The sequence below is a fragment of the Anastrepha ludens genome, chromosome X (genome assembly GCF_028408465.1).
Source record: "Anastrepha ludens isolate Willacy chromosome X, idAnaLude1.1, whole genome shotgun sequence".
Lineage (NCBI taxonomy): Eukaryota > Metazoa > Arthropoda > Insecta > Diptera > Tephritidae > Anastrepha > Anastrepha ludens.
In genome coordinates this window covers 71,833,345-71,905,433 of record NC_071503.1, presented here as the reverse complement: position 1 = coordinate 71,905,433, position 72,089 = coordinate 71,833,345, and the positions used below count along the sequence as shown (strand labels likewise).

Sequence of the window (72,089 nt, the reverse complement as noted above, 5' to 3'; positions counted from 1 at the left end):
GAAGAGGAGTTATCTGTATGCCGCGATGTCTGAATTTGGTATCCCCACAAAACTAATACGGCTTTGCAAAATGACGTTGCTCAACACCAGCAGCGCCGTCAGAATTGGGAAGGACCTCTCCAAGCCGTTTGATACCAAACGAGGTTTCAGACAGGGTAACCCGCTGTTGTGTGACTTCTTTAACCTAATATTGGAGAGCATCGTACGAGCCGCAGAACTTACCCGCTCAGGCACAATATTTTATAAGAGCGTACAATTGCTGACGTATGCCGATGATATCGACATCATCGGCCTTAACAACCGCGCTACTAGTTCTGGCTCCTCCAAAATGGATAAGGAGGCAAAGCGAATGGGTCTGGTGGTGAACGAGGACAAAACGAAGTACCTCCTGTCTTTAAACAAACAGGCGGTGCACTCGCGTATCGGCACCCACGTCACTGTTCACAGTTATAATTTCGAGGTTGTAAAAAACTTCGTTTATTCAGGAACCAGCATTAACACCGATAACAATGTCAGCCTTGAAATCCAACGTAGAATCTCTATCGCCAACAAGTGCTACTTTGGACGAAGTAGGCGACTGAGCAGTAAAGTCTTCTCTCGACGAACGAAACTAACACTCTACAAGACTCTCATCATACCCGTCCTAACGTATGGCGCAAAAGCTTGGACGTTGACAACATCCGATAAAGCGACGCACAGTGGTGCAAAACTGGAATTTACTATTCAAAACAGTCTACAGCACACATTTCTTGACCGATTTGTAATTTATTTTTTTTGAATTGCTCAGGATAAAATTGCTAACAACTCTGTCGTTGCGGATTTTTAAAATATTTTGCTAATATTGAAATATTTAAACAAATATATTTAAAAAACAAAACTTACAAACTTACAAAACTTACAAAATCTTTTAAAAATTAATTATTTTTATGAAACTTGGTATCCGGGGGTTTTCTGGGTCGTTGATTACGAATATAATGTCAGATTTTTAAAATTCAAAATGGCGGATCCAATATGGCGGTCGAAATTTGTAAAACTTAATTATTTTTTATGAAACTTGTCATCCGGGGGTTTTCAGGGTAGCTGATTACGAATCTGATATCATATTTGCAAAATTCAAAATGGCGGATCCAATATGGCGGAGAAATTTTTTAAAATTTATTCGAATTTACTTAAAACTTGTAACTCGGGGGTTTTTGGGATCGTTGATTACAAATCCGATGTTAATATTCCTAAACTTGAAATGGTAGATCTGATACGGTGAAAAGTTGCAAAACAGGGTAAAGGCGAGAAGAAAAGATCTCGAGTCAGTAAAGGTGAGAGGAAAAGTTCTCCAGCCAGTAAAGGCAAGAGGAAAAAATCTCCAGCCAGTAAAGGCAAGGGGAAAAGATCTCCAGCCAGCAGAGGCAAGAGGAAAAAATCTCCAGCCAGTAAAGGCGAGAGGAAAAGATCTCCAGCCAGTAAAGGCGAGAGGAAAAGATCTCCAGCTAGTAAAGACAAGAGGAAGAGATCTCCAGCCAGTAAAGGCAAGAGGGAGAGATCTCCAGCCAATAAAGGCAAGGAGAAAAGATCTCCAGCCAGTAAAGGCAAGGGGAAAAGATCTCCAGCCAGTAAAGGCGAGAGACAAAGATCTCCAGCCAGTAAAGGCAAGAGGAAGAGATCTCCAGCCAATAAAGGCAAGAGGAAGAAATCTCCAGCCAGTAAAGGCAAGGGGAGAAGATCTCCAGCCAGTAAAGGCAAGAGGTCTAGTAATAGTCTAATAGTCTAGTAGATTTTAAAGACAAAGTTTTACAGTGGTGCAAAACTGGAATTTACTATTCAAAACAGTCTACAGCACACATTTCTTGACCGATTTGCAATTTATTTTTTTTGAATTGCTCAGGATAAAATTGCTAACAACTCTGTCGTTGCGGATTTTTAAAATATTTTGCTAATATTGAAATATTTAAACAAATATATTTAAAAAACAAAACTTACAAACTTACAAAACTTACAAAATCTTTTAAAAATTAATTATTTTTATGAAACTTGGTATCCGGGGGTTTTCTGGGTCGTTGATTACGAATATAATGTCAGATTTTTAAAATTCAAAATGGCGGATCCAATATGGCGGTCGAAATTTCTAAAACTTAATTATTTTTTATGAAAGTTGTCATACGGGGATTTTCAGGGTAGCTGATTACGAATCTGATATCATATTTGCAAAATTCAAAATGGCGGATCCAATATGGCGGAGAAATTTTTAAAATTTATTCGAATTTACTTAAAACTTGTAACTCGGGGGTTTTTGGGATCGTTGATTACAAATCCGATGTTAATATTCCTAAACTTGAAATGGTAGATCTGATACGGTGAAAAGTTGCAAAACAGGGTAAAGGCGAGAAGAAAAGATCTCGAGTCAGTAAAGGTGAGAGGAAAAGTTCTCCAGCCAGTAAAGGCAAGAGGAAAAGATCTCCAGCCAGTAAAGGCAAGGGGAAAAGATCTCCAGCCAGCAGAGGCAAGAGGAAAAAATCTCCAGCCAGTAAAGGCGAGAGGAAAAGATCTCCAGCCAGTAAAGGCGAGAGGAAAAGATCTCCAGCTAGTAAAGACAAGAGGAAGAGATCTCCAGCCAGTAAAGGCAAGAGGAAGAGATCTCCAGCCAATAAAGGCAAGGGGAAAAGATCTCCAGCCAGTAAAGGCGAGAGACAAAGATCTCCAGCCAGTAAAGGCAAGAGGAAGAGATCTCCAGCCAATAAAGGCAAGAGGAAGAAATCTCCAGCCAGTAAAGGCAAGGGGAGAAGATCACCAGCCAGTAAAGGCAAGAGGTCTAGTAATAGTCTAATAGTCTAGTAGATTTTAAAGACAAAGTTTTACATTCTCTTTGATTCAAATTGCTGTATAAGTTCTTCTATTTCGGGATCATTTGCTGCAGAATTGCTTCTCCATTCTTTTCTTAATGAGGCTATGTAAAGGTCTGAAGAAACTAAAAGTTTATGTACTAAATCTTCATTTGTTATGGTTCGTGACATTTTAGGAGTATTGAACTCCCTGAAACATTTGAAATCCTTATTTCTGGCTTCAGCAGCCTCTTCTGAATATTTCCCTATAGGCAGTAAAAATTTCTCTATTACTTTACCACCATGTATCAACACTTTATGAATAGAAGATGGCATATAGTACCAGGGATAGAGCTTTATGAACAACTCAGCTGTTTTGTAAGTATAGTCGTTAAAAAAGTCTGTTGGTACTTTTCTACTTCCACTTAACATTTTTAAAATTATACTGAATCTATATATTAACTCTTTATCTACTTTTGTTATTTCTGATGTTAACTCAATATCCTGAATCAAAGAGAATGTAAAACTTTGTCTTTAAAATCTACTAGACTATTAGACTATTACTAGACCTCTTGCCTTTACTGGCTGGAGATCTTCTCCCCTTGCCTTTACTGGCTGGAGATTTCTTCCTCTTGCCTTTATTGGCTGGAGATCTTTGTCTCTCGCCTTTACTGGCTGGAGATCTTTTCCCCTTGCCTTTATTGGCTGGAGATCTCTTCCTCTTGCCTTTACTGGCTGGAGATCTTTGTCTCTCGCCTTTACTGGCTGGAGATCTCTTCCTCTTGTCTTTACTAGCTGGAGATCTTTTCCTCACGCCTTTACTGGCTGGAGATCTTTTCCTCTCGCCTCTACTGGCTGGAGATTTGTTCCCCTTGCCTTTGCTGGCTGGAGATCTTTTCCCCTTGCCTTTACTGGCTGGAGATCTTTTCCTCTTGCCTTTACTGGCTGGAGAACTTTTCCTCTCACCTTTACTGACTCGAGATCTTTTCTTCTCGCCTTTACCCTGTTTTGCAACTTTTCACCGTATCAGATCTACCATTTCAAGTTTAGGAATATTAACATCGGATTTGTAATCAACGATCCCAAAAACCCCCGAGTTACAAGTTTTAAGTAAATTCGAATAAATTTTAAAAAATTTCTCCGCCATATTGGATCCGCCATTTTGAATTTTGCAAATATGATATCAGATTCGTAATCAGCTACCATGAAAACCCCCGTATGTCAAGTTTCATAAAAAATAATTAAGTTTTACAAATTTCGACCGCCATATTGGATCCGCCATTTTGAATTTTAAAAATCTGACATTATATTCGTAATCAACGACCCAGAAAACCCCCGGATACTAAGTTTCATAAAAATAATTAATTTTTAAAAGATTTTGTAAGTTTTGTAAGTTTGTAAGTTTTGTTTTTTAAATATATTTGTTTAAATATTTCAATATTAGCAAAATATTTTAAAAATCCGCAACGACAGAGTTGTTAGCAATTTTATCCTGAGCAATTCAAAAAAAATAAATTGCAAATTGGTCAAGAAATGTGTGCTGTAGACTGTTTTGAATAGTAATTTCCAGTTTTGCACCACTGTGCGACGCTTGGAGTATTCGAGAGAAAGATTCTGCGTAAGATTTTTGGACCTTTGCACGTTGGGAGCGACGATGCAACGATGAGCTGTATGAGCTTTACGACGACATAGACATAGCGCCGCGAATAAAGATCCAGCGGCTTCGTTGGCTGGGTCATGTCGTTCGAATGGATACAAGCGCTCCGGCTTTGAAAGTATTCGATGCGGTACCAGCTGGTGGTAGCAGAGGAAGAGGAGGTCCTCCTCTGCGTTGGAAAGATCAGGTGGAGAAGGACTTGGCTTCACTTGGTGTGTCCGATTGGGGCCGGTTAGCACGAGAAAGAAACGATTGGCGCGCTTTGTTAAACTCAGCCAAAACCGTGTAAGCGGTTATCGCGCCAATTAAGAAGAAGAAGAAGAAGTGTGGATCGAACTTAGGATTCAAATCGAAGAGGATCCAACTACGATCTGAAAAGACAATTATCTACCTTTACTGAGCTGTTTTCAGACAATAGAGTAACATTAATCAATTCCTCCCAGCCTCTGAAGTACTCCGCACCAAGAAAGGTGAAAGTGGGAGTGTTACCTCTGTTAATGAATTCATAAAAAGGCTCAGCTCAGTCGTTTGTTTCAGAGCTTCCCATAAAGTATGCCTCGCGTTGGCGTCGAATCCGAGTAAAAATAATTTGTTTTGATTTCACAAGCCTAAGAGACTCCTCGCTGGCCGATCATGTGCCATATACAATAGATAGAAGCAAGTTTGATGCTAACACCGTCAGCGGGTTCCACCTCACTAAATTGCTTGATAGGTTCGGAGAAAACCGCACCTGATCGCAGATCTAGTGCTTCTTTTGCCCCAGGGCTTTAGTGGATGTTGTCGGTTCGTTTATGGTTGTTGGCGTGCTGTGACCGGCAGCTTTACCCTCAACTGTTTCCCCGCTAGAGGCCAGGGGCTCATCCTCCGAGGAAGAATCGATCCCCACTTTGTCATATACGACCGACTGTTTGTCCTTTCGCTTAGTATGTATGCCCATTTTTCTGTCCTGTGCTGTAGGTGCGTTCATCTGTCTTCCCGTCACTTTTCCCGTCTGTTTTCCGCCGCTATCCGAGTTTTCTATTCTATTACGTGTTTGGCCTGTATGGTTCGCGCAATACATGCCTTATATCCATTTCTCTTGATGGACCTTCGCGCTGTATCCGATAAAACAATGGTGTTTAGAGATGTTTACAAACCAGTAGCTTTATTCGGAGCACTTTTAAAAGGATTTTTTTTCTATTGTTCTCTTGGTAAGGTCTTCATCTCTCTCAGTTAACTTCCTAGGACGATCTGCTCTCTGCTTATTTTCGATCCTTTTCTCCTTTTTCAATCTTTGTATTACGTTTTGCGCTTTTGCTTTACTCCTGTTGATAGTTTTCCCGATTTCTGGGTATGATTTTCCATCTATGTGCATTCGCACAACAATATTTCTCTCCTCTAATGTCAATTGGATACGTAAAAAAGTAAGCACAGATGCAAAAAATGAATTTTATCAGTTATACTGAAAATAGTCTGCGAAGAAATATTATTTCGAAGCATCGCAAATCAAAAATACCGTTATTTCGCGCATTGGCTGCTTCAAAGTGCAACCATATCAACACTTTTGCTGTTGTTGATGCAGATGACAAAATTGATTCTTTCTTTTTTTTTTTGATTACAGATGAATACAATATATTAATAAAATCTTTCACAATTTATAATAATGTGTGAAATTTCTTAAAATTATACTTAGAAATGGTAGGGTATCAAGATTTATGCTGTGCGCTGTATATGTACGTACATATGCATAGTAATAAACTAGCAAACCCGGCGAACTCCGTTTCGCCATCAGATGGCTTCGTTTTTTGTAACATTTCGTTTGGAGATTAAAAGATGAAGAAAAATTATTTTTTTTGTTTTATATTTGAAAAGGAAAAATTTTATTTCATTTCACAACAGTAATGAATTCATTTCGATTACAAAAATGAAATGTAATTTAGTTGAACTTCTCTAAGTAAAAAATGCAAGTGAATCCAAAGTAAATACTTAATCGAAGCGTTATACGTGTCCGCAAATTATCCGTTTCACAAACAAAGCCATTGGCCTTGTGACTTGTTAATTGTCACTGCGAACGTAAGGCGAACCGGAAATTGCAATCGTTTTAAGTCAAACGTAAAATCAGTCACAATCATTGGTATTTGAGGAATACATACATACATTTTCACCTGCGTACTCTCCGTTAATAATGGTTGCCTCAATCAAATTCGCCATAAGTCTTTTCACCGCAAGTCAAGTACCGTTGCAAAGTCGCAGTGGATTCAAATTACGCAATATCATAATAACTGAACCAACTTTGAGTTGCAAGTTATGTGATGGAAATCCTGGTAACTCCAGAGAGTTCAAAAACTCAGTTTTATTACATCATCGGAATTTGTTATGGAATGCCACCAAATCGCCATCGATTTTTGATTGAATGGTGAAATTCATTATTCTTTGCGGCGAGAATTGCTCGTTGACTTAACCAAGTATAATTCTGATAATTCTCACTAATGTTTGGGAAAACATTTTCAATAAGAGCTAATTGAGAGTCTACAAATCGGCAAAAGTCGTTGGTAAGAGTAATTAATCCAGCTGTCGAATCAACTGGGACTTTTACATTTCTAACAGCTAACAATTGTTTGGAAAAGTGTGCAGCACTTTGACCATTTTGAAGTTGAACTCTCATATTAGTGGTTAGCGATAATGTTTTTACGTTATTCTACAAAGGTGATGCCTTCAGGCAAGCATTCAATTCATCTGCAGGCGTTCCACGGGGAGTTACTGGCAACGTCTGCCTGAAATCGCCTGCCAACAATATCATCAAGCCGCCAAAGATGTTGTTATTTCGCTGAAGATCCTTCAGTGTGAAGTTAAGTGCTTTAAGTGATTTCATATGTGCCATTGTGTACTCATCTCACATCAACAATTTTCCCATTGAACTGGATCGGGAAATATAGCATCACGCAAGTGTATAAATCCTCAGATCGTAGCTTTGTCTGATTGAATCGAATGAAAGCTAAACGTTCGGTCTCGACTTTGACATACGACACTTCAGAATGACATTCTCCTCATGTGTACGAATCATCATACGATACGCATAGTAATTTATTGCGCTTAGATTTTTGTTCGTTGATAAGCCTGAAAATGCAAAATTAAACGGATTGTTAAAGGAAACGAATAATAGCAATAATTAAAGTGTGAATATTGTACCTGTAACTGGATCGACCATATTCAATGTGATGTCGTATACGTCTTGCCCTTGTTAATAAATGATGGGATATTTTAACGCATCGTGCAAACGAAGTGTCTCGTTTACACGATGCATGATATTGCTTCTTCGCTGAACGACAATGTCTCGTGATGTAGTTGGATCGTTAACAATAATTGCAACAACATCGTCAGCATTGAATCTTCGCACTTGTTCACCTGTTGGGGTACGATACGCTCTTTTGAAAAATTTGTGCGTATCCGATGGCATTCGTTCCAATGCTGTTTTGAACATATAATATTAACCACAGCGTTATTAGCATGAAAAAATGCTTGCAGCTGTTCAATAATTCGAATCTTTAACTGTTGTGTTCCCTGTGTATTGCACCACACGTTCAGCTGATCCACCATTGACGAAATGAAATATATTTGCAGAGAGTGATGCGGTTCATCTGGTGTTGGCACCATTGAACCATGCAAATGATATATTTATCCTTGGATCTGTGATGGCGGTGTGACTTCTGATCGTGTGATGGTGTAGTGTGTGGCGTATGTGTAGTTGTTATGGGTTGCAATTGATTGTGTTGGTGTGATTGATTGGTGTGAGTGATTGGTTGTGTGTGTTGTATATTTTACCTTGCAAGCCGGCATTAAGCCGCCTTCTCGAATGATATTAGCTCCAAAGGAAGTCATACGAAAGCAGTTATTGTATTCAAGGATGCGTTGAAGAAAATGGTTGGAATCGGGATCAGTTCCATCGAACAATGGTTTCAGTGGCTTTGGTGGTGTAAGTAATGGATCCAGTTTGACTTTCCACTTGTGCAGCACAATCCATCCGTTTCTCTCTTGAACTTAAACTCATTGCAATATTGGCATACAGTCGTCATTGGTCCAATATCTAAATTGTCACCATCACTGTAGTTTGCAGTGAGATCATATTGGAATGCCAAGCGATTGTATGATGCCAATGATCTTCGTGTGCTCACGCGTTGTCTCAATCGGGCATTTTTTTTATTATATTTTGTCTTTCTTCGCTTAAGTTCTGGGAATACACTTGTTGCTTGCATGTCGTCCTCTCGGCATTTTGGACTATGGACCGGCTGGTAATTTAGACAGTTCAACTTACCACCTTAAGGACAAATGCCTGCTTTTGAAGTTGAATAAAAATTTGCACAATACGCGTGATTGATTTGATGGTTTCCAATGGAACTGTTAGGAAACGAATAACTTTAACCTGAATTTCACAGTGAACACAATACCGGTTTTAAGTTAGCGTTTGAAAGAACGTTCGCATAATAAATGTCACATGAAATTAACTGAGCAGAGTACATGCTATAAACCTCACGGAGCCCGTGGAAATCGGTTCGTGCGTTCTGGAGTTATAGAGTCAGGAAGGAAAACCCGACTTGTTTTTAATATTATAGATAATTTAATAACATAATTGAAAGCAACGTTTATATTTTTCATGAAAATGTTTGAAAAAGTTATTATCAAACAAATAAAATTTAAATAAAATATTAAAAGGGAAAGTACGGAGGTGACGGTTCCAGAATTTGAATCTGGTGCCAAGCATCTGCGGATCTTGTTGCAAAAGCAATTATTGAGTAATTCAATGAAACAATAAATCATTATAGCTACCAGCGCGGTACAAGTATCAGAACGAGCTCACATATCGATGTACATACATGAACTGACCTCTGAAATATATGCTGAAAGCATACCACAGCATGCCATATTTTTCAATTTCTTGCTCATCCCACTTGATGCCGAATTATTGTCAAACTTCGTTAAAAATGAGTCACGCAACAAGTTCGAGTGGAAAATAATACAAAATAATTTTTGCTCGGTATTGTGACTCTATGTTATTACTTACTCAATGGTTCAAATAAGCGTTCCGAGTAAGCGTACGGTAAACGTACATATATATGTGAATATATTTATATAGGCGTGTGTGTATATATTGTACAATACATACATGTACAATGTAACACATGAGCACAAATTTTATTATTTAGAATCTTTGATGTTTTGGGAATATATATTTCGAAATTAATGAATAAATTACTTATTTATGCAGGTATCTTTATTTATTTTATTTTTAGTCTTATTTCTTATGAAGTATTTTATTGTACTTTCTTTTATTCTGCTTTTTTATTTTTTATCTAAATATTTATATGTCACAAAAAGTAGATAATTAAATGCGTGTATGTAGGCATGTACGTACTTACTTATCTACAAAAGATACTTTTACTGAGCTACATATGTACATATGTACATACAGTTTGTCAAGAATATCTTTGCATAGTGAAGAAAAATATAAAATTTTAGCTTTGATCGAAAATTCCAACAACAAATTATAAAGCAAACAAAAAGTTTATACACACATTCCATTACTGTACTTGTCTACGACTATTAGGCGCAAACAGTTAATAGTAAATAAGCACACATATTACAAAAACAACAACAACAAAAAGGTGTTCACTTTATTTAAAAAGTTTCAAAAAATCTTTGCATAACTGATGAAAACAACAAAAAATGCAGTTATTTTCCGCGAATTTCATTCATTTGGGCTGTTTTGCAAATGGTATGGAATGTGAAAGGGGTAAGTAATTATTTAGTTATAAGTTTCGTTGTCTTCAGTGCTACAAGTGATCTCAGATTTGAATAAAAAAGTGCCAGAAAAACGAGTTTCAAAAAATATTATTCAGTTAGTGTATTTCAATCACTACAAAAGCAAATCAGCCAGAGAAATCGCCGATATGTTCTCCCTCAAAATTAGAACTGTATATAATATAATAAACCGTGCTGAAAATTGAGAAAGACTCGAGTTGAAAGGATCTACAGGCAGACCAAAAAAAGTGACGCAGCGAATTGAACGTAAAATTATTAAAACTATTTATAATAGCCGTAGCAAAGCAGTACAAGAGGATTAGCTCTTCAAGTGGAAAAAGACCGAGCACATATCACTTTCCACAGAGTACTGTGATGACGTTATTTTCGCAGATGAAACGAAAATTATGCTCTACTAATAATATACTAATAACTGTTGATGCCTAGTAGTTGTAGACAAGCACAGTAATGGAATGTGTGTATACATTTTTTGTTTGCTTTTTGTTTTGTGGTTGGAATTCTCGATCAAAGCTAAAATTTTAAATTTTTCTTCACTATGCAAAGATATTCTTGACAAACTGTATGTATATATTATTTTATATATTAATACATTTGAAAAAGCGTACCATATGTGCATCTAGTATGTATGTATATGAACACATGTGAATACAAACCTATATTTATGCTGAGCAGTTTTATGAGCAGTCTGTACGAGAGCACAAAATATAAAGGGTGGTTAAATTTCAAGGGCCGATGTTGAATGTGAATCACACCTAAACGTCAAGTTTTTTTCGGCACTTCATTTAACATTTTTCAATTTCAGACTAGATCAATTTGAACCATGGAAAAATATACAATCGAGCAACACGTTAAAGTTATTCAGGTGTATTATGAAAACGCGAGTTGAAATCAAAATGCATATCGCGCACTTCGTGAAGAAAATCATCTTCAGTGATGAGGCACATTTTCACCTCAGAGGATTCGTCAATAAGCAAAATTACTGCATTTGGGAGAATGATAATCCAAAAGTGATTGCCGAAAAACCAATGCACCCACAAAGAGTGGCTGTTTGGTGCGGTTCATGGGCCGGTGGAATCATTGCACCGTATTTTTTCCAAAATGAGGCCGGTCAGGCAGCTACTGTGATATATATGATAACGAACTATTTATGGCCCGAATTGGAAGATATAGATGTAGACGATATGTGGTCTCAACAGGACGGTGCCACTTGTCACACAGCTAACGAAACAATAGCTCTTTTGCGCGAAAAATTTGATGGCCGAATAATCCCACGTCGCGGCGATGACAATTGGCCGACAAATTCATGTGATTTGACACCGTTCGACTTTTTTCTTTGGGGTTATTTGAGAGAAAAGGTGTACGTCGATAAGCCAGGAACAATTTAAGAGCTAAAGGATGAGATAATTTGGCACATTAACGGCATAGAACCTCAATTATGCCTCAGCGTCATCGAAAATTTGGACCATCGGATGGAGATGTGCCGCCGAGGCCGATATTTTGTTCCATACGTAATTGAGCCATACTAATATTATCATAATAAAGAGAAATGACAATACTTTCTTAAAAAAATTGTATTTTTTTTAAATCAACACCGGCCCTTGAAACTTAACTACCCTTTACATTGCAATACTCAGCGAATTCTATACATGTCATGTCGGTCTCCTTGCCGCGGGGATGAGGCTTAAGTGGCGAGTTAACCCCATTCTATGGAGATTAACTTACCACGAACTAAGAGGGCAGCTTCATATAGGAATTGGGTATACACTCATCCGCAGAACGGCGGAATTGGTGGCCACCCAAGTACTATGTGGAGAGTACCGTACCGACAACCTGGCAGGAGGGATAAAATGCATTTCTTTTCTTTAATGTGGAGGCTAAATAAGGATATTTCTGCACGAGGTAACCCACTTGTGGGAAATCCTCCCGTCGAGCAATCGACGGCTCGGGCATCGGATGTGCAGGCCCGAACCCCACATTCCCCTATGACCGGAACTGACACCCAGGGTTCCGGAGGAAGCGCACTACTAGTGGTGAAACATGGCACATTGGCTATGCCAATGGAGAGCCGAGTGAGTGTGAGAGATACACCGCCATCGAAACGATCTGAAGCAACTGAACAAGTTGTGGAGGATGTGGAGATGGCGGACAATCTCTCAGTAGACTCAGACGGATCTCTGGTACCGAGTAAGTCTTTGACAACGGTTAAACCTGGTGTGAATCAGGTAAGTACCGGTAAAAAGACTGAAGTTATTGGAGAGTCGAACGCAGGTGTTGGTCTAACCGCAAGGCAGATCAAACGAAGAAGACAGAAGGCGAGGCAAGCCGAAGCACTAGCTAAGGCAAGGACTCAAGCTCCGTCAACTTCGACACCTGTAACGGAAACGGGAAAGCGTGGCAGAACAGAGGATTCCTCTGTAGCGCTACGCTCTTCCGGAAACGAAACGGGGTCTGTGCCAACGACCGGGAAGAGGAGGAAGGCAAAGAAGAGGAAAGTTGAAAAACGGAATTCGGAAATGCCTGCATCCTCGACCCAATCCAAGGCAGACAAACCTTTGCCTGACAAGGCAGAGGCTAAGGGACCTCAAATGTCGAATGACACTCTTCCGTCAACGTCTGGCGAATCATTCGCGAGAATGGCAGCAAAGTTAATGACGGTGGAGACACATACCGACAAACAAGATGGTCTACTGTCCAAAGGGCAACAAGACTATCTTGACAGCTATCTTTGGAAAGCTATCGGTGAGTCGAAAGACGCGCCGACTTTCGAGGGGAAAAGCGTGGTGGACGGCATCGTAAAGGTGCACTGTTCCAATGCTTTTTCCCGAGAATGGCTAGAAAAAGCGATAGCAAAAATCCCAGCCTGCGAAAACAGCAAGTTTATTCTTGTTGAGAGTAGCAAGGAAAGGCTGGTACGAGCGAGTGTTTGGATTCCGGGTCCTTCCTGTAATTCGGCAGAACTCCTCAAACGCATCCGTGTTCAGAATAAGGGTCTTGACACGACTCTCTGGAGAGTATACTCGTGCACCAGGCAGAAATCCGCTACCACTTCGGAGGCGGGTTCCCACCTGGTACTGGGTATCGATCTTGGGTCCCTCAAGGTTCTTAAGTCGAAGTACGGGTGCCGTCCCCACCTACATCTGGGGCGGATCCAGTTCCGCGTCCAGGATAAGGTGGAGGACAAAGCGTAAATATACTCAGTCTCATGACTGAAGTAATATTTACACAGATAAATCTACAGCATAGCAAAGCGTCTACGGCTCTCTTGTGCCGTAGGCATGCAAAACTGCAAACAAACCCACACATAATACTTATACAAGAACCATGGGTATGTCACAAGCGTATCTGTGGTCTAAGTGCTATGTCGTGGGGACAAATACTTCATTGTGAAGGGAATGTGAGACCGCGAGCATGTATTATCATGCCGAGGTTGATCGAACACACGATGTTAAAAGAGCTATGCTCCGGAGATATCGTTGCTGCAAAAATAAAGTACTTGAAAAGTGGGAACAGTGTCGAAGCTATTATAGTTTCGGCCTACCTACCCTACGACTCTTTACAGCCACCTCCTTCGAGGGAGCTAAGAGAAGTGGTCAAGTATGCAGAATCCAATAATCTGGGGCTAATAGTGGGCTGTGACGCAAACTCACAGAACATTGTGTGGGGAAGCAACAAATGCAACCCCAGAGGCCTCAAGTTACTGGATTTTATCCTGTCATCCGATTTGGTCATTCAAAACACTAGTAACAAACCAACTTTTGTGACCAGAAGGAGACAAGAGGTGATTGATTTAACACTTACCAATAGGTCAGTTGGAAATCAAATCAACCGATGGCGAGTTTTGGAAGAGGACTCTCTTTCTGATCATCGTCTTATCGAATTCCGACTGGGAATTGACACAATATCAATACCTTCCGGTAGGAATCCTCGAAATGTGGACTGGGACAGGTATGGTGAGCTTGTAACAGAGCGATTACCAAACCTGAAAAAACTCAAATCAGCAGAAATGATTGAAGATGTGACTAAGAAATGAGAAGGTACTTTAATCAATTGCTTTGAGGAACTGTGTCCACTCAGGCAAAGCAGACAGGGGAAAGCGGTTCCTTGGTGGAACCCTGAACTGTCGAAGCTTCGTGTACGGTCCAGGAAACTTCTTAATAAGGCCTTGAAGACCAAAACAGAAGAGGACTGGGCCAATCATCGACTTACACAGAGAGAATATAAGAAAAACACACTTTCCGGGTAGTAGAAATCTCTCTGAAGTTGAGAGTGGCATGAACAATGACGGTGGCAACGGTGGAACCTCTAGGTACAGCTGGTATATTGCTAGTCGGATAGTGGCAAGGGAATCGATAAGGTTTTCCTTATCTTCCTTTGAGAACTTTAAGTCCCCTGGACCTGACGGAATATATCCAGTAATGCTTAAAAAAGGAGGAGACAGGCTGAATGAGGCCCTGAAAAGGATCTTCACAGCCTGTCTTGCATTTGGTTATATACCATCCCAATGGCGACGCGTAAGAGTAGTATTTATTCCAAAACCAGGAAAATATGACTATTCCCTAGCAAAAAGTTTTAGATCAATCAGTTTGACATCGTTCATGTTGAAAAGTCTGGAACGAGTGGTGGAGAAACATATTCGAGTGGGGGTATTGCCGAGAAGTCCACTTAGTAGAAATCAACACGCTTACCAGAGTGAAAAATCATGTGAATCAGCCTTACACGATCTTGTTAGCAAGATTGAAGCTGGGCTGGAAGCTGACGAATACACAATGGGCGTGTTCGTGGACATTGAGGGGGCTTTTGATAATGCCACTTTCGGCTCGATATGTTCTTCTGCCGAACGACACGGAGTTAATCAAGCCATTATAAAATGGATATACTCCATGCTCTCTGAGAGGCTGTTAACCGCTGGTGGCAGCGATGACGAGCAAATCACAGTCAGGGCCAAGCGAGGATGTCCCCAAGGGGGTGTTCTTTCTCCGCTGCTGTGGTGCTTCGTCGTAGACTCCCTATTAGTGGAGATGCAGGAACTCGGCCTTCACGTCCAAGCATATGCGGACGACGTCTGTGCGCTAACATCGGATAAATCCTTAAAGAGGCTTTGCACGAAAGTGCAGAAGATTCTTGACAAAGTCGATGATTGGTGCATGAGGCAAGGTCTTTCCGTTAATCCGAACAAAACAACTATAGTCTTGTTTACGAGAAAACGGAAATTGGATGGACTCAGTCTTCCAACACTGAAAGGTGTGACACTTGGTCTTTCCAACGAAGTTAAATATCTAGGAGTAATCTTGGATAAGAAGCTGACTTGGGAGACACACGTTTCGCTGAAGGTGAATCGTGCATTGAAGGTTTTTCAGCAATGCCGTAGAGCCTTTGGCAAAACCTGGGGTCTGAAACCTGCTGTGGTCCTATGGATATATACAGCACTTATCAGACCAATCATCAATTACGCCTCTGTGGTCTGGTGGCGATGGAGCATGGTTAATAATCCGGGAACTATACAGGCTGCAAAGAAGTGTATGTTTATGCACCATGGGTGCCATGAGTACAACCTCTGGAGATGCCCTAAATGCTATGCTTGATTTGCTCCCCCTGGATCTTAAGATACAACAGGAAGCAATAAAAGCAATGTGTAGACTCCATAAATATGGCTTCTGGCTCGAAGATGGAACTTCGGGACACAGAGAAATCTTTAAGTTGCTGTCGGAGCAGTATCCACTGTTTTTGGCACCTAAAGATGACCTGATACCCACAATTTCATTCGGAAGGAAATTTGATGTCAGATTTCCATTGCGAGAGCAATGGAGCAATTCAGGAGGCATGCAGGGAGGTTTGACGGATATTTTCTTTACCGATGGGTCCAAGACTGAAATAGGGTCTGGAGCCGGATGGTACTTAAACGATAGTAATAAGTATCACTACGCTATGGGGGGAATGGCAACTGTTTTCCAAACAGAAGTTTTTGCCATCCTAAAAGTAGCCGAATGGATAATCGAGAGGAGATGGAGCGGGAAACAGATTGGAGTCTTCAGTGACAGTCAGGCTGCATTGAAGGCCCTGGAGAACGCGAAGCAAACCTCAAAGATTGTTCAAGAATGTAAGAAGAAGCTTAATTTTGTCGCAAAACAAAACAGGCTTGTACTTATATGGGTTCCGGGACACTCCGGTGTTCAAGGAAACGAAATTGCCGACGAATTGGCCAACCGTGGATCAGCGGTGCCCCCACAGGGGCCAGAGCCAATAATCGGAATCAGTCCCGCAGGAATCAAGAACTGGATCAACGATTATGTAAGCAATCTACATAAAGAGCGATGGTCCGGTCTAGAACGCTGCAGAACTGCAAAGTGTTTTGTGACAAGTCCGAACAGAAAACTGTCAAACTTTCTACTAAAACTTAGAAGGAAAGACATTCGGTTGATGGTCGGCATCATTACAGGACACAACCCATGGGGTCAGCATATGACCACCATTGGAATCATCGAGGACCCGGTATGCCTGTCATGCTTGGAGGAGGCGGATAGCACTGAGCACTTTCTCTGTGAGTGTCCTGCCTTTGCTAGAGCGCTACTACGGGTATTGGGTTCCGATGTCATGAGAATGAGTAATATTCGTTTTCTAAAACTGAAGGATATTTACAGATGTGCCAAAGAATCTGGAAAATTCTCACAGGACTAACTATCTCTATCTCTGTCTCTATTCTTTCCTATCTCTTTTTATGATACTTTTCTCCCTCCCTCCTTGACTATCTACCCCCTTTCCAGAGCTTTAAATACAATGGGCTTTTTAGCCTGAGTGTTTTAGGAGCCACCAAATCTCCTGGTGCTCCTTGGCTCGACCTTTTCAAATTCAAATTCAAAAAATACATAAGGAAATGGCAACGTGTCGGATCAACGAGCAAATCAGCTGTCTGGAATTCTGGAATGAGCAGGTCACGGATGACGAACATAAACACAATTCTTGGCTTTGAACAAGCTCGTGTTGGAAATCTGGTTGCTGACAGCTGTTATCTTCCACCTTTTTTTTTAAGGAATTTTCAATCAAAATGTCACTATAACAACCCTCCTTATCGGCTGAATTCCAACCTTGGACCGTGGTAAAATTTCATCAAGGTGGATCCGCCTTTATGTCCATTGACACAACGGGTACCTGCGTCTAGGTTCCTCTCACAGCGTATAGAGGTTATACGCTATCGATCCATTGCATCCCCTTCATAAATGGTTCTGCAAGAAATGGAACATCGAAAAAGATGTCGTAAATATTACCGAAATGTCGTCGTCTGATACCGTCGTGAGTACTAAGCGCAGGCGGCTGTGATTTCTCGCCAGTTCGTAGGCAGTCCGCCTCAAGTCTGTCTGAGACGATCGCGGTAAGAATATGTGTTCCGCATTTTCCATCGCGTTGTTTCAGTTTGGGTAGAACGGGGTGTCCTCCATATTAAACCGCTGGAGGTACACCAAAAAACAACCTTGGCCACTCCGTACTTTTGTGAGGTAATAATCAACGGCAAGCGTGGACAATGACAATATCTGAAGAAGCGTCGCTTGGAGTGTTTGAGAGAAAGATTCTGCGGAATATTTTTAGACCTTTGCTTTACGACATGACCTGTCCGAATGGATACAAATTCTCTGGCTTTAAAAGTATTCGATGCGGTACCAGCTGGTGGTAGGATTGAAAAAGGAAGGCCTCCTCTGCGTTGGAAAGATCAGGCGGAGAAGGACTAGGCTTCACTTGGTGTGTCCAACTGGCGGCGGTTAGCACGAGAGAAAAACTGAAGTGCCTTGTTAAACTCGACCAAAATCGCGGAATCGGTTATAGCGCCAAATAAAAAGTAGAAGAAGTCAAAGTCGCCGTGTTTCCTGGTCACAATTGGCTAATATTTGAGATAAGGCTATGAATCCAGCGTCCGTTAGTTTATCAACCCCATCTAATTTGTCATTCTTCTATCGAATGCAGTTTCTCTTTAGATTTTCGTCTAATGACGGTTTTACTCCTTTGCCTGAATGTCAGCTGGTAGTTTGCCTGTTATAACACCTATTGCGTCTCTTGAGACCGTTCTGTAGTCGCAAGCCACCCTTACGGCACTTCGGCGAAGTACCTGTGCTGCGTATTGTATGCTGGACTTTTTGACTCCGACCCATATCGGGCAGCGTAAAAGACTACGGAGTCTACAACCGTCAATAACACACTTCTTCTGCTGCAGCATTCGTGTTTGTGCTTTATTGATGGCATCAGCTCTTGCGCTTACCGCAGATAGGTGTTGCTTGCAGCTAAGTCGTCTGTCCATCATAACGCAAGGATACTTAATTGACTCCTTAGAGAGTATTTCAAGGGTGCCGATACGTAGTTTTATTTCCTCCTTTTTTCTCCGCACACTGATAAGTACCGCCTCGGATTTTTGGGTGAAGTAACTACAAATTATGAGCAATAGATAACCCGGCACACTTAGTTCTCTGAGAGAAATTAGAATGTTGCCCCACTTTGCAGAGTTGGATTCATTTTTGTTGTCCAGTGTAATAATGGCGCAGTACTTCATATGCAAGTGCCCACACCTGATTGCTGTGTGCGCAATGTCTGTCACAGCTCTGATTGCATCTACCGTTGACCTCGCCCTCGAAAGTCATACTGATTGTCTGATAGACCAGATGGGCATTCGTGGTAAGCTTTTAGCCGGTCTAATACTTTTCCCAGCGTATCGAGCATACAAAGCGGTCTGTATGCTGATGATTTATCAGGTTGCTTTCCTGGTTTGAGGAGCATCACCAGTCGTTGAATATTTCATCTATTTGGGAAAGTTCCCTCTCTAAGCAAGTCTCAAAAGATTCGCAAAAAGGTGTGGTTCATCCGTACAGCTGTCGTCAGGGCACCATTAGGTATACCATCTGACCCTGAGGCCTTTCTGTCTGTAAAAGAAAATACCGAAAGTATACTCGGTTCTAAATCGTATGTGTCTGAGTTATCAATGTCTTCCGGGGGCGGAAAGAGCGTTACAACAATTTGTTCTAATAGCAAAGGGCACGTTGCTTGACATGATTGCGGCCACTTCACTTTGCGCATGACAGTTTTATACGCTAGACCCTATGATCTAAGCACTCCTGTAGAGACCATCCTGCTCGTGCCTAGCAACTGACATAAAACCCATTGTCCGTTTTGATCCACGTAAAACCGTTGCAAACTGTCGCCATTTTACACTGGGGAGTTCTATTGCCCACCAGTGAAACCGCAGATTCTGTTACTATTATTACCATGTTACATGCTACATCATCCAGCGCTTTTTCAATAGCAATTTGGTAACTATTGCCTCCTTTTAAATTCTATAGGGAGGTCCCCGTTTTTTGTAGGTCGAATCGTCTTGACTTTTCCGCTAAGGTCCTTCAGTTCTTCGCTGCCATTTTCTCGCTATAATGGCGTCCGACATTGGGTTGATGGTGCTTTTTTTTGTTTTTCAGCGATTTCTTTTTCTTCTCTACCTTTTCCCAGTCTTCCCGCTGCATGGGTTGAGCTACAGTTTGTGGTCGAGAAGAATCAGAGTCGCCTTTCCTCTTTTTTGCTATTGGAGACTTTGTTGCAATCTGGATTATAACTTATGGGCTTTCTCTGGCTCGGGTTCTCTTAGCCGACTGAGGAGTATGCTTCCCTGCTGTCGAAATACTTTGCACCTGACAACTTTCTCATGCAACGTTCCATTGAATCCGTTTCAATGAAAACGTCTGTGTGAGCTCTTTTGATCACATTTCACATTCTTCTTAGACCACCGTAGACATTATGGCGTGATTCCACGTATTGGATAAGTCTATCAATATCCTTTCCGTATCAACGCTGCAGGAAGTCGGGTTTTGCTGCGGCTTAGAAGCTTCAGTGCCTTTTTTGAGAAGATGGTTTGTCGGCGTCCTAACCGTGCCATCTCGGTATTTCATATCCATTGTCAATACACCTGTTCACCGCTAGGTAGTCGTTGTTGGCGCTCTGCTCTCCGCTGTGCTGCCTGTTGTTGCTGCTACTTGTGAAGGGTCTTTGCAATCACGGAGCTCCTCCTGAAAGCCTCCATAGCTTCTTATATGACCATTTTGGTAGTGGTGTTCACATCGTTGTTGCTGTTTTTTTTTACGGTTGTGTTGTTCATGCTGCTCAACTCACAGCCCTATCTCGGCGCGTATACATAGTTACCATAAGTCCCATGGTTATCTTTGTAAACAGGGAGGCAATGCCTCTGTTGACACTGGCCCTTATGAGGTCCAGTGTTCAGACCAGACTTCAAGCCAGAATATGGGGGAGTAATCTCAATCCAACCTAGTGGTCATTTAAGACTACGCGATTTGAGCACTTTGTGAGACAAAAATCCATGGGGATTTGCATATCAGCTTATGATGAGAACAAGAAATGCCTTCAAACCGGTTATACTGCAAAACGTGGTCAAAACATTGCTCCCCCAGCAGGAAGGCATTGCAGCGAACGTTGCCCACTATAGAGAAGACGACGAAAATCGGTGTTTAAACGACAGTGATGAAATTTCGCACACGTAAAACATGCTCTACTACAGATGCTGTTATAGCGGTAAAATGCATCGCTCACAAAGCGACCGTCTAGTCATAACGCTGGACGTAAAATATGCATTTAATACAGCTAACTGGGGCAAAATCCTAAATGCGCTGGAGAATTTTCGAGTTCCGGTATACATTCGGAAAATTGTTGCAAGCTACTTCTCCAACAGAATCCTGCAATATAAAATCGACGAATCCAAAGGTGCAAAGTCTAGTGTCTCAAACTACGTCCAGGATTCCAAATCGTAGGGTTTGCTGATGACATTGCAGTCATCGGGGTTGCTAAATTCCTTAACCAGGCTGAAGCAATCTGCAATCAAGCGGTCGAAATCACAAAAAATTGGCTACGCCATAGTAATTTATGCCTTGCAAACCATAAAACGGAAGCAGTTCTTATCAGTAGCAGGAAAATAGGTAAGACGGCAAATCTTACACGAGGTGACAACCCATTCGAGTCTAAGCTGGACATCAAATAGCTTGAAGTAATTATTGACCCCAGGTTGAGCTTTAAGCAGCAGCACCTAGCAAACACCAGCAATACGAAGGCTGTAACTATCATTAGCCCGGATTATGATGAATACGAGAGGCCTTAAACAGGCTTTTAGGAAGCTACCTATGGTGTGGTATCATCTATCTTGCTATATGTATACCGGCCGGTGTCGAAGCAACAACCTGCAACTCATACATGAAACAAATTAAATCGGTATCTCGGTATGTGCCGTCAGGGTATGCTGCGCATTGCGCACAGTATCAGAGGATGCTGAATTAGCCCTCGCGGGCATGTTACCGGTTTTCGGCTGACCGCTTTCGAATTCGCCGAAATAAAAAAGCACCGAGCGGATCCAGCACAGCTGACCAACCGAAAGACTGAACGGGAGCGAAGCATCCTTACGGGGCAGGAGGTATGGAGAAGCTCCATGAACGAAAAATGGGCGTATCGATTGATTCCGAATATCTTCAAATGGATAAAACAAAAACATGGACAGATATACTTCTACTTGACCCAAGCACTTAGTGGACATGGAGGCTTTAAATCTTATCTGCATAGATTTAAGCATGAAGACGACCCTGACTGCACTTCTTGTGACAATCTAGTTGAAGATACGGAACATGCTTTCTTTGCCTGCCCTCGTAAGTTGAAAGACAAGTTTCACACTTTTCGGCTTTCCATGTTTTTTGCCATCTCCATAAAAGAAAATACATATATATTTATGTATGCACGCCCATACGTTTGGTTAGGTCAGGTTGAAGCGGGGTGTCCTGTGGAACAAACTCAAGCTCATAGCCCATTGATATGCCGCGTGTAGAGCTTGTCCCTATCTCTCCAAAAACTGAGGTGTGCTTTTTAGAAATTTTAGAATATCTCTGATTTCTGCAGAACTGATATCTTCCAACTCATAAAAAAATTGTCTACCTAGAATAGTAAACCTACGTTTGGATAGAGCACGACAATGGCACATTAGGTGCGAGAATGTCTTTTCCTCCCCTCATCTAGACAACTTCCACAGAAGTCATGTGTTTGCACACCCATCCTTTGAGCGTATCTAGCTATTAGGTAGTGCCCCATTATAACTGAAATCAGTGTGCTAAAACTATGCTTATTTCGGCTTAGCAGAGATTCTGTGCGTTTAGCATGGGGAGTCGGCTACAGTTGCATGTTTGTAAGGGTATGCCTATACGAGTATCATTGTCTATGTACTCAGCGGTCAGTTTGGTCCCGAGTCTCGCTAGTTCATCGGCTCTACAGTTACCCTCAATGTCTTAATGGCCAGGAACCCATGTTACCTTTAGGTAAAATGACTCAGCCATCTCGTTAAGAGATGTGCGGCATTTCATAGCTACCTTGGAGGCTCTCGACTTTTTTATGAGGGATTTTATCGCCGCTTGGCTCCATAGAAGTGGAGATATTACCCCACCTTGGGGAGTACCTAAGATCGGAAATTTCATAGTGGTTGTGTCACTCAAATTTGCGCTTATCGCTCGCCCAGTTAACATTCGTTCTATAAACGAGGCGAGCGCACTGTCAACTCCCATTTCCGTTAGCGAAGTGGTGATTGCTTCCAGATTATATTATTCAAGGCACCTTATGTCTTGAAAGGCAGCGAGGGTATATTCTTTATAGAGAAGTGATTTCTCACCTGTGTAAACTAGCGGATGGAGCGCTGTTTCCACTGATTTGCCTTTGCTGTATGCATGTTGGGAAGGTGATAGCTTGTCACTTATCTTTCTTTGATATGCACATCTAGCAACCGCTGCAGTCCTTCGATTTCCTATGCGTGGTTCTCCCTCCTTTGGGAATGAATACCACTTTTAATTCTGCCTATTCCTTGGGGATATAATTTGTGAGGTTTGAAGCTGCCAATGGCAAATTTTATGTAATCCTCCGTAATTAAATCTATTGGGGGATTTCCGTTGGAAACTATAAGGTGAGTTCTACTGTCATCGCTGAAGAGACAACATGGATCTACATTTGTAATTCTAGTGTTTCTTCACTGCTAGTTGTCCAATAGCCATTTTCTTTTATTAGGTAGCTACTGATCTCGGAAACACTTTCTATTGGGTATAGGAATAAGTTTCCGTCCTTTCTTAGCCAAAGTTTCGAATTATTTAAGCAATTAAATAATACAGGGTTGGCCATATTAAACTGACCCATTGAGTAACCCTATAACTTTTTACTGTAATTTCAGATCAGCTAATGACATACCGCGTTGGAAGCGTCAGTCGAAGGAGATTTATACCATGAAACAGTACACCCCAATAGAACGCGCTGAAATTGTTCAGCTGTACATTCAAAATTCCTTCTCGATTGTAAAAACGCAACGTCATCAAATCATTATGAGTGATGAGGCCCATTTCTCCTTGAACGGAACCGTAAATAAGCAAAATTGCCGTTTCTACGCCACTGAAAACCCTCAAATTATTGAAGAGGTACCTCTCCACGACCAAAAAGTTACAGTCTGGTGTGGCATTTGCGCTGATATGGTCATTGGGCCGTTCTTCTTTGAAAATGGTCAACACCAACCATTGACCGTCAATCAAGAGCGTTATCGGGCCATGATAACCGATTTTGTGATGCCGATTGTTCGTGAAAATGGTATGGAGCACTTCTGGTTTCAGCAAGATGGCGCACCACCACACACAGCACGAGCCACCGTCAACTTATTGAAGACTTTGTTCCCTGGCCGTTTGATGGCCTATGGAAAACGCCGAAAAACGGGCACATTACGCTATACGAGCTAAGGGCGACCACTTGCGCGATATCATATTCAAAAAGTGATGTAAACGAATCTCCTTGAACTAAATTAAATGTTTTTCACAATGAAACACAAAAAAATGTTTCTTTTTCCATATTTTTTTAATAATCACATGGGTCAGTTTAATATGGCCAACCCTGTACATGATATTATGTGAAGTATGTGCCATTGGAAGCTACAACTTTACTCTATTTTTTAGGCAGCATACGGATTCCTCTGACGAAAAATTCCAGTTCTTTTAACTTGATCCGTTCATGACTGCATTGATTGGAACAGATGGTAATCCGAGGGTTCAATGTCTTAGGAATACGGCGGGTGTGGCAAGATTTCCCAATTCAGTCCCTCTAACTATTTCTGGACCGATTTAGCAACGTGTGGCCTGGCGTTGTAATGCAGAAATATCAATTTGCCATGCCTACCTACCAATTCCGGCCGCTTTTCTTTAAGAGCTCGATCCAAACGCATTAGCTTCAGTCGGTAACGATCGCCAGTGATGGTTTCAGATGTTTTAAGGAGTTCATAATAGATAACACCCTTCTAATCCCACCAGCTGCACATAATAACCTTTGAAGCATGAATATTTTGACGCGATAACGTATTATAATTCGATTTAGCCGGCTGCACGCACGAAAAAATATGTCGTTATCTTGCTCAATCGTCGTTATTTTGCTCATTCGTCGTTACATTGCTAGACTGCAAGCGAAAGCGTGGAATGAACGACAAAGAGCACAATCGGCCCCCGCGATCAGCAACGTTCGACATCTGGCTCTCTCATACTTGAGTGAGCATATATATGTATGTATATGCGCATTTGTATATAAATTCACATATTTGTATTTGCATATGCGTTCTTCCTGTGTGCATGGTAATGAACCATTCCTCTGTTGAGAATAGGACGATGATAGGAAAAGTAGGAAATGAAAGGGGGTGTTTCGAATGTAATGTGTCTTGAAAAAGGCAAATCGATGATGTTGCCTCTTCGTGTTGTTGACTTATTAACGTCTGATGCACAATCGAAATTGAACATATCTTTCATGAATTTGATAAATGTTTCGTCATTTTTCACGTTTGTGTAAATGTAACTTGACCTATTCCATTGCGATTCCATTTACCTCCTTCTCTATATCCATACAAACTATCTATCAAACAAATAAAAAAAATTTTTTTGTTTTGGAAATTGCAACCATTCCATCAATATTTCCTTATGACGTTGTCACGTTAAACTATCGTCAGTAAACCAACTTTACAGACAACCTCTTTTTTTTTGTTGTCGATGGGTCTGGTTCACCTTGCAGACTCCATTATTTTCGACGCTTAGGGCTATCATACTAGATCCATATTTTACGATGCGATGCAGAAAACTTTTTCTTTTCTACCGCTTAAGAAGCATCTCATACGTCATCAAAAGTCTCTCGATATCCCTCTGTTTCAACTGATGTGGCACCCAGTTACCTGCTCTCTGGACCATTCCCATCGCGTGCAAACGTTACCGACGGCTTACCTATAAACAACACATATCATCAAGAGTTCGACATGCGTCTTAATCCAATAATTGATGTAGTTTAGTATCTTTGACTTTTTTCGGTCGATATTGCTAATTTGGAATCGTCGAAACCACTATTTACAAGTCGTGTTTGATGGAGCGCGATTACCGTAAATATTGATCAATATACGACACGTTTCAAATGCACTTTCTTTAAAAGGTAACAATGAAGCATAACTTCCCGCAAATACCGTTTTTTCGGGACGAACGTAGACATTTTTGACGTCAGATAAAAAAAAATAATCTTTACGCTTCAAGCGAAGGTCAGCTACTGCGAACGAGACCTCACATATACACCTTCAAACCAGCAGTATATTACAAGAGCGAACACAAAAATAGTATCAGCAGCGACACTTCTTCTTCGAGGGCGGATACTTCTTCCCATACCAATAATTCATTACACCAAAGTTTACTATTTAGATTTGCGACATTGTATGAAAGAACCTATTGTTTTTTTTACATTTTACTTATTTAAAAGCTTTGCAAAATCTCTATTATTTATATCAAGAGAACCCCCATACCATTCCATAAGCATTTTGTCAGCAGGCTCGTTTGAACAGATTAGGCCTTATGGTCAACGTAGTGCATCCTTGTTCCATTTATGTTCGCCGCGTCGTTATGCATGATTACACTGTGGAACAAATTCAGGTTATCAAAAATTAGGTCCATTCTGAGAGTGGCGGGTGAAAATAGAGGCGAAATTAGAAGACCCGTATCGCGCCGTTTTTTTATGTTAGTTCGAATTTTTTTTTAATCGGCCTTCGAAGTTTGCAGTCAAATGCCGATTTTCAGTATATTGTTTATATGGGCTTTCGGCTATAACTCATCGACTAATTGATAGTTTTTCAATCTGTAAAATCCAAATTATTGCTAGAGACCTGTGCAACAATTACAATTTTTGAAAAAATTGATTTCGAAAATTTTTGTGGTACTTATGAAGCAAAATGTTGGAAAAATTATTATTTTTTTCATGTTTTTTGAAAATATTTTCCACAAAACTAAGTGTTTTTTACTTTTTTTGTGGTCTATAATATGCTTCTCAGTTTCTTTATTGAATTTCATTTGAAAAAAAATTGTCTTAGTCGATAATTTGCGCTTTAGGCATACAGTCATAATACAAAACTTGCGTTTTTTGAGCTTAATATTAATTTATTTCTCATTTTTTATTTACCAATTTTGTTCAGTGTTGGTTTTGAAGAAACATAGAAAAAGAAAATATAAAAATATGGAAAAAAATATAATTTTGAAATGTTAATAATGAAAAGTTTTAAGTAGAAAAATAAAATAAATTAAATAACAATTTGGCCAGCTGCCGTTTAGCAGGCGGCTATGGATCAACATCACTGCTCTCTCTAATGTCTTGGTCATCGTCATCATCATCAGAGAAATCGATTATTTCGTCCAACAGATATTCTGGATTTTCATCTGTGTCTTCCCCTTCTTCCTCTGTTTCCTCGTCTTCCTCTTCTTCAAAGGTGTTTTTATACCACCAACAAATTTCAGCGAGTATCGCATCTGGAGATTTCTTTCCTCTGTACCTGAAACGAAAATAGTTTTCAATCGTTAACATGTTTAAATTGTGCACTCTGACCAAGATATTAGAAAAATCTAGGAATTCAAAATGTGCTCACTCTATAGTTACCTTATTTCAAATGGAAGTGCAGTTTGGTGATGACGTTCGCCTTGCTCATCAGATTCAGTTGGCAACTGTTGAGCGACTGTTTGGCAACTGTGGTTCACCGGTACAATTTTTTAAGGTCATGCTCGTAAGTTTTGCTGCAGTGCGAAGATGGCGAGGATTCGGAAATTAAACATTGGCCCTTATTATGAGCAACATTCGATCTTCGACTGTAGTCGAAAGTGCTGATCGAACGAATTTTCAGTTGGTATTATGGTGCTCATTCGTTGAAGAATAAGACTATTGTGAATTTCGATCGCTCGACGCATTTACAATAGATAATTTTTTCTCAGCTGATACAGCAAATCGAAATAAAAGAACAACCGATTGTGTTGAAATTCTTTGCTAACAACATATTTAAAAGTTAAAAAAAGTATTTTTTGTGAAAATGAGTACAACGGAGTTGTGGTTCCACGATTCATCGGACGATGAAAGATTAGTGGAACTAGCTAGAAGTAGAAAACAGTTTAGGGGCGCATCCAACCCCCTAGAAATGGCTTCCACAGAGTAAGTTTAGAATTTTCAAAATGTGTTGACGTACTTAATATTACAGAAATTTCCTTACAGATTTTTAAAGAACTTTAGATTATCTAAAGAGGCGTGTATGAACCTACTGTCCAGTACAGAAAACCAGTTGCAGCAGTGCACCCGAGCCAAATCCATTTCAAATATTTTAAAGCTAGCCACAGTTCTGCGATTTTGTGCTCAGGGATCGTACCAATTGAGTATTGGTAATGAAGGTTTGCTAGGACTTGCTCAACCCACTGTGTACGATGATGCTGAAGATATTGAAGTGGAGTATATTAAAATAACGGAGAAGCAGAAAGCATAAGAAATGAAACTCTTAGAATATTATAGAAAAATCTAAAAAGTATTAAATAGAAACCTTTACGCCACAGTTTCTGTTTTATTTTTGTTATAAATTTTCTTTATTCAATTATTCGTCATTCGAAAAAAATATGTATTTCAGTTCCTCTACGTATTTCTATAAACATCAGAAAAAAAAACCCATTATTAACCTTAATCCAATTTGCTGCCGTTCTAACTGGTGGTCCCAAGCAATTCAGCTCCGTTATAAATTCCTTACATTTTTTTGCTGCTTGAACTTTGGTGCAAATCCCTTTTGCGAATTGTGGATTCTCTTCCATTAATGCAACTAGCCTTTCTAATTGCTGTTTGGTACTCAAGACTTGGTACTCAAGACTATAAAATCATAAATAATCGCAAACAACTTACATTTTAACAAGTTTTCCCACAATACGCTACACAATCGAAAGCAAAATTGCATTCGACTCTAAATTCGGTATACAACGAAAATTTGGACAGCATTACACCGCTCATAATACCAAATTGACATTCGATTTTCGATCTTCGACAACCAACGAATATCGAAGATCGAATCTAACTCATAAAAGGGGCCATTATGTTTTACATACGAAAAAGGAACACGCGAAGCACCTGGCTTTGAACGTAGAGCATATTTCCAGCTGAAAACGTTTGTATTACGCTGTGGCTGCATTTTTATTATACGTCGACCGATTACGCTCAGTTTTGCTAGAAAGGCAATGGAAAACAACCATCGGCTTTGTCATGATTCAGCAAGCTCAATGTCTTCTTCACAGGTATGCTTAATCTATTGATTTTTGTGAAGAGATCAGCTGCCTCAAACGTGATAATATGTTTGATCGATCTAACAAACTCTTTACTTTAAATGTTTACATAAACATAGATGCCATAATAAAATGCAAAAGTTAGGCTGAACACTTAAACAACAATGAAGACGATATAGTGATGCCAAGCTCTCATAATAGCACCCTTTTAATAATGCATTGGACTCACGAAAATTTCCATCACCAGATGCATGAGTCTGTCATAAGTCGAATTCGTGGTACATACGTTAGACGTTCTGTCAAAAAAATATCGGGAATTGTTCATTTAAAAAGCGCGCGTTACACATACATATGTCTACATTTTTTTGCTGGAATGTTGGTACAACTGTCCTTTATAGAGTCGCAGAGTTTGAGCGTGATCTGTCAATTAGCTTGTTTTTGGCATTTAATTATATCAGTCAACCGCATGTGTGCTCTGCGATTTTCACTATGGATAAAAATAGCGAACAAATAATTTGTTTTAAATTTTGTTTTTTGAACGGGATTTCGTTTGCCGAATCGTTGAATATGTTGCAGAAAACCTATAACGAGTGTGCTTTATCAAAAACATGGGTCTACGAGTGGTATACGGCTTTTGCAGAGGGCCGAAAAGTCGTGGAAGATATTCCAAGATCTGGTCGCCCATCAACGTTTTCAATGGAAGAAAACGTCGACAAAGTCAAGGTAATGGTGCTGGAAAACCATCCTTTAAGTTTGAGGGAGGTAGCTCGTGACTTTAGCGTGTCTCACGAATCAATTCGCACCATTTTACACCATCAATTAGGCATAAGACGCAAGGCATGCTTGAGCAAGCGAATTCGAACCCAACGTTTATCCAGCGCATCATAACAGGTGATGAGACGTGGGTATATGAATTTGACATGCAAACCAGTCAACAGGCGGCTGAATGGCGCTATCCACATAAGCCGAAACCCAAAAAACCACGTCAAAGTCGGTCAAAAGTGAAAGTCATGCTACTCGTTTTCTTTGATTATCATGATGTTGTGCACTCGGAATTCGTTCCAAATGGTTTTACGGTAAATTAAGAATATATTTTGGAAGCGACCCAATTTGTGGAAAGAAAACTCATGGATCTTGCACCATGATAACGCACCGTCTCACAAGGCTCATATTATGAACACTTCTTTGACCAAAAACTCGACAAATATCACCGAAAAACCACCGTATTCACCATATTAGTCACAGGGGACTAGACTTTTTGCTTTTCCCAAAACTTAAATTGCCACTCCGCGGACGCCGCTTTGAGTCGATAGAAGCCATTAAGGAGAATTCGTTGAAGGAGCTGAAGAAGATCTCTTCAAACGCGTTTAAATGGTGCCTTGATGACTGGACTAATCGTTGGCATATGTATGGTATATTGCTTCGAATGGAGCCTATTTTGAAGGCGACAAAATAAATTTTGATAAATAAATAAATATTTTGTGTTTTACTGAACAATTCCCGGTATTTTTTTGCCAGAATGTAAATCTGAGTGCACTGTACAAAAGAGTGTGCGCGGATTGTCAAAAATGTAAAAATGTCAACTCCATGCCCCAGCCACTACTAATGGTCGAAAGGTCCTTCGCGTATGTAAGTGTCGACTATTTCGACACTTAGCTTCTCGTCGTGAGGAAAAGGCGAGTGGGGGCGTAGCGCTATACATATTGAAGTTGCCCATAACTTAAATACCGGTTCCTGTATCATGGCGTACGAAATTTTATGTCACGACGCGGGTATTCCAGGGAGATATTCTCGGACAACGGAAACAATTTCTAGGCATCCGAAAGAATCATTTGCGAGAGTATAAAAAATATTGACTTCAATGGTAACATTTCATCTTCGAGACCCCCAAGCGGGCTCCATATGGGTGGTGCATGGGAAAGGCTTGTGAGATCAGTGAAGACTGTGCTTTATGAGATACTATTTTCAACAAGATTCAGCGATGAAAGCCTGCTTAGTGCATTGAGTGAAGTAGAATTTTTCTTTAACGCACGGCCGCTTACCTTTGTTTCTTTGAAAAATTGTGATGACGAGGCTCTTACTCCCAATCACTCGGTAATTGGGCTATCGAATGGATACAAGCCAATATGCAGCAACACCGTCAATCTGCGGCATCGTTGGTAATTGGCCCAACAATTCGCTGACCGTTTTTATCATCGATGGGTAAAGGAATATATACCAGCCATCTCTCGACGCACCAAGTAGTTCCTAAAAAAACGCCCAGTACGTAGTGGTGCAAAGGACAGAATTGTGAATGTGGTAAAAGCGCAGGATAGCCAAGTTCGGAGCGCGATGGTAGAAAAGAAATTAAGTTAGATGTCGTTACTGAGTAAAGTAAACAGGTGTTATCAAACTTGTTTACGGGCGAGGGACTCTTTCCGACGAAAAGTACGGCTGAGCTTGAATAGCTTAGCAATAGAAACTTCGAACTCAAATTTATAAATGAAAATTAAATCAAAATTTAACCTATAACGGCCGAAAAGTACTCTAACATAACTGAAGTTTGCTTAAAGCTTACACCTATAAATTAATGCAAGTATTGTTAAGTTACACAAGCAATTATACTTATAATTATATTTATTTATATTTATTCAATTAATAGTCTAAAAAATGCGGTATTTCTTACAGACTATGAAAACAGATTAATGCCAAATAAATTAATCAAAGTAAAATTAAACTTATAATCTTTATATATATATTTCTTATGTTCGTGTGTTTGTCACTGAACTCCTCCTAAACGACTGAACCGATTTTGATGAAATTTTTTGTGTGTGTTCAATGGGATTCGAGAATGGTTTAGATTCACAATTTGGTCTCCTGGAAAATGTTTTTTTAATTAATTTTTTAATAATAAGTAGTTGTTAATTTTGGAATGTTTCACATTGGATCCGATAGACTGCGCTATCATCGCAGCGTTAAATATTAAATAATACTTTATTTCAATTTCAGTCTGTCCCGACAGTTGGCGCTGCGATCGAATTGAGAGAAATATTTTGTTATTATTGCGTTATTTAAACATCGTGCTGAATCAAATATTAAATCAACAGTTACTAATTGTTAAAAAAGTTTTGAAGTGTGCATAAAAAACAATACATTTTGCGACTTTAGTGCAGAATCGAAGTGAGTATATTTCTTATGAATTTTTTTATGAAATTTACACGTGCGTTGATTAATTACCACTCTAACCTATAAATTTATTTGTGTTTTATACGCGTCATTAATTTCTAACTGTTAGAAGACTTAGTGAAAAATAAAATGATAGAAATGAATAAAAAAATAGAAAAAATTTATGAATATGAGTAAAAAAGCATAAAATGAAATATTAGAAATTTAGAATCTGTGTCGATTAAAAATTCGTCCAAATAAAAATCCGTGCAAATAAAGAGACAAACCTTACAAGTGAATAAATAAAAATCCATAAAATTAATAAATTCAATAAAAGTTAAATTTCATAGACAACAAATGGAGCTTCTTTGTGTTATCCATAAAATTATACTTTTATTTAATTGTTTGATTAAACGGATTTTTATAAATTTACTTTCAATATTTGCCTCTTGATTCACACGGATTTTTATGTGGACAGATTTTTCATCGCTATAGATTTTATAATAATGAATATTTTATTATATGCTTTTTTACTTATATATTCATTTCTTTAAAGAAGTTTTTTTTATTCATCTACATTTAATGATACAGATTGTATTTAGATGGATTTTTATTTTTCACTTAATTTCGAAACAGTCAGAAATTAATGACGCAGATAGTAGCTCATTAATTTCATAATGAATTTTTTACATTATTTTTATATTCGTTGTGCATTATTTTATAGTATTTTTCTTTTACAGAAAAATGCCACGTCTTCGTGGAAGAGCGAAAAATATTGGTCGACGTACTCGGAATGCGCAATTGGTCCATGATCGTCGATTAAATAGATCAGTTGAAGAACTCTTGACGGATAATGTAAATTCCAGAGATCAAGTTGCATGTTCACGAGCAAATGAAAATTCAGAGCAACGCGTTCGACGTCTTCATGCTAATACATTAAGACAACGAGAGGCACGTCAACGACTGACCGACGCACAGAGAGAACATCAAAATCGGCAAGTGCTCGAAAATCGAACATTGACACGAGCATCACTTAGTCGTCTCGCGTTTGAATATGATCCTAAAATAGACTATTCGTCACATGCACTAATCACGATAGGTAGTATGGACAAAGAGTGTAAATATTGTCATGCTTTTAAGTACAAAGGTGAATCGGTTGGTTTATGTTGTGCGTCTGGAAAAATTTCACTGCCATCGCTAAATCCACCACCAGAACCTTTAAAAATACTTTTAGCCGGAACCACATCTCAATCGAAATTGTTTTTGCGGAAAATTCGTAAATTTAATTCATGCTTTCAAATGACATCATTTGGAGCAACAAAAATCGTCCATAATGAAGATGGTTGTAATTTTGAATCTACATTCAAGATTCAAGGTCAGGTATACCACCAAATTAGTTCATTGCTTCCAATGCCTGATGCCGATCCAAAATTTCTACAAATTTACTTTATGGGCGATGAGGAGCAACAATCACATACACGCTGTGTTTACAACCATATAGAGCAGATGGAAGAACGAGAAATTGTGGATATTTTACAAACGTTTTTGCAAAATCATAACCAATTGATACGATTGTTCAAGACTCTTTCTAACAGACTGCAAAACGACAAGTACGTCATTGTCATTAAAGCAGACAAAGTGCCCTATGGCGAACACGCAGGTACATATAATGTTCCAACTATTAATGAAGTTGCAGTTGTTATGGCTGGTGACCCATGTGAACGGCGAGACATTCGCATACAACGCAGAGATGATACGGTGCAAATAATTCAAGACAATCATCGTTCTTACGATGCTTTGCAGTATCCATTGATATTTTGGGAAGGAGAAGATGGATATTATATCAATATTAAACAAAGGAATCCAACTACAGGTACAATTCATAGATTATCTAACAATTATTTTTTTTTTCTAAATCCATAATTTCTGTTTATCTCATAAATATATTTATTTGCAGGTGAAGAACTGAACAAGAAAGTTAGTGCTATGAACTTTTACGCATATCGACTAATGATTCGTGCTAATGAAGACAATAACATTCTCCGATGCAGACAGCTATTTCATCAATACATTGTCGATATGTATGTAAAAATCGAAAGTGAGAGATTACGATACATAAAATTTAATCAAGCAAAACTTCGTGCTGAGGAGTACATTCATTTGCGTGACGCCGTAATCGGTAACGTAGATGCAACGAATAACATCAACAATATCGGGACCGCATATATTCTCCCGTCATCATACATTGGTAGTCCGCGCCATATGCAGGAATACATTCAAGATGCCATGACCTACGTACGTGCATACGGCCGACCAGATCTTTTTATTACATTTACGTGTAATCCAAACTGGGATGAAATTAAAAATTTGCTGTTGCCAGGTCAAACATCGATGCACCGTCATGATGTCACTGCACGTGTTTTTAAACAAAAATTAAAATCTTTGATGAATTTTATTACTCATCACTCGGTATTTGGTGAAACACGTTGTTGGCTTTACTCGGTTGAATGGCAAAAACGAGGCTTACCTCATGCGCATATTTTAATTTGGTTGGTGGATAAAATACGCCCAGAAGAAATTGACAAAATTATTTCAGCGGAAATTCCAGATCCGAACATTGATCAAGAATTGTTTGACATTGTTACTACTAATATGATCCATGGTCCATGTGGTACTCTAAACATAATGTCACCATGTATGGATAATGGAAAATGTACAAAGCGTTTTCCAAAACCATGTGAAACTGATACTATCACTAATATTGATGGCTATCCATCTTACCGACGTAGAGACGTAGACAATGGTGGTCAATCATATGAATTACGTCTGTCAAATGGTGTAATAGTAGATATTGATAATCGCTGGGTAGTCCCATATTCACCATTGCTGTGCAAAACCTACAAAGCGCACATTAACGTCGAACTATGCAGTTCAGTGAAGTCGATCAAATACATTTGTAAGTATGTTCACAAAGGTAGTGATAAAGCTATATTTGCTGTTCAAAATATAAACGACAATGACGAAATAACACGTTATCAAATGGGTCGATACATAAGTAGCAACGAAGCTATTTGGCGCATTTTTACGTTTCCTATCCATGAAAGGGATCCTGCTGTGATACATTTGTCTGTGCATCTTGAAAACGGACAACGTGTTTACTTCACAGAAGAGACTGCACTACAACAGGCTTTAACGGCTCCAAAAACAACTCTTACTGAATTTTTTAAACTTTGTAGTCGACAAGATGTTGTTGGTCAATTCGCAAGGACATTAATATACGCTGATGTTCCTAAATTTTTTATATGGAATAAACAATCAAAAAATTGGGAACCGCGGAAACGAGGCACTCCAGTCTCAGGATTCGCTGACTTATTTATGACAAATACGTTAGGTCGATTATATACAGTTCATCCGAAGCAACGCGAATGTTTTTTTTTGCGTTTATTACTGGTTAACATTCCTGGACCAACGTCCTTCCAATATTTGCGAAAAGTCAATGGTATTTTGTACGACACTTTCTTCGATGCGTGTAGAGAGTTACATTTATTGGAGGATGATAACCATTGGGACCTCACACTTACAGATGCAGCACTGAGCTCATCTCCACAACAAATCCGGCAATTATTTTCAATAATATTAACAACGTGTTTTCCGTCTGACGCATCTGCTCTGTGGAACAAATATAAAGATTCAATGAGTGAAGATATTTTGCATCGGACTAGAATTGCTAATCAAAATCTTAATATTGAATTCTCCGCTGAAATATACAACGAATCATTAATAATGATTGAGGATATTTGTATTCTTATTTCGAACATGCCGCTCATCCATTTCGGAATGCCAGCGCCGAACCGCCCAGCGGTAGATATCATCAATAGCGATGTTCAACGTGAACACCAGTTCGATAAAACTTCTTTGGCTACTTTTGTTGCTAATAATGAACAATTGCTTACTGCTGAACAACGAAATGTATATGATGAAATTGACGTATCAATTACAGCACAACAAGGTGGTTTCTTTTTTTTGGACGCACCAGGTGGCACTGGTAAAACATTTCTCATCTCACTGATACTTGCGCGCATTCGATCACAAAATCATATTGCGTTGGCCGTTGCTTCATCAGGTATTGCAGCAACGTTACTTGATGGTGGACGGACTGCCCATTCAGCACTAAAATTACCTTTGAATGTTCATACAAATCCTGAAGCAATATGTAACATAAAGAAGCATTCAGGCATGGCTGAAGTTTTGAGAAAATGCAAAATTATTATCTGGGATGAATGTACAATGGCCCACAAGCATTCGCTCGAAGCTCTCGACAGGTCTCTGAAAGATATCAGAAATAATGCTCGGCTTTTCGGTGGTGCTCTACTTCTGCTGTCTGGTGATTTCAGACAAACACTACCAGTCATTCCACGTGCGACATATGCAGACCAAATAAACGCATGTTTGAAAGAATCTTATTTATGGCGAAGTGTCACTAAATTATGCCTTACTCTTAATATGCGCGTTCAACTTCAGAATGATCCATTAGCATCAGGATTCGCTGAACAATTGTTAAACATTGGCAACGGTAAAATTCCATTGTATGAAGATACACAATATATTCGACTACCAGAGAATTTTTGCAACATGGTGGCTACCAAAGATGAGTTAATAGAAAGTATCTTTCCAGATTTGAAACATAATTATACTAATCATGTATGGCTGCGAGAGCGAGCTATTTTAGCCGCAAAAAATTTAGATGTTGACGCCATCAACTTTAAAATACAACAGTCATTGCCTGGTGATGAAATTATATTTAAATCGATTGACACGGTTGTTGATCCTGACGAAGTTGTCAACTATCCTGTAGAGTTTCTAAATTCACTAGATTTATCCGGAATGCCACCGCATAATTTGCGGCTGAAAATTGGCTCACCTATAATTTTGCTTCGAAATTTAAATGCCCCAAAATTGTGTAATGGCACGCGATTAGTTGTAAAAAAAATCATGGGCAACATTCTCGAAGCCACTATTTTAAGTGGAAAATTCCAAGATGAAGTTGTACTTCTACCACGGATCCCAATGATTCCTTCAGATTCACCTATACCATTCAAACGTTTACAATTTCCAATCTGCTTGGCATATGCTATGACTATAAATAAGTCACAAGGCCAAACAATGACAATTTGTGGCTTAGATTTAGAAAATCCGTGTTTTTCTCACGGCCAATTATATGTTGCGTGTTCTAGAGTTGGAAAACCATCGAATTTGTTTATTTATACACCTCAAGGCTTAACCAAAAATATTGTACATCCAATCGCATTACGATAAATTAAGTTTTTGTAAATTAAAAAATATATGTTATAAATAAAATAGTTTTAGTGAAATCTTTTTCACCTTGAATTAAAAAATGTTGAAATTTTTATTTACGAAGCTGCTATTGCCACATTCCACGGCTAATATTCGTGTCTGTAATCAGTCGATTCATTGGCTTAAAATTTTCCGTAACTCTCAGAAATATCCATGTCTATAATCAAATACATATAGTGACTGCTATTATTTATTTCACGGATTTTGTCAGTGGAGTGTGACAATAAACACATCTTTTTCCTAACACAGCGTCGACATTACATTTCACTAATATGGATACACATACTCACACGCTATCGATTGGTCGAATTGTGATACACGTATATGTAATGACGTAAGATATTGTAATAATTTTTTAATAATAATTTTCATCAAAACGGTCCAGATTGTTGTAGCTTAATAATAACCTTTGAAATTTCCGAATTAAAGACGTGTGTACAGGACAACGTCTGTCGGGTCCGCTAGTCTATATATGTTATATAAATGTGAAAATCTGTCCCTATGTTCGCTTATAACTCGAGAATGGCTGAACGGATTTATCTTATCTTGGTCTTGAATTATTCGTGGAGGTCTAGGGAAGGTTTAAAAGGTGAGAAAAATTCGAATAATTGCCGGGAAAATGGTCAAAACGTGGACCCGGGTAACCTTCGGATGTGTATATACAATATGGGTATCAAATGAAAGCTGTTGGTGAATGCTTTAGTTCAGAGTACTTTTCATGCCGCTCCGTGACTAGGGTCTCGAGATAGAGACCAAAACGTGGACCCTAGAATGTGTTTGTACAATATGAATATCAAATTGAAGCTGTTGGTGAATGCTTTAGTACAGAGTATTTTTCATGCCGCTCCGAGACTGGGGTCTCGAGATATAGGTTAAAACGTGGGCCCGGGTAACCTTCGGATGTGTATATACAATATGGGTATCAAATGGAAGCTGTTGGTGAATGCTTTAGTTCAGAGTATTTTTCATGCGGCTCCGTGACTAGGGTCCCGAGATAGAGACCAACACGTGGACCCTAGAATGTGTTTGTACAACATGGATATCAATTGGAAGCTGTTGGTGAATGCTTTAGTACAGAGTATTTCTCATGCCGCTCCGTGACTGGGGTCTCGAGATATAGGTCAAAACGTGGACCCGGGTAACCTTCGGATGTGTATATACAATATGGGTATCAAATGGAAGCTGTTGGAGAATGCTTTAGTTCAGAGTATTTTTCATGCCGCTCCGTGACTAGGGTCCCGAGATAGAGACCAACACGTGGACCCTAGAATGTGTTTGTACAATATGGATATCAATTGAAAGCTGTTGGTGAATGCTTTAGTACAGAGTATTTCTCATGCCGCTCCGTGACTGGGGTCTCGAGATATAGGTCAAAACGTGGGCCCGGGTAACCTTTGGTTGTGGATGTGCAATATGGGCATCAAATGAAAGCTGTCGATAAGTGCTTTAATGTGGGGTAATTTTCATACCTATTGATGACTAGGGTCTCGAAATATATGCCAAAACGTGGACCCGCCGTGTCTTTAAACCGAATTAAACCAAACTTACACACATTGTTAAGTAGGTATTGAAGATGGTTTCCGTATAGTTTGAATACCTATTGGTAGATAGGGTCTCGAGATATAGGTCAAAACGTGGACCCGGGTAACCTTCGGCCGTATATGTACAATATGGGTAGCAAATGGAAGCTGTTGATGATTTCTATAGTATAGAGTATTTTTCATACCGTTCCGTGACTAGGGCCTCGAGATAGAGACCAAAACGTGGAGCCTAGAATGTGTTTGTACAATATGGATATCAAATGGAAGCTGTTAGTGAATGCTTTAGTTCACAGTATTTTTCATGCCGCTCCGTGACTAGGGCCTCGAGATAGAGACCAAAACGTGGAGCCTAGAATGTGTTTGTACAATATGGATATCAAATTGAAGCTATTGGTGAATGCTTTAGTTCAGAGTATTTTCCATGCCGCTCCGTGACTAGGGCCTCGAGATAGAGACCAACACGTGGACCCTAGAATGTGTTTGTACAATATGGATATCAATTGGAAGCTGTTGGTGAATGCTTTAGTTCAGAGTATTTTTCATGCCGCTCCGTGACTAGGGCCTCGAGATAGAGACCAACACTTGGACCCTAGAATGTGTTTGTACAATATGGATATCAATTGGAAGCTGTTGGTGAATGCTTTAGTTCAGAGTATTTTTCATGCCGCTCCGTGACTAGGGCCTCGAGATAGAGACCAACACGTGGACCCTAGAATGTGTTTGTACAATATGGGTATCAAATGGAAGCTGTTGGTGAAAGCTTTAGTACAGAGTAGTTTTCATGCCGCTCCGTGACTAGGGCCTCGAGATAGAGACCAACACGTGGACCTTAGAATGTGTTTGTACAATATGGATATCAAATTGAAGCTGTTGGTGAATGCTTTAGTTCAGAGTATTTTTCATGCCGCTCCGTGACAGGGGTCTCGAGATATAGGTCAAAACGTGGACTCAGGTAACCTTCGGATGTGTATGTTCAATATGGGTATCAAATGGAAGCTGTTGGTGAATGCTTTAGTTCAGAGTATTTTTCATGCCGCTCCGTGACTAGGGTCTCGAGATAGAGACCAAAACGTGGTATTGAATAAATAAATAAATAGTATGAGAATAAAGAAATAAATAATATGAAAACCATATCTTTTCTGTTCTAAACCATATCTATTCTATTTTAGTGTGCCCAGCGAAGCGGGCCGGGTTTGCTAGTCTATATATATAAATGTGAAAATCTGTCCCTATGTTCGCTTATAACTCGAGAATGGCTGAACGGATTTATCTTATCTTGGTCTTGAATTATTCGTGGAGGTCTAGGGAAGGTTTAAAAGGTGAGAAAAATTCGAATAATTGCCGGGAAAATGGTCAAAACGTGGACCCGGGTAACCTTCTGATGTGTATATACAATATGGGTATCAAATGAAAGCTGTTGGTGAATGCTTTAGTTCAGAGTATTTTTCATGCCACTCCGTGACTAGGGTCTCGAGATAGAGACCAAAACGTGGACCTTAGAATGTGTTTGTACAATATGAATATCAAATTGAAGCTGTTGGTGAATGCTTTAGTACAGAGTATTTTTCATGCCGCTCCGAGACTGGGGTCTCGAGATATAGGTCAAAACGTGGGCCCGGGTAACCTTCGGATGTGTATATACAATATGGGTATCAAATGGAAACTGTTGGTGAATGCTTTAGTTCAGAGTATTTTTCATGCAGCTCCGTGACTAGGGTCCCGAGATAGTGACCAACACGTGGACCCTAGATTGTGTTTGTACAATATGGATATCAATTGGAAGCTGTTGGTGAATGCTTTAGTACAGAGTATTTCTCATGCCGCTCCGTGACTGGGGTCTCGAGATATAGGTCAAAACGTGGACCCGGGTAACCTTCGGATGTGTATATACAATATGGGTATCAAATGGAAGCTGTTGGTGAATGCTTTAGTTCAGAGTATTTTTCATGCCGCTCCGTGACTAGGGTCCCGAGATAGAGACCAACACGTGGACCCTAGAATGTGTTTGTACAATATGGATATCAATTGAAAGCTGTTGGTGAATGCTTTAGTACAGAGTATTTCTCATGCCGCTCCGTGACTGGGGTCTCGAGATATAGGTCAAAACGTGGGCCCGGGTAACCTTTGGTTGTGGATGTGCAATATGGGCATCAAATGAAAGCTGTCGATAAGTGCTTTAATGTGGGGTAATTTTCATACCTATTGATGACTAGGGTCTGGAAATATATGCCAAAACGTGGACCCGCCGTGTCTTTAAACCGAATTAAACCAAACTTACACACATTGTTAAGTAGGTATTGAAGATGGTTTCCGTATAGTTTGAATACCTATTGGTAGATAGGGTCTCGAGATATAGGTCAAAACGTGGACCCGGGTAACCTTCGGACGTATATGTACACTATGGGTAGCAAATGGAAGCTGTTGATGATTTCTATAGTATAGAGTATTTTTCATACCGTTCCGTGACTAGGGCCTCGAGATAGAGACCAAAACGTGGAGCCTAGAATGTGTTTGTACAATATGGATATCAAATGGAAGCTGTTAGTGAATGCTTTAGTTCAGAGTATTTTCCATGCCGCTCCGTGACTAGGGCCTCGAGATAGAGACCAACACTTGGACCCTAGAATGTGTTTGTACAATATGGATATCAATTGGAAGCTGTTGGTGAATGCTTTAGTTCAGAGTATTTTTCATGCCGCTCCGTGACTAGGGCCTCGAGATAGAGACCAACACGTGGACCCTAGAATGTGTTTGTACAATATGGATATCAATTCGAAGCTGTTGGTGAATGCTTTAGTTCAGAGTACTTTTCATACCGCTCCGTGTCTAGGGCCTCGAGATAGAGACCAACACGTGGACCCGGGTAACCTTCGGATGTGTATGTACAATATGGGTATCAAATGGAAGCTGTTGGTGAAAGCTTTAGTACAGAGTAGTTTTCATGCCGCTCCGTGACTAGGGCCTCGAGATAGAGACCAACACGTGGACCTTAGAATGTGTTTGTACAATATGGATATCAATTGGAAGCTGTTGGTGAATGCTTTAGTGCAGTGTATTTTTCATGCCGCTCCGTGACTAGGGTCTCGAGATATAGGTCAAAACGTGGACCCGGGTAACTTTCGGATGTGTATGTACAATATGGGTATCAAATGGAAGCTGTTAGTGAATGCTTTAGTTCAGAGTATTTTTCATGCCGCTCCGTGACTAGGGTCTCGAGATAGAGACCAAAACATGGAGCCTAGAATGTGTTTGTACAATATGGATATCAAATTGAAGCTGTTGGTGAATGCTTTAGTTCAGAGTATTTTTCATGCCGCTCCGTGACAGGGGTCTCGAGATATAGGTCAAAACGTGGACTCAGGTAACCTTCGGATGTGTATGTTCAATATGGGTATCAAATGGAAGCTGTTGGTGAATGCTTTAGTTCAGAGAATTTTTCATGCCGCTCCGTGACTAGGGTCTCGAGATAGAGACCAAAACGTGGTATTGAATAAATAAATAAATAGTATGAGAATAAAGAAATAAATAATATGAAAACCATATCTTTTCTGTTCTAAACCATATCTATTCTATTTTAGTGTGCCCAGCGAAGCTGGCCCGGTTTGCTAGTCTATATATATAAATGTGAAAATCTGTCCCTATGTTCGCTTATAACTCGAGAATGGCTGAACTTATTTATCTTATCTTGGTCTTGAATTATTCGTGGAGGTCTAGGGAAGGTTTAAAAGGTGAGAAAAATTCGAATAATTGCCGGGAAAATGGTCAAAACGTGGACCCGGGTAACCTTCTGATGTGTATATACAATATGGGTATCAAATGAAAGCTGTTGGTGAATGCTTTAGTTCAGAGTATTTTTCATGCCGCTCCGTGACTAGGGTCTCGAGATAGAGACCAAAACGTGGACCTTAGAATGTGTTTGTACAATATGAATATCAAATTGAAGCTGTTGGTGAATGCTTTAGTACAGAGTATTTTTCATGCCGCTCCGAGACTGGGGTCTCGAGATATAGGTCAAAACGTGGGCCCGGGTAACCTTCGGATGTGTATATACAATATGGGTATCAAATGGAAACTGTTGGTGAATGCTTTAGTTCAGAGTATTTTTCATGCAGCTCCGTGACTAGGGTCCCGAGATAGTGACCAACACGTGGACCCTAGATTGTGTTTGTACAATATGGATATCAATTGGAAGCTGTTGGTGAATGCTTTAGTACAGAGTATTTCTCATGCCGCTCCGTGACTGGGGTCTCGAGATATAGGTCAAAACGTGGACCCGGGTAACCTTCGGATGTGTATATACAATATGGGTATCAAATGGAAGCTGTTGGTGAATGCTTTAGTTCAGAGTATTTTTCATGCCGCTCCGTGACTAGGGTCCCGAGATAGAGACCAACACGTGGACCCTAGAATGTGTTTGTACAATATGGATATCAATTGAAAGCTGTTGGTGAATGCTTTAGTACAGAGTATTTCTCATGCCGCTCCGTGACTGGGGTCTCGAGATATAGGTCAAAACGTGGGCCCGGGTAACCTTTGGTTGTGGATGTGCAATATGGGCATCAAATGAAAGCTGTCGATAAGTGCTTTAATGTGGGGTAATTTTCATACCTATTGATGACTAGGGTCTGGAAATATATGCCAAAACGTGGACCCGCCGTGTCTTTAAACCGAATTAAACCAAACTTACACACATTGTTAAGTAGGTATTGAAGATGGTTTCCGTATAGTTTGAATACCTATTGGTAGATAGGGTCTCGAGATATAGGTCAAAACGTGGACCCGGGTAACCTTCGGACGTATATGTACACTATGGGTAGCAAATGGAAGCTGTTGATGATTTCTATAGTATAGAGTATTTTTCATACCGTTCCGTGACTAGGGCCTCGAGATAGAGACCAAAACGTGGAGCCTAGAATGTGTTTGTACAATATGGATATCAAATGGAAGCTGTTAGTGAATGCTTTAGTTCAGAGTATTTTCCATGCCGCTCCGTGACTAGGGCCTCGAGATAGAGACCAACACTTGGACCCTAGAATGTGTTTGTACAATATGGATATCAATTGGAAGCTGTTGGTGAATGCTTTAGTTCAGAGTATTTTTCATGCCGCTCCGTGACTAGGGCCTCGAGATAGAGACCAACACGTGGACCCTAGAATGTGTTTGTACAATATGGATATCAATTGGAAGCTGTTGGTGAATGCTTTAGTTCAGAGTACTTTTCATACCGCTCCGTGTCTAGGGCCTCGAGATAGAGACCAACACGTGGACCCGGGTAACCTTCGGATGTGTATGTACAATATGGGTATCAAATGGAAGCTGTTGGTGAAAGCTTTAGTACAGAGTAGTTTTCATGCCGCTCCGTGACTAGGGCCTCGAGATAGAGACCAACACGTGGACCTTAGAATGTGTTTGTACAATATGGATATCAATTGGAAGCTGTTGGTGAATGCTTTAGTGCAGTGTATTTTTCATGCCGCTCCGTGACTAGGGTCTCGAGATATAGGTCAAAACGTGGACCCGGGTAACTTTCGGATGTGTATGTACAATATGGGTATCAAATGGAAGCTGTTAGTGAATGCTTTAGTTCAGAGTATTTTTCATGCCGCTCCGTGACTAGGGTCTCGAGATAGAGACCAAAACATGGAGCCTAGAATGTGTTTGTACAATATGGATATCAAATTGAAGCTGTTGGTGAATGCTTTAGTTCAGAGTATTTTTCATGCCGCTCCGTGACAGAGGTCTCGAGATATAGTTCAAAACGTGGACTCAGGTAACCTTCGGATGTGTATGTTCAATATGGGTATCAAATGGAAGCTGTTGGTGAATGCTTTAGTTCAGAGAATTTTTCATGCCGCTCCGTGACTAGGGTCTCGAGATAGAGACCAAAACGTGGTATTGAATAAATAAATAAAAAGTATGAGAATAAAGAAATAAATAATATGAAAACCATATCTTTTCTGTTCTAAACCATATCTATTCTATTTTAGTGTGCCCAGCGAAGCTGGCCCGGTTTGCTAGTCTATATATATAAATGTGAAAATCTGTCCCTATGTTCGCTTATAACTCGAGAATGGCTGAACGGATTTATCTTATCTTGGTCTTGAATTATTCGTGGAGGTCTAGGGAAGGTTTAAAAGGTGAGAAAAATTCGAATAATTGCCGGGAAAATGGTCAAAACGTGGACCCGGGTAACCTTCTGATGTGTATATACAATATGGGTATCAAATGAAAGCTGTTGGTGAATGCTTTAGTTCAGAGTATTTTTCATGCCGCTCCGTGACTAGGGTCTCGAGATAGAGACCAAAACGTGGACCTTAGAATGTGTTTGTACAATATGAATATCAAATTGAAGCTGTAGGTGAATGCTTTAGTACAGAGTATTTTTCATGCCGCTCCGAGACCGGGGTCTCGAGATATAGGTCAAAACGTGGGCCCGGGTAACCTTCGGATGTGTATATACAATATGGGTATCAAATGGAAGCTGTTGGTGAATGCTTTAGTTCAGAGTATTTTTCATGCAGCTCCGTGACTAGGGTCTCGAGATAGAGACCAAAACGTGGACCTTAGAATGTGTTTGTACAATATGAATATCAAATTGAAGCTGTAGGTGAATGCTTTAGTACAGAGTATTTTTCATGCCGCTCCGAGACTGGGGTCTCGAGATATAGGTCAAAACGTGGGCCCGGGTAACCTTCGGATGTGTATATACAATATGGGTATCAAATGAAAGCTGTTGGTGAATGCTTTAGTTCAGAGTATTTTTCATGCCGCTCCGTGACTAGGGTCTCGAGATAGAGACCAAAACGTGGACCTTAGAATGTGTTTGTACAATATGAATATCAAATTGAAGCTGTAGGTGAATGCTTTAGTACAGAGTATTTTTCATGCCGCTCCGAGACTGGGGTCTCGAGATATAGGTCAAAACGTGGGCCCGGGTAACCTTCGGATGTGTATATACAATATGGGTATCAAATGGAAGCTGTTGGTGAATGCTTTAGTTCAGAGTATTTTTCAGGCGGCTCCGTGACTAGGGTCCCGAGATAGAGACCAACACGTGGACCCTAGAATGTGTATATACAATATGGGTATCAAATGGAAGCTGTTGGTGAATGCTTTAGTTCAGAGTATTTTTCATGCGGCTCCGTGACTAGGGTCCCGAGATAGAGACCAACACGTGGACCCTAGAATGTGTTTGTACAATATGGATATCAATTGGAAGCTGTTGGTGAATGCTTTAGTTCAGAGTATTTTTCATGCCGCTCCGTGACTAGGGTCCCGAGATAGAGACCAACACGTGGACCCTAGAATGTGTTTGTACAATATGGATATCAATTGAAAGCTGTTGGTGAATGCTTTAGTACAGAGTATTTCTCATGCCGCTCCGTGACTGGGGTCTCGAGATATAGGTCAAAACGTGGGCCCGGGTAACCTTTGGTTGTGGATGTGCAATATGGGCATCAGATGAAAGCTGTCGATAAGTGCTTTAATGTGGGGTAATTTTCATACCTATTGATGACTAGGGTCTCGAAATATATGCCAAAACGTGGACCCGCCGTGTCTTTAAACCGAATTAAACCAAACTTACACACATTGTTAAGTAGGTATTGAAGATGGTTTCCGTATAGTTTGAATACCTATTGGTAGATAGGGTCTCGAGATACAGGTCAAAACGTGGACCCGGGTAACCTTCGGACGTATATGTACACTATGGGTAGCAAATGGAAGCTGTTGATGATTTCTATAGTATAGAGTATTTTTCATACCGTTCCGTGACTAGGGCCTCGAGATAGAGACCAAAACGTGGAGCCTAGAATGTGTTTGTACAATATGGATATCAAATGGAAGCTGTTAGTGAATGCTTTAGTTCACAGTATTTTTCATGCCGCTCCGTGACTAGGGCCTCGAGATAGAGACCAAAACGTGGAGCCTAGAATGTGTTTGTACAATATGGATATCAAATTGAAGCTGTTGGTGAATGCTTTAGTTCAGAGTATTTTCCATGCCGCTCCGTGACTAGGGCCTCGAGATAGAGACCAACACGTCGACCCTAGAATGTGTTTGTACAATATGGATGTCAATTGGAAGCTGTTGGTGAATGCTTTAGTTCAGAGTATTTTTCATGCCGCTCCGTGACTAGGGCCTCGAGATAGAGACCAACACTTGGACCCTAGAATGTGTTTGTACAATATGGATATCAATTGGAAGCTGTTGGTGAATGCTTTAGTTCAGAGTATTTTTCATGCCGCTCCGTGACTAGGGCCTCGGGATAGAGACCAACACGTGGACCCTAGAATGTGTTTGTACAATATGGATATCAATTCGAAGCTGTTGGTGAATGCTTTAGTACAGAGTATTTTTCATGCCGCTCCGTGACTAGGGTCTCGAGAGATAGGTCAAAACGTGGACCCGGGTAACCTTCGGATGTGTATGTACAATATGGGTATCAAATGGAAGCTGTTGGTGAAAGCTTTAGTACAGAGTAGTTTTCATGCCGCTCCGTGTCTAGGGTCTCGAGATAGAGACCAACACGTGGACCCGGGTAACCTTCGGATGTGTATGTACAATATGGGTATCGAATGGAAGCTGTTGGTGAAAGCTTTAGTACAGAGTAGTTTTCATGCCGCTCCGTGACTAGGGCCTCGAGATAGAGACCAACACGTGGACCTTAGAATGTGTTTGTACAATATGGATATCAATTGGAAGCTGTTGGTGAATGCTTTAGTGCAGTGTATTTTTCATGCCGCTCCGTGACTAGGGTCTCGAGATATAGGTCAAAACGTGGACCCGGGTAACCTTCGGATGTGTATGTACAATATGGGTATCAAATGGAAGCTGTTAGTGAATGCTTTAGTTCAGAGTATTTTTCATGCCGCTCTGTGACTAGGGTCTCGAGATAGAGACCAAAACATGGAGCCTAGAATGTGTTTGTACAATATGGATATCAAATTGAAGCTGTTGGTGAATGCTTTAGTTCAGAGTATTTTTCATGCCGCTCCGTGACAGGGGTCTCGAGATATAGGTCAAAACGTGGACTCAGGTAACCTTCGGATGTGTATGTTCAATATGGGTATCAAATGGAAGCTGTTGGTGAATGCTTTAGTTCAGAGTATTTTTCATGCCGCTCCGTGACTAGGGTCTCGAGATAGAGACCAAAACGTGGTATTGAATAAATAAATAAATAGTATGAGAATAAAGAAATAAATAATATGAAAACCATATCTTTTCTGTTCTAAACCATATCTATTCTATTTTAGTGTGCCCAGCGAAGCGGGCCGGGTTGGTAGTCTTATATATAAAATAAAGTCAACTTTTTGTGTGTGTTCGCTAACCGGCCGTGTCTTTGCACCGAATTAAACCAAACTTACACACATTGTTAAGAAGGTACTGAAGATGGTTTCCGTATAGTTTGGATACCTATTGGTGGATAGGGTTCGAGATATAGGTCAAAACGTGGACCCGGGTAACCTTTGGATGTGTATGTACAATATGGGTATCAAATGGAAGCTGTTGGTGAATGCTTTAGTTCAGAATATTTTTCATGCCGCTCCGTGACTAGGGTCTCGATATATAACGTGGAACCTAGAATGTGTTTGTACAATATGGATATCAAATTGAAGCTGTTGGTGAATGCTTTAGTACAGAGTATTTTTCATGCCGCTCCGTGACTGGGGTCTCGAGATATAGGTCAAAACGTGGACCCGGGTAACCTTTGGTTGTGTATGTACAATATGGGTATCAAATGAAAGCTATTGATAAGTGCTTTAATACGGGGTCATTTTCATACCTATTGATGACTAGCGTCTCGAAATATATGCCAAAACGTGGACCCGCCGTGTCTTTGCACCGAATTAAACCAAACTTACACACATTTTTAAGTAAGTATTGAAAATGGGTTTCGTAAAGTTTGGTTGTAATTCGGAACACTGGCAGCGGGTACAGCGTTCTTTTGAACCAGCCATAATGTCGTTTACTTTTATAACGCTTGGGGCGGAACTAAACTGTCAAATTGACAGTGTGAGTTACAATGTGTCAATATTTCTTTCTGATTTGTATTCCATAAGGAGAAGACGTAAGGGCAAAGTGTAAAAATTTTTTGAGAATTTTTTTGGAGTAGATTTTGGAACAGTGAATAATTTCTTACGAAATTTGAGAATTTAATGGGAAATCCGAATGTTCAAATAAAATTATGTGTTCGTGGAAAAAAAATTTTTTTCTTTTTTTTTTTTTTTTTAAAATATAAATGGATAATGGTTAAAAAAGCTCCAATGTTTAATAAAACATATAAATTGAAACGAAAAATTCATGGATGATCAGGAAAAAATACGATTGTTTCTTAGTTATTCATTTGCGTTGATTTGAAATTTAAAAACAATCTTCTTTTTTCCTGATTTTCAATTTATATTTTATATTTACTCAAAAACAAATAGAAAAACAAAAAATATTGTTTATGCCAAGGCGCTTGAATAAAGAATAAAGAAATAAATAATATTAAAACCATATCTTTTCTGTTCTAAACCCTATCTATTCTATTTTAGTGTGCCCAGCGAAGTGGGCCGGGTTTGCTAGTTAGCTATATAATCAACTGTAATGAGTGAAAGAAAAAGATAACATTTCTTATAATTTACGGAGAAAGATTATTAGATAATACTAAAACTCTAGTTTATTAATGCATTTAGTACCAATTTGAAGTGGTTCTTGGCGGAAGAAAAATCCAGGACAGTATGATTTGAAAGCGAATTAAATTCTCCCAGAGTTCTAGAAAGCGGAGCATTGGAAGCATAATAGTTCTTACCATCCCTAACCAGAAAAAATCATGATTCCGTAAACTTCGCTGAAGAATAGTGAAATTGATTTTTTCGAGTAGCAATGATCAAATCGAAAAGGAAAGTAATGGAGAGAATAGCCCTTCTAATATAATATCTAGTGATTTTAGATTATTGAGCAAGCGCCGACTTTTATAGGATGGAATTGGATCAGTAAAATTTAAAAAACGCACAAAATCTTTCTGGACACGTTCAAGCCTACTGATATGACAAAACGATATGCGCAAAAACGAAAACAATATCCTAATGAACTGGCATATTGGCAATAATGGCATACCACGTTACTGCATTAATGAAAAGTAGCAAAACTACTTTTAAACTAGTTTATTGATTTCAATCAATGAACAAATGGACCAGACAAATTAGCGAGAGAGGGCACTACCGCTCGCCTCCCTCTTGGTATGAAGGTCTACCCCTCTCAACCAACAAACTGCGTGGTGCAAGTAGCATTGTCACTTTAGCCACCAGGAAATGGGTTGATAGTCTAACATTTAATGCTACAAAAAGAGTTTTACCAAAATGAGACGTCGGGCGCTCAAAGGCGATACTTAATAGATCAACGAAAAACGTCTCTATGTTAGTTGCTGTGATCACTGTCTCCTAGGTCGACATGCTCAAAGAATGAAAATACCTGATTTTATATATGTATGTTCTCTTTGAGCCAATTCTAACAAGTTTTATATCATACTAGCTTACACCCGTGGGTTTCACCCCACATTTCTATCAAAAAGTATGCAATGTAAATAAAACAACTTTAACTTTTTTAAGTCAGTTTAGGTATTATTAAAAACGATCGGATATACGACATTTTTTGTTATATTATTTTGAGTATAAATAAAAAAGTTTTTCGGTGCGCCAACTCTGGAGCAGGCTACATATAATTGGCCATGGGTAAAACATAAGTTGGTTAGATTGACTCCTGCTACAGCTAATGATTGTCCCTGAGCTTTATTTATGGGCATTGCGAGAGCCAGTCTAATAGGAAATTGGAGGCGTTTAAAATTGAAAGGTATATCCGTCAGTATTATTGGAATTCTTGGTATGAAAACTTTGTGGTTTTGAAAATTTCCTGATAAAACCATAGCTTCTATAACATTCGGTAAACGTTTCGTGATGATTAGCCTTGTGCCATTGCATAAACGTGGATGATCCAAATTACGCAGCATAATTATCATGGCCCCCTTTTTAAGCATCAGTCGATGAGGAGGAATTCCTAATGGGTCCAAGGAGTTAAGAAACTCAACGGGATAATGAACATCCTGGGATTCTTCGACGACTGTGTCAATGGAATGATAAGTTGTGACAGTTTCTGGTAGTATTTCTTGAATTTTGGAATTAATGACATTTACATCGTCATTCTTAGGTGCCAAAATGGCCCTTTTTAAGCATCAGTCGATGAGGAGGAATTCCTAATGGGTCCAAGGAGTTAAGAAACTCAACGGGATAATGAACATCCTGGGATTCTTCGACGACTGTGTCAATGGAATGATAAGTTGTGACAGTTTCTGGTAGTATTTCTTGAATTTTGGAATTAATGACATTTACATCGTCATTCTTAGGTGCCAAAATGGCCCTTCTTGGAAGCCATCTATAGTTTCTGTGATTGGCTGAAATATTTGGAAATACCCATTCTATCTATTGTAAGTTGTTGTTCAGAAAAAACTTCTGCTGAAGCATCTCCTCCCAAATGTGCTCTCATATTTGTAGAAAGAGTCAATTTTTGAACTTAGTCTCATAGGTATGACGATTTTAAGCAAGCATTAACTTCATCTGCGGCGGTTCCTTTCGGAATAACTGGAAGAATTTGTCGAAAATCCCCTGCCAGTAAGAGTAAGGCACCACTCATAGGTTGATCATTACCTCTCAAGTCTCTCAGAGATCGGTCTGACGCTTCCAGCGACTTTTTATGGGCCATTGTGCACTCATCCCACACGATTAGCTTACATGTCTTTAGAACCCTACCTTGACCTGAGTTTTTGCTTATATTGCACATCGGTGTGTCAGAAATTTGCATAGACAGTGGTAACTTAAAAGCTGAGTGAGCCGCAATTCCTGAAGAAGCAACTGCCACAGCGATTTCTTTCTTTTCTCTTACATCAGCGAATATCAAATTAAGCAGAAATGTTTTGCCGGTTCCTCCAGGCGCATCCAAAAAAATCAATCCTTCCCTATTTTCAATAATCATTCCTTGAATAGTTTCGTATGCGACTTTTTGATCCGTAACCAATAGAGATTTGCTTTTGCTTATAAAAGTACGAAGAGGCTCGATATCGTAATTCATCTCCCGGGAGATATCTTTGTCGGCCAAATCGATTCTGTCTCGAACGGGAGAAGATAATCCCAAATGCTCCAAGGGTTTTGCTATTAATTTAAATACATATATTTTCTATGTCGATTAGCGCTTGGTTGTAAATTTGCAAAGAGCAGTTCAGGTTTGTATTATCGTTTGCAGCTCGTGCTGCTCTCATGTAGTCTTCACTAAGGTTATCTTTGTGATTTTCCCATAGTGCATTTGGATCTGATGGCGAGCAGGTTGTCAATATTATCGCCAATAAGCTGCGAAGCTGCGAAGGAAGGCATGACAGTCCAGCTTCAAATAATGTAATTTCATAATGATTTTCGTTTTCCAGTAGACCTAAATGTTGGCAAGCTTGTCGATACGTGGAACATAATACCCCATCCACAGTTCGCAGAGCTTGAAAGGACACCGGTCCTTTAACTTTGTGTAGTAATAGCCTTAGGTAGAAGCACTCAGCATTACTTGGATGGATTGTATAAACACGTCCTAGAGAGTCTCCTTGGCGAGCTTCTGTACCGGTCACAATTGCGCCTTGTTTTCTCTTTTTTGAATTCTTTTTTGGAGGAATTCCAGGTATAAAACTTAGGAACTTCCACATACAGCAATGTTCTGGCAAAACTGTCATGCTGACACAACTTGAAAAAAGCAGTCAATGTAGTGTCGAGTGGATTTAAAGCTCGTGCCAACGCGTTCGCCTCGGTAAAATACATACGCAGACCATTCTCAAAGTGAACTGACAGGTGAACAACTGGTGGATACCTCTCGTGGGTGGAAAAGCCGAGTATGCGCCAAACTGCTTCATTGCTGTTAATGCATCGTCCCATTTGGAATTGCGTTATTTCATCATTAGCGTTAGTTATTCCCAGAACTGCCATGTCGCTGCCCTTATTCACATAATTGCAAACATATTTTATTGATTTTATCGAGTTGCAATACTCTACGTTGATATGGGCTTGAAACATTTTTGATAAGAGGGGCGAATATGGGACAATCCACCTATTGTCAACCTCGACGTTAACATCATTTATTTTAACGGTTGCTTTGAAGCCCCCATCTTCAGGTTGACGTCTCCTGTATGTAGGATAACCATCCCATCCGGTTTCTGTTTCTTTCCCGAAGTCTCTTGGATCCTTTTTGGAACATTTGGCTTCCTTCATACATGGCGCTGCATGGTTAAATGCTCCGCATGGGCCGAGGATCATATTAGAACTGACAATATCATAGAGAACTGGGTCGGTTTGGGGATTCGGAAGTTCAGCAGATATAATTTTATCAATGGAATCCGGATGGACTTTGCCTTTTAACCAAATTAAAATATGAGAGTGTGGAAGTCCCCTCTTTTGCCATTCGATTGTGTACATGTGACAACGCACCTCCCCAAAAATTTGACTCTTAGTCATAACATTCATCATTTTTATGAGTTTTTGTGCCAATTCGGATTACATGTAAAAGTAACAAACAGATCTGGTCTCCCGTAGTTACGAACATATGTCATTACATCCTGAGTGTATTCGTGCATATGCCTCGGGCTCCCAGTAAATGTTGCAGGTGATATAACTTTTTGTCCTATGTCTTGTATTGCGCCATCATTAGCGATAGCATCTCTTAAATGAATGTAGTAATCTGTCCTAAGCTTAGTTTGATTAAGTCGAAGAAATAAAAGCCTTTCGCTTTCTATTTTTGCATACATATCTACGATAAATTGTTGGAATAGTCGATTACATCTAAGCAAGTAGCTCATTTCTGTTCGAACCATTATTCGGTAAGAATAATAACTCATCGCCGAAACGTTTTTATTAGTTACTATGCCAGTGGCAGGGTTAATTTGGTAGATATGAAAATGATACGTATCCTCACCACTGGGAAATAGTATGGGATATTGCAATGCATCATATGAGCGATGCGTTTCCGAAATACGTTGCAAAGAATTGCATCGTTTATGTAAAATGATGTCGCGACTACCAAATTCATTACCAACCATTACAATAGCTACCTCATTAGAAGTAGGTGCGTTATACCGTCGTTCATGCTCATCCACATGTGTCTTATCAGCTTTAATAATTAATTTATACTCATCCGTCGGCATTGATTCTATCGATGTTGTAAAAAGTTGATCTAAAGCATTTTGTTCATAAAGCATGGTCTGTAATTGAGATATTATAACTCGGTCCTCGCCAGAAACTGCCGAACACCTTTGGTTAATCTCCATTTCAATATTTCTCATAAAATAAATTTGCATGAACTTCGGAGCCTCATTTGCAATAGGGAGCAAGGAACCAGCTTGATGGTATACCTGCCCTTGAATCTTGAACGTGGGCATGAAACCGGCTTCTTGAACTACTTTTGTCGCTCCAAATGACGTCATTTGGAAGCAGGAGTTATACTTACGGATATTTTGTAGAAATAGTTTTGAATCATTGGTATCTCCTGACGTAAGTGATAATAGCAAATTTGGGTGATAAGGGTGATACTGATATTCAGCATCTGGTTTATAGTCAAACGCATCTTTTTTTAAGGTATTAATCCTCACACAACGCGTTGTTACTGCCATTCTCATCTGACTTAAGCGAAGTAAATGCTGTTCTTCTGTTTCATTTGCTCGATTATCAGCTGCACGTGATCGCAATCCTTGGCGTCTAAGCTCGCCTTGCTCTTCGTTTTCATTCGCTCGAGAAGCAGCGGAATTTAATCGCAATGTTTCACGCCTAAGCCTAGTTTGCTCTTCGTTTTCATTTGCTCTACACAAAACTTCCCGCCTGCGCAAATCAGCTAAACGACTCGCATGCGCTTCCTCTGACTCATTTGCTCTATTTGCTCGACTGCTGCCTTCTGACTATGACTACTGAGACGCGGCCTTTTACGGGAAGGCATTTCACTAAAAAAAAATATTACATTAAAGAATAATAATAGATATTCAGTTTTTATAAACCAAAAATACATATATTATTCTATAGATTTTTTAATGCAATTTAATACATTTTCCTTTAACTTTTATAATCTAGAAATGTGGTATAGCAGTAAAACTTTTTGCAACTACGAACTGAAAAACTGCTGAAAATAACCAATAACAGTCCAACTTTGAGAAAAACGCACATGAAACACGCGAAAACATTAAAATTCCACTTTTGTCATTCGATAGATTATTTGTATCACCAAATATATAAATCACACTTAAAATATTTTTAGAACCATAATTTCTTCACATAAATAATCACTCTTACCACCTTTCTAAACTTTTGAAAATGAACTTAATTATGAGTGGTGAATTGCTTATTATTATTTTAGTAATTTTAAATTATAAGATTGCACTTCTAAATGCTTTTTGCAAATATAGATATTACAATGGAATGCATCAGCTGTTTTTTGTTTACATATTTACAGTGATGGCGATTAAACGATGATTTTATAACTTGTGGTGTACACTGTCAATATTTTCCGCTAGTTAAACTTGCACTTCAATTTGATATGTGTTGTTTGCCATTTTATTAATTTGGATTATTTCATATTTAATTTCAATATATAGCTTTGAGTGTAATATTTATGTAGCTAAACCGGCATTTTTATCTAGGCATGGCGTAGTTTGAAAGCATTTTTTTTAAATATAATTGATATTTCGCTTAGATTGCTGGACTGTTTACTTACCGATAAAGCTTGACCAATAAGAGAATGCATTCAATTCAGCAATACCTCTATCGTTGATAATATAAATTCGTTTCTATATCAAATGGTCTAACCCCCATTTTTCTCTAAGCTCATATTTTTTCTAGGAATACTAAATACTAACTTCATTAAACTTTTTACCAATTTTTGGTATTCTACCATAAATGCGTCCAGTGACATGCAGTACTAAAAATCCCCTTTGTATAGGAGGTGTCACGTCCCATTTCTAGCTATCACCAGTTTTCATACAGGTGTTAGGTATTCACCTTATATAATCTCTTACCAAATTTCAGTTGTCTAGCCCAAATACTTCCGGAGATATGGACAATGAAAAATTGCATTTATATGGGAGGTGTTAAGCCCCCTTTTTCGTTTTTCTCAGTTTTCTTGGAGATGTTAGGGATTAACCTCATATAACCCCTTCCCAAATTTCATTGGTCTAGCCTAAATACTTCCAGAGATATGGACTATAAAAAATTCCAGTTGTATGGGAGGTGCCATGCCCCCTTTTTTGTTATACGCAGTTTTTCTGGATGTGGTAAGGATTAATGTCATATAAAACCTTACCAAATTTCAGTAGTCTAACGTAAATACTTCCAGAAATACGGACTGTTAAAAATTCTATTTGTATGGGAGGTGCCACGCCCCTTACATATATCAAAATATTTTTTAGCCCATGACCATCCCGGTAAGGTATCCAGTTCGTGTTTTCAATTTGGTTACGATCGGTTTATGCGTTTAGGACGCAAGTCAATCTATAACATTGAATACATAATTGAATTTTATATTGTATATATAGATATTTTATTTGGAATCAATGGGGCATACGTATGGTTCCTCTGTCGAAAGGAAGCTAATTAGTTTATTTAATGTTTTCACATATTCCCATCAAACTATACGTAACTTTATAAATACCATATTATTTCACTCAACCATTTTTTTAATCAAAACCACCAAAAGAAATAATAAAACCGTTTCACCGAAAACATATGAAATGCAATAATGCAGAAAATCTCTGAGAATTTTTTTTGAAAAAAAATAATAAAATTGGACTACAACGCCATTCAGCGTTGGTTGGTGGAAGTGGTTTTTCATCAACAAGTTAAACGATTACTTTTTCACGACTATATCCAGTATGTTCGATTGAGAAAGCTTATAAGGTTGTTTAAGTCTATTCCGGCCAGCTCTTCGAGGTTTTCAATAAACAGTTTGCCAAAGGTTACTATCCTCACCTTCCATAGGACTGGGCATTCACAGAGGAAGTGGGAGACAGTTTCCTTTTTCTTGGGTTGATTACAGCCATAGCAGTATATAGTATATTGTAAGGGATACCCATTTTGGCTGCTTGACCAGTTATCACTTCCGCGAGTCTGCAGGCATCCCATCATATTTGTCAATGTTGGCATGTTTTGTGGTTGTAGGTGGACCATAACGTTGTGCTGGTGTTCCTAAAAGTACCAGTAATGTTCTCCATATGCAACAAAAAGCAACCAAAGCATCACTAAAAAAGCTGATGCAATATGTGTGCAAGTACAAATGAAAAAATGGCGGAAAACGAAGAAAGGTAAGTTTTAATGAAAGTTTTTTTTTTCATTTTAAGATCATTTTATGTGATATTTAATTTTTAATATTCAAAGTAAATAAAATGTTCCAAAACGTCAACAGGGTTGCAAGGCATAACTTTACATAGTATAATATTTTACTGATACAATGTATGCATACGATATTTAAACAGTCTTGATGCGATACTTTTACATTGTATACATACGCTTTGAAAAGCACCCTTTCTATTCTGTATCCTATATTAGGAGTCCAAAATTACCCCCAACTACACTGTGCTGGGGGAAATTGGAAGAGTTTGTCCATTAATTAGTGGAAGGGTAAAATAGGGTACCTTATATCTAATGGTAAAAAGCATGAGTTCAGTATAAGCTTAAGCCACTGCCTGTAGCCCAAGAGCTAGCGCCTTTGAATGATCCCAGTGATCGTGTTAGGACGCAATCCAGATGGCATTACCGCCACATTTTCAGCATACGTCACCACTTTACCCCGTCTCTATTGAGTTTAATCAAGACTTTGCTTATCACACATAAGAACTTTGCTTAACACACAAATAAGTTAAGGCAATGTAGTCGCTGTGGAGTTCCCTATTCGCCTTCTTGTTTATGTTGGTATTTCCCATATTAGCTTTGATGATATTGGTTTCGAGAATAGAGATGACCCAAAAACTAATGCAGTTGCCAGTCTATAAACGGCCGTTGGGTGGCATCGGTACCGTTGTTAAAGGCGCCTTCTATCTATATCCAAGAATGCCGCCGCTATTGTTCGAATTACCTCGTGAGGCGCAGTCTTTGTAAATTTGCCCAGAGTATATCCAAAACCATTTCAAAGTTTTTAAAAAGAAGGACAACGACTGATTCGTCCAAAATCCTTTAGCTGATTCACGTCCCCTACCTACTTTTGGTATGAAGGCGACCTTAACTAGCCTCCAACTATCTGGAATATGGCCTAAATTTAAACACGCTTTGAAAATTTTCACTACCCAGATGGCACTTGGTCAGCTACGACAGATGAGTCTTAACAACTTCTTTTAAACACACATAACACGCATACAGTCTGTATACAGTCCAGGGTCCCCTGTAACATCTTTGGAATAATCCCATCAAGGCTCGGAGATTTAAAAGGTGAAAAAGATTTGATTGCCCATGCAACTCTCTCCCTTGTAATTATTAATATACATCTGCGAGATGTTGAGAAGCATATTGGCTCTGCCTAAAACGTATAACCCTCCTACAACGCGGTCAATAGGTTCCTGAAAAAATCCGCGTTGTAGGAGACTTTTTCTCCATACAAAAATCAGGGTGAGGTTCCTATTTGAAAAAAACAAAATAGTTTCCATGTTTTATTTAAGATACTAGCAACCCGCCCGGCTTCGCACGGTTTAAAAATATATACCCTATGTCACTTCCTGAAAAAATTAATATATTAAAATCGATCCAGGAGTTTTGGCTTCTTCATTACTGCCCGTGGCCCGCACGCGTTAAATTTGGAGTAAAACAGTTCCCCTTTCTTTATAGCATGAAGATTTCCTGCTATCTTTGGAATATCTAAATTCATACCCTACACTTTTACATATTTACTTTTTGCATTTTTACATATGTATTTATTTTATTTTTACAACAATTAATATATTACAGAATATCTTTATATACAACGTTCATAGCTTTCTTGTCATTAGACAATACAAACATGCTTTCTCTAGAGGTTACTCTTGAAAGAGCGACATACAGTTGGCCATGTGAAAAACAGTCAACGCTCAAATCTAAGCCTGCAACGTTCAAGGTTTGACCCTGAGATTTATTAATGGTCATTGCAAAAATGTCTTTACCGGAAATTGTAAGCGTTTAAATTGGAATGGTAGATCCGATGGTATGCACTCTATTATGAAAGTTTTCAGGGATTTTACCAGCAAACGCGTGTCATTGCAAAGTTTAGGTGGATTTAGGTTTCTTAATAAAATAACAGGACAACCTATTTTCAGCTCCATTTTGTGAGGAGGGAGTCCAGACGGGTTCAAAGAATTTAGAAATTCTGTAGGAAATTGAACAGCTTCTTCCAAATCGAGAACAGTATCGACCGAGTAGTATATTTTCGTCGGCGCATCAATCTTTGAAATAATCAAGTTATTTACTTTATCTACTTGTTCGTTAGTTGGTGACAGAATAGATCTTTCTTTAAACCAAGATATTGTCTTATAACTTATGTTATCAATGTCAGGATAGACATTGTTGACTAACTCTTGGATGTTGTCTATCACAACACAAAGGTTTTCTAGGTTAATCCGTCCCTCACTTTGTGTTAATTCTCCATTGCCAACTTTTAGCTGAAGATGACGAAACCCTCATATTAGTTTTAAGCTCTAATTTATTGACATGCGACCAAAGGTGTGATCTTTTTAGCGAAGCATTTATTACGTCAGCACGTGTTTCTCGAGTCACAACTGGTAGGATTTGACGGAAATCTCCTGAGAACAGAATTGTACATCCACCCATAGGTGAATTTTTGTTGCGCAAATCGCGCATTGTCCTATCCAGTGCTTCCACAGACGTCTTGTTTGACATTGTAGCTTCGTCCCAGGCTATTAATGAGCAGTCACGTATCAATTTTCCTGTATTGCTCTGTTTAGAAACACTACAGACGCTGTTATCATCATCGGTGGCGATTTTCAGCGGGAGCTTGATTGTAGAGTGTGCGGTTCGCCCTCCTTTCAAAAGAGTAGCGGCAATGCCGGATGACGGAACAGCTAACGCAATTTTTCCGGTAAACCTCAATTACTAATTACTGATGTAATATTATATCTTGAAAAATATTATTTTTAATTATATGCTGTAAAGAGCCATATACATAGATCTATATTAAAACAACAATGTATTTAAGGTATTTAATTGGATAAGGATTAATGCTGTACCTATTTGTTGAAATCGCTTCGAAAATAGGCTATTAGTTGTCGTAAAATGTAAATGACAAAAAATGTTATTGTATGGAGTCGATAGCAAACTTAACGCGCTCCGAATCAATAAAAACTATTCAAAAACTGTATTTTATTGAATTATGTGCGATTTACTAATATAGAACGTGAAAATAGCGGTTTATTTCGCTGTAAAATTGTATGTACAAACAAACAAACAGCTTTTTTTGGAAAAAGAGCTGCTTTTGTTTAAACAATTTTAGTTAAATAACAAATAAATCAATTATTTTTTTTGATGCAGAACGAAAGTAAATATATCAAAGTTAAACTTTAAGAAAGTTTCATTTTAATTGGTTGATTCGTTTATGATTTATGGCCGTGAAAAAAAAAATTATGTTTTTTTGCCACATTTTGACCGATTGCCACGCCCCCTTTATATATTTCTTCACATTATATTGATATAAACCTTCCTCTTCAATCAATCTATCTTTAAAAAAAAACCGCATCAAAATCCGTTGCGTAGTTTTAAAGATTTAAGCATTCAAGGGGACATAGGGACAGAAAAAGCGACTTTGTTTTATAATATGTAGTGATTTATTCAATTCATATAACAACATAAATTAATACGTACTCATTTATTTAAACAACAGAAAAAAAATAACATAAGCTCTAAAAAAAAATAAAAACGGAATTTCAAATCTACTTAACAATGAATTAAACCGAAATTCAAATCACAACCTTCTACAAATCTTCCTCCTCGGGATCACTTATTATAATCACTTATTCGGCAATAGTGCTTTCCAGCAAGTTCTCAGTGATAATTGTAAAACTTCTTTAAATGATGTTCCAACGATTTCAACACAGTTCGGTTGGTTCCTGTAGCTACCGTCCCTGCACACATTACCCCATATAACAACAGTGCAAGAGCACTGGGTCTTTAAGGGCCGCCTCTGTGGCTTTGGCGCGTTTGAAGGGGCCACGTTATTATACGACAGAAATTTGAGTAGATCTAGCACCGGTCTTATAATATCATCCCATCTCAATATGACGGCTCTTGAGAAATTCTGAAAATACCTGGTAGCCGCTGAGGTGGGTTATAGGGGTAAACGCGGATGGTTATTTTCCTTACGATGCTCTGGAAGCGCCACCACCTGGGAAAGCCACCAGTCTCGTAAAGTTCTGTGAGCGGCGCAACCTGGGCCATGTTCTATGTTGCGATGCTGAAGCCCAGCATACAATCTGCGGCAGCAGCAAATGCAATGGACGGGGCTCTCGGCTGTTAGAGATTATCGCTTCCTCTTGCCTAACATGCACAACAAGGGCACACAGCCCACGTTGTAACTGCTAGAAGGCAGGAGGTGATTGATCTCACCCTATCAAAATCAAAACTTGGGTTGTCTATCAAGAGCTAGAGAGTCCTTTTGCCAAGATTCGTGCTCAGACCACAGGTGTACTGAGTTACAGTGTGGCGAGGAGGCACAAATACCATTGCCCCCTAGAAACCCCAGAAAAACAGACTGACAGAAGTTTAGGGGGGCATTGCAGGACCTTGACATTCAGGCGACTGTTGAGAAACTCATCACTGTCTTAACTGAAAGTTTTGAGCCAGTCTGTCCAATTCGACCTCTCCTTGAACGGAGTCCCGTTCCTTAAGACTAATAGTGCTGAGGACTGGGAACGATACCATAATGTTCAGAAAAACTACAAGAGGCAGTAGGAAACGAGATCTCTAACTCTTTAGCTAGGATGGGCTCTGAGGTCAACTTCTTTGGCCCGGAGCCTATTAACCATCAAAGCCGTGGTTAGCAAACGAGTAACTTTAACCTACAAGCGAGCCTGGCAAACTGAGATTGGCTGTAGATGGACAAAACTGATGTTACCTATGCCCGAACGACTGTCGTAGATCCTCCTGTCATTAAGAAGAAGGGAGTGTAGGCAGCTGGTTGGACTGATGCCGGGCCACTTTCTGTGGGCGAAGCACGTGGAAAAGGTAGGCATCTCGGACAGTGCACTCTGCCCAACATGTGGAGAGGAGGATGAGACGGCGGACCACTTTCTGTGCATCTGCCCGTCCTTCACTCGACCACATTGAAGCGACCACCTTGGCTCCTTGGCACCACAAGATCTACTCAGATTTCTTCGGAGATCGGGTGGATTTAAAGAAAATTAAAAAGGGACCCGAGTGCAGTACAATGGACTTAATGTTGTCTAAGTGCAGTACTTGCTAGTCTACAAAAAAAAAACCACTTGCAAATCATTACACTGCAATTGGTCAAACAATAAGAGACCAACTAAGATATTCCTTAATGAATTTTTCTCGAAATTGAAAATATATAGTATGAGTAATCTTTTAAGTAGTTTTTAAAATATTATTTAAGTGAAAAATAATTCAAAATTGCAGGTTTTCGTTTCCCTAAGTTGTCGCGTAGGGCTTCTAATTGCAGTATTTTTATTTCAAAATCAATTTTGCGCGTTGCCTGTTAAATGTGATGCTTTTCTTTTACTGCCAGCAATCTCTCTTGCACTAGCAGCAGTCTATCCAATTTTGAATCGAAACTCCTTTGGACTTCAGACATGGATTTAAAATTTTGTTGGAGCAACGATAGCTTCTCATTATTCCAACTTTTCCCTTGGTGCTCTGCCTCGTAGAATTGTGGAGGCAACAGGAGTCTATGCTAACGTCGATGGCCTCGTAAGGCGCTCTGACAGATGGAGGTTGAGGAACTTCCAAATGCTGGTATATTTTCAATTCCCTCTACGCAATGCTCAAGTCGAACTGCCTCGATAATCATCTTTCGCCTGGCAGTAAATGCTTTTTCGCTAAAGGGTCTTCCATCGGTTTGGATGCGTCCGCTGTTTCGATGCCTTGTTGAAGCAAACCCTGTTTTTCGTCTGCTACTTCTGATCAGCAAAAACTTATGAAAACCAAGAATAACAACAACTTGTGAAAATATTTTATATTATTTATATTATATCCACATCTTCCGCCACATCATGGCATCTGTAATTGGGGACCAAATAGCATTCAGTTTTGCTGCTAGCTCCTCACAAAGTTTGTTGTCGAATGTACCTCTACCTTGCGCGGTATTCGGCAATATATTTATTTCCAAGCTAGGGTTGTTGACCATATACTCGGTTCGTCTTATAATAAATTTGTTACATCAACCATATTTAATTATATATTTTTAAAATTTACTTTTATCTTTGGTTAAATCCGATCGTTTACGAGCGGCTGTCTGTGTTCGAATGACGGCTCGATCACACGAGTACTTTCCTCACTCGTTCTTATATGCCATAACACGAAATGTGCACTTTCCATTGACGAGTGGTACGTTCACTGGCGTGATGATTCAAGCCCTATAGTACGATTTACCAACACCTTTTAACCATATTCGCATTGTTATCCTTTTTAATCACATTTTTAACGATGGCTACCGAAGAACATAACCCACTTCATAACGAAAATCGATAGGACCAAATCAGCAGTTTGGTTATATGTCGATTATCGCCAACTAAACTACAACAATTTCTTTTTTGTTTAATTAAACGAGAAAACTAGAATTATTAGTTTCAATTAAAATTTTATAATTTCATTAATAAAAACTTATTAAAAAACGCGAATATATCCGTTGAGAATTTGGTTTACGACTTATCGTGTAGAGAGGAGGTAGTAAATCTTCAAAGAGTGGATCGACGTTTGCTCCGGGATTTGGACAATTCTTTCCATTAGGCTGCAGCGGTGTTCAAGAATTATTTCAGTTAACTCTATACCTGATTGAGGACTTAATTTCTCAGGTTCATAGTCATCTGAGGATGGCTCCACGCACGTGGAGAAAGCTACTGATCGCATTTCGCTTGGGGGTGGCCAGGACGATTCTTCTACACATGGTTAAAGCTTCCAGGATTAGCCTTACTAGCCCGTTCGAGAGCGAGCCAGCGTGAGAAGGTGAAGCAGCTCAGAATAGCTGGTTGTGCGCTGAGTTTGGGACCCACCTCGTAAAAATCGTGTTTGGCGCCTTCCACGCCAATGTGGGTAAGGAGGAATTTTTGGTCCCACAGTCGGAAAATTCAGGCTGCACAACGAACCATCCGGTTATAGACAGAAGTTGATGAACTCGATGGGTGCTCGAAACATCATAGTTTGCAGCACCAGATTCCAGCATAAGAAGGTACACCAAGCTACCTGGCTGTCTCCTGATTGAAAAACGCGAAACCAAATCGGTGATGTTGTGATAGATGGTAGACACGCTTCTAGTGTTTTAGTTGTAAGTACGATCCGAGGACCCAACGTCTACTCGGATCATTACCTCGATGCAGCCAAACTACGCACCCGCCTCTGTGAAACAAAAAAACTCGAAAAACAATTGGTACGAGGAGGAATGTAATGCTCCCGCAGAAAGAAAGGAAGCTGCCTATAGAGCCACGCTGCGATCGGGGTCAACGCGAGCCATGTAGGATCGCTACCGAGAGCTGAGAAAGGAAGAGAGACGTATTATCAGAAAGAACAAACATGAGGCCGAAATACGTGAGTGGAAGGAGCTTTAGATGCTGGGCAGTAGCAACAAAGCCTAAAAATTCTACCAGGAAATTCAGCAACTTACAGAAGGTTCTAAGACCGCGGTGCTTTCCTGTAAGAACAGAGACGGTGATCTGATGACGGTGATTCTCGAACTTGCTAAGCATGTCACAGAGAGTGTGAAGATCCCGATAACCCAATCGTTGACGACGGAACTATCGTTCTGCTACCCGACCATGACGAGGTGAGAATAGCGATAAAGTAGCTAAAGAACAACCAAGCCGCGAGAGTCGACGGACTGCCATTCCCATGACAGCCGGTTCTACGTTACCGGAATGACTCGGGGTTTTCCCGACTAAGAGCTGACGCCCCAGTATACTAGCCCTGTCTAGTGTACCGTATTTTACCCCCAATCTTTCGTCACAGGAGCAACTCATTGCAGCTAGTTTGCTCCAAATACTTCTCTTCCGGGCTGGCGTCGAGCCCAACCCCAGACCAGAAGTATTCTACTGCTGCATTTGCCACAAACGGCTCCACCCGAACTCCACCTCGGTTAGGTGTAGCCAGTGCAACGGGTGGTGCCATCTTAAGACCTGCTCAGGCCTTTAGTCACACAGGGAGTGGTCCACAAGGTATGTGGCCACGTGTTGCTCCCGCTCACAGGCGGCACCCGCCTCTACGGCTACACTCAACGGTAAGGAGCCTGCTCCGTGTGTCAGACCGTAGTTCCTCGGAACTTGTCAACTGTCCAATGCAATTCCTGCAGTGGCTGGTGCCATTTTCGGAGGTGCTCCGGCCTGCACACCACCCGTGAGTGGACACACGACTACGTTGCCCCCTGCTGCAGAGCTCTGCACCCGCAACCGCCCCCAGTGGCGCGGCCATCAGTCAACATCAGGTCACTACCCATTTTGCGGAACGCACAGCAGGACCAACGCAGGCAACATCACGCATCCCTCACCCCCCGAATTACGACGACACTCCCGCGAAGCTTCAAGCTTTTGAAACTAAACTGCAACGGACTCACGAGCAAGATTGACGAGATAGTCGACTTCATGAGTCGGTTCGGAATCAAGATAGCTGCGGTCCAGGAGACAAAACTGCACGCTAGCTCCCCCCTGATTACCAGGGAAGGCTACAATGTGCACCGTAAGGACCGCGAGCGAGACAACGGTGGTGGCCTAGCGTTCATAGTACACCATTCAGTGCAGTATCGTCTTATCGATGAAGGCATCGACCGCAGGGACAGCACCTTAGAACGTCAAGGTATAGCTGTCCGGACAGGCGATGCCGACCTCGAAATATATAATATTTACATACCCCCTGACACCTGCTGCCCGGCAGGATATCTCCCTGATATTGGTGCGCTCATCAGGGGAGAAAACCGATTGGTAGTAGGTGACTTCAACGCGCATCACGATCTTTGGCATTCAAGCCTGCCAAATGATCGTAGGGGACAGCTATTGGCAGAGCAGATAGACGATTCGACGTTCAGCACTGTAAACGACGACGCCCCCACTAGGGTAGTGGGCAATTCCAGCAGCTCGCCTGACATAACAATTGCTAGCGCTGGTCTGATAAATAGTATAACCTGGCGACCTATACTATCGCTTGCATCAGACCACTTGCCCATTATCATCTCGATCGAGAGACCTGCCGACTTTGTTTCCGCGGATCACCGATCATACATCAACTTTAACAAAGCTGATTGGACCAGATTCGCGGAATTTACTAAGGACATCTTCGCAGCCCTACCCACTCCCACCGATTTGCGCGCAGGCGAACGCGCATTCCGCAAGGCGATCACAGCCGGCGTGGCTCACTTCATACCCGCTGGGCGGATCCGGGAATTACGTCCCAATTTGCCAGGCCGATCCCGGGGATCCTCGAATAAAGAATCTCAATTCGGAGATCCGGCAACTGGTCACCCAACATAAGCGGACCAAATGGGTAGAGCATCTGAAGTCCTGTAACTTCCCCTCTGGTGTGAGCAAGCTCTGTCCACCGTAAGGTTCCTGTCGAACCCGACGAAGCACAACGACAAGGTGGATATCACATTCAACGGTCGTACTTCGTCGGACCCGAAGAAATGCGAGAGCTATTTTAGCCGGCAATTTATACTGCATCCTCCGGTCGACAGATCCACACGTTGTGCCACCAGACGGTTGCACAAACTGCCATACAACAGTGCAAAGCTTACTTTCACCAGCGACGAGGTTCAGGGGGCCTTCAAACATATGAAACCATCAAAAGCCATTGGCCACGACGAACTAAACATGATGTTGAAAAAGCTGGGTCCATTGGGAGTAGAATACCTCACTTAGGCCTTCAACCTGTCCATGGCCACTCTCATCATTCCTGATAAGTGGAAATTAGAGAGAGTGGTCCCACTATTGAAGCCTGGGAAACCCGCCAACCAAGGGAAGTCTTATCGTCCGATAACTCTCCTTTCCCCAGTAGTGAAGACGCTTGAAGCCCTCCTACTCCCACTCCTCACAGAACACCTGCCTCCAGCCCCACACCAGCATGGTTTCCGTGCACAGCACCACCACGGCACTCACCATCATAAACACACAGGTAAACCGCGGACTAAACCAAAACCGCCCCTGCGAGAGGACTGTCCTAGTAGCGTTGGACCTACAAAAGGCTTTCGATACAGTCAACCACGCCACGCTACTAGATGACATTTTACAGTCGACACTCCCGCCAGGGCTGAAGAGGTGGACCGCGAACTACCTGAGTGATCGTCACTCGTTGGTGATATTTCGAGACCAAACCTCAGAACAGAGAAAATTAAAGAAGGGAGAACCGCAGGGTGGTGTCCTTTCACCCTTGCTTTTTAATTTCTATATTTCGAAACTCCCCCAGCCGCCAGAGGGAGTCTCACTGGTCTCATACGCCGTCGACTGCACGATAATTGCGTCGGGCAATGACATTGATGGCCTATGCTCCAAAGTAAACGACTACCTCGCACGGCTTTCTCGCTTCTTCACTGCGAGAAACTTAAAACTTTCTCCCACTAAATCCACGGCGACCCTTTTTATCACCTGGACAAAGGAGGTCAAGCTGCAACTTCAGGTGCACGTCGATGATACCCCAATACCGACGGTTAATAACCCCAGAATTTTGGGAGTCACCTTCGACAGCTTGCTCTCCTTCTCAGCGCACACAACCGCTATTGCAACGAGAGTACAGAATCGCAACAAGGTCCTCAAGTCGCTAGCCGGCAGCACTTGGGGTAAAGACAAAGAAATGTTGCTATCGACTCTCAAAGCAATAGGCCGACCGATTCTCAACTATGCCGCGCCTGTCTGGTCGCCTGGAACCAGTGATACGCAGTGGACGAAGCTCCAGACCTGCCAGAATACTGCCATTAGGACCGCGACAGGATGTCTCCTGATGTCCCCAATTCAACACTTGCATGACGAGGCTCACATGCTCCCTGTTAAGGAGCACAACAAAATGCTCGGCAAGCAGTTACTGCTAGGATGTCACCGTAGGCCCCACCCATGCAGACACCTGCTCGAGCCTGAGCCACCTCCCAGGCACATCAGGAGACACTTCCTCAACTACGTGGACGAGATCCAAGACAAAACAGTTAGACCACTCCAGGATCAGACAGTGTACAGACAGGCCATTAACGACATTCATCGGGAGACCCTTACCACCTTCTTAAGTTCCCGACCCCCGAATGCCGTTATCGGAGTCCAACCACCACCTATTGCAGACGAAGAGCTCCAGCTTCCCCGAGAGTCCCGCGTAACCTTGCCACAATTACGTTCTGGATACTGTAGCAGGTTAAACTCCTACCTATCCAGAATCGACCCCGACATACTAAACATATGTCCAGCATGTGAAGGCACCCCGCAGGACACTAACCACCTTTTCACATACCCCATCAAACCCACTCATCTAACACCTCTCTCCCTCTGGACCCAACCTTTCGAAACAGCCAGTTTCCTGGGCCTACCGTTAGATGACCTAGACGAAGACGACCGGTAATTACACTACACTGACAGGGCGAAGATACTGCTACAACAACAACAACAACAACGGACTGCCGGCTGAGCTATTCAAACATGGCGGCGAGGAGCGGGTAGTGTGCATTAGGGTGGCAGTTATTTTCCAAGATTATTTTTTCATTGGTGCTACCCCCCAGATTGGTTCATTTATATATAAAAATGGTGGAAAAAAAGTTTGAAGTAAATCTGGTAAGTGGAAAGTGTGCCCCCGGGCCTTCAAAGTTTCAAAAAACCCGAAAATTCGTAGTATAAGTACTAGGAGTAAGTAAAGTAGCCGAGCACTTAGTTTATCACATTACAATGATAATTCAAATTATTACGCTTAAAAACCCTTGCTTTTTGACAACTCAGTCAAAAATTTTCCATTTTTCTTCAATTTCTGAATTACAAAAACAAAACGGAAGTTAAAATATGTGAGATAACTTATCAACTGATCACATTTTGAAATTCGAATTGAAAATAGATTTCTTCAAACAGATAAAAAATTGGGTTCGCGTTTTGACTAACGTACACATCGTGTCTTGGATAATATCAATATCAAAAACTAGTACTAGTATCAAATAAAGTAGGCGGGAATTTCGTTTCTGAAATAACAACGGTAATTCAAATTTGTATGGCTAAAAAAGTGTAGGAATCATAGCAACCCATGATTGTAGAAATCATAGCATTCCATGATTGTAAGAATCATAGCAACCCATGATTGTAAGAATCATAGCAAGCCATGTAAATTTTGTTCAACCGAAATTCTTAGTTTTCATATGTATAGTTAGTTGAAATAAATCAACCGTAGCATTTATACGTGCGTCTCCTTTTTCCGGATATATAAAGGTAATATAACCTTATAAAAAGTTTTGTATTAAAGTTTTTTAAAAAAATCATTAGTTGCGTACAACATTTGAAGTGAAGAGATTCGGTAGTACAATGTCGCGACCTCTATTACGCGAAAAAGTTTATTTGCTCGGGTATTATTCAAATAAAATTTTTGGAAACAAACTTCCATCTGTAAAACAAACGTTACAAGTTTTTTTTTTCAATTTACGGGTGTGTAAGTTAACAATACGAGGCAGTGCTTCACTAGCTGTGCGGGAAGTGATGATATATTGGGAGAAAGCCCGAATTCCGACGCAAGAACTAAAGAATTGTATACCAAAGTTAAAAGGTCTCTATCAGCAGTGGCGGCAACTTCAAAAGCATGCTGCAAAGCGTCAATGGATCATAAGAAAAAAGAAAAGATTTCGTTGAAAAACTCGAGGATCTCTTCGATATTGCACACGCCAATGCATTGAATATCATATCCATTGAAGAAGATAAGCAGTTCTTAAACAATCAGCGGATGAAAGGACGCCCGGGGTTTATGCATGGAATTGATTACCAGCTAAGTGCGAAAGAGACTCGAGTTTCTGAGCGAAAGTTACGAGAGGAGAAGAGAAAAGAACGAAGCAATAATGAAGTTCTTCAATTGAGTAAGTATTTATCTTCATCTTCTCTAGCATGAATATTTATGTATATCGAACTAAATCGTACGTATATTGTTAATACTATTTCTAGCTCAATCTTCAAGCAGCGGAGAAGATTTAGAAGCGCGTGCTTCAGAGGAAATTCCGCAATGCTCAAAACATTTGTCTGTACCAGCAAAACAAAAAAGAGGACGACAAATAATAATAACTCCTAAGTTGGCTGCTGCTTTGGATAAGTGCAAGATCAGTGACAGGAATGCAGTTCATATTCTTATAGCTACACTTGAAGCCCTTGGTCAAGATGTGGAGACTTTTGCAATCAACAGGTGGTCTATTAACAATTCTCGTGCGAAACTCCGCGAAAAGAAAGCTACCGAAATCAAAAATATCTTTAAGGATAAGGAATTGCCTGCCGCTACGATACATTGGGATAGTAAATTACTGCCATCACTAACAGGTAAAGAGACAGTAGACCGACTTCCTGTTATTCTTTCAAATTGCGGTGCTGATCAACTTCTTGGTGTACCTGCATTGCAATCAGGGAGTGGAAAAGAACAGGCAGCAGCTGTTTGCGAAACTCTTGCGGATTGGGGCCTTCAGGACTACGTAAAAGCATTGGTTTTTGACACTACTGCCTCAAATAGGGGCGCTTTTAATGGTGCGTGTGTTTTGATTGAAAGCTTTCTAGAAAAAGATCTCCTATATTTGCCTTGCCGCCATCACATATACGAAATCATTTTAAAAGCCGTTTTCGAGGAGAAGATGGGTAAAACTACCGGCCCAACCGTACCAATCTTAAGAAGGTTCCAAGCTGCTTGGCCTAAAATAAATGTAAATAATTTTAAAACCGGAATCGTGAATAAGAAGATCAGAAAACATTTGGATCCGGTCGATGTTTCGCGAGTTCTTGATTTTATACGAAGCACATTGCAAGAACAACAACCGAGAGAGGATTATCGAGAATTTTTACAATTGGCTGCTATTTTTCTTGGCGAAATACCATCTCGTGGAATATCCTTCCGTGCTCCAGGTGCTATCCATCATGCAAGGTGGATGGCTAAGGCTATTTATTGCTTTAAGATATTCATGTTTCGCGATGAATTCAAATTATCACCGCGTGAGGAAAATGCAATTTGTGATATTTGCATTTTCCTTATCAGTATATATATCGAAGCGTGGTTTTGTGCACCTTCTGCAGCCAAAGCACCATTTTTGGATTTCAGTGTTCTTTCGAAAATTTATAAATACCGGACAGTTGACGAAGACATCTCTCGTGTAGCTTTACAAAAAATCAAAAATAATTTGTGGTATTCGGCCTTCTTTGACCCAAATGTGACGGCAGAATCAAAAATTAAAATGGTAAAGGCGTTGAATCGTGAAACTGATGCTGAATGTGAAAAAAGTATTAAAAGGATAACCGTGGAAACAAGCCAAGTTCCTGAATTATTAAACCAAGGACTTAACAATTTGTCTCCAACAAAACAAAACGATTCTATGCAAGATTTAACATAAATGACGAATTCCTATGCACAGATCCTGCCCGGTGGCACAAACATGAAAATTTCGTCCAAGCTTTAAAAGTGGTTAATAAACTTAAAGTAACAAATGCAGTACGTGCTCCAAGTTGTAAGTGACTATCGACAGAAGTTCCCAGACAGCAATAAACAAACTATATCAAAAAATAAAGATTTTTAATTCATTTTTATTTTATTTTCTTCAATGAGCTATTTCTTTTTTTACTTTTTTTTATATGTAGTTATTAAACTAAATTGCAATGAAGTAAGCGTCATATGGAACTATATATGCTAAATACTGTATGGATAATAATTTCCTTCTTCAATTTATATATCTATTGTATAATTTAATATACTTTACCAATTAAATTCTTTTACTACTTATTTACGCTGTATATATA

At 40.1% G+C, this 72,089-nt stretch overlaps 1 protein-coding gene across 1 annotated transcript; it reads left to right on the top strand.

Moving 5' to 3' along the window:
* Positions 1-31,824: 31,824 nt before the first annotated feature.
* LOC128870201 (uncharacterized) lies at positions 31,825-71,686 on the top strand. The gene is made up of 4 exons (XM_054112796.1): positions 31,825-32,048; positions 32,774-33,906; positions 33,991-36,993; positions 70,266-71,686. Exons 2-4 carry the CDS (start codon positions 32,778-32,780, stop codon positions 71,684-71,686), a joined length of 5,553 nt encoding a protein of 1,850 aa, XP_053968771.1. The 5' UTR covers positions 31,825-32,048; positions 32,774-32,777.
* Positions 71,687-72,089: the final 403 nt, after the last annotated feature.

Coding starts and splice junctions, on each gene's coding strand:
- LOC128870201 (XM_054112796.1), top strand. CDS start 32,778: ATGCCACGTCTTCGTGGAAGAGCGAAAAATATTGGTCGACGTACTCGG. Junction 33,907..33,990: donor ACAAAGGAATCCAACTACAG/GTACAATTCATA, acceptor ATTTATTTGCAG/GTGAAGAACTGAACAAGAAA. Junction 36,994..70,265: donor TTTAAATGCCCCAAAATTGT/GTAATGGCACGC, acceptor TACTATTTCTAG/CTCAATCTTCAAGCAGCGGA.